The following is a 72,089-nucleotide window of genomic DNA, read 5'->3' as shown; positions in this document are numbered from 1 at the left end:
GCAAGGCTTTAATCGACTTGTAACAAAACATGGAGGTCTAGTTAGTAGTCACTAGCTTCCTGTTTCCAGACTGTCTCTGGTCAAGGTGGGCCCACCCCCGAGTATTTATACTCCTCGGACGGCGCCCTCAGCTGGCCGTTCAGTAGTACTTCCTGAGTTACTTCTTGTAGAAGTTGCGATTTATGACACTGAGTGTGCCTGTACATTGTGCAACTCTGTTTAAAATGTATCTTCACTTGAATTCATTTTTGAACAGAATGTCACTGTTGCAATTCAGTTAGTTAGTGTTTGAATGGAGCGAGCGAGCTGACCTTGCAGTGAGAATGCCGTGTTCTCACTGGTTGCTGGAGCATGTCCGATTACTGGAAATGTGCATTTTATTTCAACTCCCCATCGTGTGCAAGGCTTTGAACACACAGGGTGCCGAGAGGTGACTGGGAGCAGTCGACACAGACTGGCCAGTCGCGGGCACAGCTCCCTCAGCACCTTCAGTGTGCAGCTGCTAACGGACAGGTAAGCACCGCGCTTTTAACAGTTTCTTTATCGCCCATCCCTCGCTGTCCTGAGATCATTAGGAGCGGAGCATGCGCTGCGAGCCTGGAATCGTCTGAGGTCAGACTGGCTGGGGGAGGCCATTCGTGATCCAGTTGGGTGTTTACAACAGTCAGCAGCTTTCATAGGGCCAGTCCACAAATCACCAGAGTGGTTGAGTTTGCCATGGTGGGATTTGAACTCAAGACATCCAAGTTACTACTTCAGTCCCATCACTGCCAGGCTGCCAAACCCCCAGATGCTCAACACCAGCAGGGGAGTGACAGCCTGCTGTTTGGGATGGCTACAGACTAGTCCTTGCAACCTGCTAAAATTCAGATCAGGTAAGAAGGATTGTAAATCACTTCAAAAATAAACAGATCAGCTGCTTGTGATATCGTCTAAGTAATTCCACAAACTCCTGCCGATCACTGTTGGCTGACTTCACATTTACCACGAACGGAATGAACTGACTAACTGCAAAGTTGCTGTACTGATCGGCACAGTGTGAGGCTCTGGGCACAGTCTGCTCACAAATCAACCCTAAAATCAGAGGGATGTGACTGCTTTTTGTCTATTGCTGTGTTTCCTGTGCTTGTCTGCCTGTAGCTGTACCCCACTGTCTGCATCTGTCAAGATCTGTACCTGTGCCTCTCTCTTTAAAAATCTCTGCCTTAATCGCTATCGCTGTTTGTGTCCCTTTCTGTCGCTGTCTGTGCCTTTACCTTTCCATCCATTAGTGAACCAGCTGGGTTTTTACAACAATCCAACAGTTTCATGATCCCTTTTACTGATCTGATTTATTTTTTATAAACTGAATTCAAATTCTCGCACTGCCGTGGTGAGATTTATACTCACGCTTCTAGATCACTAGCTCAGGTTCCTTAGATTACTAGTCCAGGTTCCTAGATCACTGGTCCAGGTTCCCAGATCACTAGTCCAGGTTCCTATATCACTAGTCCAGGTTCCTAGATCACTAGTCCAGGTTCCTAGATTACCAGTCCAGGTTCCTAGATCACTAGTACAGGTTCCTAGATTACTAGTCCAGGTTCCTAGATCACTAGTCCAGGTTCCTAGATTACTAGTCCAGGTTCCAAGATCACTAGTCCAGGTTCCTAGATCACTAGTTCAGGTTCCTAGATCACTAGTTCAGGTTCCGAGATTACTAGTCCAGGTTCCTAGATCACTAATCCAGGTTCCTAGAACACTAGTCCAGGTTCCTAGATTACTAGTCCAGGTTCCTAGATTATTAGTCCAGGTTCCTAGATTACTGGTCCAGGTTCCTAGATCACTAGTCCAGGTTCCTAGATTACTAGTCCAGGTTCCTAGATCACTAGTCCAGGTTCCTAGATCACTAGTCCAGGTTCCTTAGATCACTAGTCCAGGTTCCTTGATTACTAGTCCAGGTTCCTAGATCACTAGTCCAGGTTCCTAGATCAATAGTCCAGGTTCCTAGATCACTAGTTCAGGTTCCGAGATCACTAGTCCAGGTTTCTAGATTACTAGTCCAGGTTCCTAGAACACTAGTCCAGGTTCCTAGATTACTAGTCCAGGTTCCTAGATTATTAGTCCAGGTTCCTAGATTACTGGTCCAGGTTCCTAGATCACTAGTCCAGGTTCCTAGATTACTAGTCCAGGTTCCTAGATCACTAGTCCAGGTTCCTAGATCACTAGTCCAGGTTCCTTAGATCACTAGTCCAGGTTCCTTGATTACTAGTCCAGGTTCCTAGATCACTAGTCCAGGTTCCTAGATCACTAGTCCAGGCTCCTTAGATTACTAGTCCAGGTTCCTAGATCACTAGTCCAGGTTCCTTAGATCACTAGTCCAGGTTCCTAGAATACTAGTCCAGGTTCCTAGATCATGAGTCCAGGTTCCTAGATTACTAGTCCAGGTTCCTCGATCACGAGTCCAGGTTCCTAGATCACTAGTCCAGGTTCCTAGATTACTAGTCCAGGTTCCTAGATCACTAGTCCAGGTTCCTAGATTACCAGTTCAGGTTCCTAGATCACCAATCCAGGTTCCTAGATTACTAGTCCAGGTTCCTAGATCACTAGTCCAGGTTCCTTAGATTACTAGTCCAGGTTCCTAGATCACTAGTCCAGGTTCCTAGATTACTAGTCCAGGTTCCTAGATCACTAGTCCAGGTTCCTAGATCACTAGTCCAGGTTCCTAGATCACTAGTCCAGGTTCCTTAGATCACTAGTCCAGGTTCCTTGATTACTAGTCCAGGTTCCGAGATCACTAGTCCAGGTTCCTTAGATCACTAGTCCAGGTTCCTAGATTACTAGTCCAGGTTCCGAGATCACTAGTCCAGGTTCCTAGATCACTACTCCAGGTTCCTAGATTACTAGTCCAGGTTCGTAGATCACTAGTCCATGTTCCTAGATTACTAGTCCAGGTTCCGAGATCACTAGTCCGGGTTCCTAGATCACTAGTCCAGGTTCCTTAGATTACTAGTCCAGGTTCTTAGATCACTAGTCCAGGTTCCTAGATTACTAGTCCAGGTTCCTAGATTACTAGTCCAGGTTCCTAGATCACTAGTCCAGGTTCCTAGCTCACTAGTCCAGGTTCCTAGCTCACTAGTCCAGGTTCCTTAGATCACTAGTCCAGGTTCCGAGATCACTACTCCAGGTTCCTAGATCACTAGTCCAGGTTCCTAGATCACTAGTCCAGGTTCCTTAGATCACTAGTCCAGGTTCCTAGATCACTAGTCCAGGTTCCTAGATCACTAGTCCAGGTTCCTAGATCACTAGTCCAGGTTCCTAGATTACTAGTCCAGGTTCTTAGATCACTAGTCCAGGTTCCTAGATTACTAGTCCAGGTTCCTAGATCACTAATCCAGGTTCCTAGATCACTACTCCAGGTTCCTAGATTACTAGTCCAGGTTCCTAGATCACTAGTCCAGGTTCCTAGATTACTATTCCAGGTTCCTAGATCACTAGTCCAGGTTCCTAGATCACTAGTCCAGGTTCCTAGATTACTAGTCCAGGTTCCTAGATTACTAGTCCAGGTTCCTAGATCACTAGTCCAGTTTCCTAGATTACTAGTCCAGGCTCCTAGATTACTAGTCCAGGTTCCTAGATCACTAGTCCAGGTTCCTTCGATTACTAGTCCATGTTCCTAGATCACTCGTCCAGGTTCCTAGATCACTAGTCCAGGTTCCTAGATCACTAGTCCAGGTTCCTAGATCACTAGTCCAGGTTCCTAGATCACTAATCCAGGTTCCTAGATTACTAGTCCAGGTTCCTAGATCACTAGTCCAGGTTCCTAGATCACTAGTCCAGGTTCCTAGATTACTAGTCCAGGTTCCTAGATCACTAGTCCAGGTTCCTAGATCACATTCCAGGTTCCTAGATCACTAATCCAGGTTCCTAGATTACTAGTTCAGTAACATAATCACTATGTTATCGTAACCATTGAACATCGCTGACAAGGCCGGCATTTATTGCCAATCCCTAATTGCCCTTGAGAAGGTGGTGGTGAGCCGCCTTCTTGAGCTGCTGCAGTCCGTGTGGTAAAGGTTTAAGGACTTTGACCCAGTGACGATGAAGGAACGGCAATTTAGGTCCAAGTCAGGATGATGTGGGACTTGGAGGGGAACCTGGAGGTGGTGGTGTTCCCATGCACCTGCTGCCCTTGTCCTTCTAGGTGGAAGAGGTCGCGGGTTTGGGAGGTGCTGCCGAAGAAGCCTTGGCGAGTTGCTGCAGTGCATCTTATAGATGGTACACACTGCAGCCACGTAGCGCCGGTAGTGGAGGGAGTGAATGTTTAAGGTGGTGGATGGGGTGCCAATCAAGCGAGGCTGCTTTGTCCTGGATGGTGTCGAGCTTCTTGAGTGTTGTTGGAGCTGCACTCATCCAGGCAAGTGGAGAGTATTCCATCACACTCCTGACTTGTGCCTTGTAGATGGTGGAAAGGCTTTGGGGAGTCAGGAGGTGAGACACTCGCCGTTAGGAACATATGAAAGTAAAGGACAGTAAAAGGCCCACTGCCTGTCCTATATAGTTGTGTGCCGTATACATCACGATACAGACACTCCCGATCCACCTGGAGCCCGTTAATCTCCTGGGAGAGGCAAAAAAGCACGTAAAGGTCTAAGGGAAAAATATCTGAAAAATTCCTCTCTGACTCCTTTAGGCGAGCAAAACGAATCCAGGAGATCATCTTGACTAATTTCTATTACAGGGTATGGACCGCATATAATAAAGAAAGAATTACATTTATAGAGCGCCTTTCACAACCACCGGACGTCTCAAAGTGTTTTACAACCAATGAAGTACTTTTGAAGTGGAGTCACTGTTGTAATGTGAGAAACACAGCAGCCAATTGACCCACAGCAAGCTCCCACAAACAGCAATGTGATAATGACCAGATTATCTGTTTTTGTTATGTTGGTTGAGGGAGAAATATTGGTCCAGGACACTGGGGAGAACTCCCCTGCTCTTCTTTGAAATAGTAGCCTTGGGATCTATTACATCCACCTGAGAGAGCAGACGGGGCCTCGGTTTAACGTCTCATTCAAAAGACGGCACCTCTGACAGTGCAGCACTCCCTCAGCACTGCACTGGAGTGCCAGCCTAGCTTTATGTGCTCAAGTCTCTGGAGTGGGGACTTGAACCCACAACCTTCTGACTCAGAGGCAAGGATGCTACCCACTTTTTTTTAACAAATATACTTTATTGAACATTAAGAACATTTACAACATCTTGATCATTTCACTGTATGATACAAATCAATTCCACCGCCCTGCACAGCCATTCCGCCACCACACTTTAACATCAAAACCTGAAGTTTAATTTGTCTCCTGTAACATATATTAATCAATTGTACTTTAAAAATTGGTTGTAAAATACTGTCCTTAAATTCCTTTCTGAATAAAACATCCACAGAGCCTTATAATGATCTTTTAGCTTATATTTAAAATACTCTTTTAGATTGATTCTCCTCCCCTTAAAAAACAGAGCATTCCTTCTTTGCACAATCACGAATCTAGCCAAACTGAACATTAAATTAATTGCCGCTCCGCTAGACACTTGGCAGACTCTCCTGCAATCCCCATCTCAAAATTGAGTCCCACGGGATTCCCATTCTCGATCTTCGGTCCCCACCCAGCAAAAAAGCTTCACACAACTGTCGAACATAGTACTTAAAGTCATTTAACTGCGGACATAACACCAGTAAATGGGACAGAGTCTCATCCCATGTCCCACACACTGGGCAAGTTGCCGCCTCCACTCGCCCAATCTTGCACAAGACCGTCATGGTAAAAATCCGGTTATGAGCCAATTTGAAATCCAGTTCAACCCACTCTGGACATTTAAAATTCGCCCACACTCCCTTCCAAATCCTGTTGAAGTCCAGTTGTGGGTATATACTCTGCCAAAACTCCTGACCAGCAGGTGTCTTGAATCTCCATTCTCTAAATACCTCATAGAAATCTCGAGTATTACATTTGTCAAATTGTACCAACTCTCCCCCTTTCTCCAGTACAAAGCTTGGAAAAGCAGGACGTATTTTACTTCCTTTGGAGATTTCCGCATTTATTTCTTCCATCCAATCCTGTGGCATTGCCCTCACAATCTTCTCATACATAATTCCTATTGCTTTTTCCTCTACCTCCTGATCCTCCTCCCACACCATGTCCCTCACTATCGCTTCCGGCAACCAACCTGGAATCACCTCGTATAATACATCTTTCACAGATATAATCCCAGCTTTTATAAAAGCTTGATTAAATAAAACCTCTCCTTCGATATTGACCCACCTGTTCAAAAATACGGGCTGTTCTAAAAAATTCCTCAGCCCCCTTGGGCATAAACTGCACACTTTTTAAAAATTGGGCCCATGTCTCTACAACCCCCTTATAAAGCCTAGGGAGAAGTTTAATCGATTTCAAAAACATATTATTGTATTCCATATACAATATCCCCTGCCCTCCTATCCCACTTCGTTTTAAAAAATGCTCAAAACAACTCTTCCAAAAACTTGTATTTGACTTCTGAAGAAATCTCTTCACCCATTTGATTCTAAAGGATTTTTTCTTCAAATCAATATCTGGGAAATTGAGTCCTCCCTGATTTCTCTGTCCAATGATGGTATTGTAAGCCACCAAGGCTGGTTTCCCTTCCCATAAAAACCTCACACAAGCCTCTCGGATGGACTTTTCCGCCCACTCAGGAATATCCTCCACCGTCAATAAGTACCATAGCTTAGATAGCAGGAGAGCAGACACCACTGTCGCTCTTCCTTGCACTTTCAACCACCTTCTTTCCCATCTTCCCAAAATCTTTTTAATTTTCAAAACCTTCGGTTCCCAATTTAATCGATCCACTTCATCCCTGTCTTTCTTGCACCCCATATGCACCCCCAAAACTTCCAAAACCTCCACCACCTTAAAGGGACATACCCCCAACCATTCCCCCCTACCCCTCCCTGCAACCAGGCATTGGGACTTACTATAATTCACTCTGGCACCTGAAGCTCTACAATATTCCTCCACTACCTCCATAGCTTTCCTCACTGACTCCCCATTTCTCAATGTTAAGGTTGTGTCATCTGCATATTGGTGTATCACCGACACCAGCCCAGAACTGGGGACCACAATCCCAACTACACCTTGTTTCTTTCGCATCATGTAACCTAATGGTTCTGCTACCAATGTGTACAACAATGGGGACAGGGGACAACCCTGTCTCACTGATCTCTGTATCGGAAAATACTTAGATAAAAAACCATTACATTTAACACAGCTAAATATGTTTGAATAAAAAATCCTTATCCACTGAACAAAATTTTCCTTGAAACCAAATGCTTCTAAAACCTTCAATAAAAACTCATGAGAGACCCTATCAAAGGCTTTCTCTTGATCTATCTTTAATACATAAGCCTCCCTCCCACTCTCTTCCATGAGCTCTATCACATCTCGGATTGAGACCACAGAGTCTGCGATGTCCCGGCCTATGACTCCATAGGACTGAGAGGGCCAAACTATCTCCGGTAACACCTCCTTCAAACGATTTGCCATAACCCTCGCCAAGATCTTATAATCCACATTTAATAATGTGATGGGCCTCCAATTCTTCATAATCCCTCTCCTCATAGATGGGGCCAGGCTTCCCTCAATTTTAATTTCCTTAAAAACTTCTAAGAGCAATGGACTTAAAATCTCGCAAAATTCTTTATAAAATTCTGCACTTAGTCCATCGGACCCTGGGCTTTCCCCCCGCCTTCATTCCACTTATTGCTACTTTTATTTCCGCTAATCCTACTTCTTTGTCACACATGCTTCTCTCATCCTCCATTAAACCCTCTTCAATAAAAGCAGTAACCTTCTCCATCGCCAAATTGGAAATGTCTTCTTTAGTATATAATTCTTGATAAAAGCTGCTAGCCGCCTCTAAAATCTCCCCACTTTCATGAATGATCTTCTCCCCAACCTTCAACTCTTCAATTAACGATAATCTCTGTCGCAGCTTTTCTTGCTCTAGAAAATATCTAGTGCATCTTTCGCCCTCCAATGCATCTCTAGCCTTTGCACGGAGAATGGCCCCCTTGCATTTTTCAGCTTGCAATAATTCCCACTCTTCCTTTAGCACCCGGAACTTGGTCTCCGCTCCCTTATCCCCTCCGTCAACTGCTTTACAGACATCCATAAACCTTTTATTTATATTCTCTTCTCGACGCTGGTTAGCTGCCGCCCTCTTTTTCCCATAACGTACCGAAAAAACTTTTACCTCATATTTGAAATTGTCCCACCAAACTCTTCTTTCTTTCAAGAACAAAGGTTCCTTCCGAGTATTCTTTATTATATTTATAATCCCATCTTTATAAGCAATTTCTTTCAGGTATTGATTGTTTAAAATCCACACCCCTGAACCGATCTTAACTCTGCTGTTCCTAATTCTAAGAACCAAAGCCTAGTGATCACTAAAAAATACTTTTTTATAATAAATCTCCATCACCTCCGAACTTAACCCTTCCCGCATTAACACAAAATCTATTCGGCTCTGTTTTAAAACATCACCCACCCAACCTGCTCTGAAGAACTCCCTTTTTATGGGGTTCCGGTCCCTCCATAAGTCTCTCAAATTTAAATTTGCCATCATTTTTACAATCATCCCTCTGGAGTTATCATCCTTAATGGTCATCTGGGCTGAAATGTCCATCCGAGGTAAAAATACATTAAAATCCCCCACTATACAAGGATTTTCCACCTCTGCCGCTTCAGTGAATAACCCCCGAAAAAACTCGCAACGCTTGCAATGGTTGTTCGGTGCATACATATTAAAGAGATCGCAATTAAATCCCTCCATTTTTACCCTTAGCTGTAAAAATCTCCCCTCAGCGTCCTTGTCCATCAAGGCAACGTTCTCTTTTATGGATGGATTCACCAAAACAGCCACTCCTCTACGGTTATTGTTTGCACAACTCGCAAACACCTCTCCCTTCCAAACCTTCTGAACTCTTTCTAGGATATCCTCATCCCAAAAGGTTTCTTGCAGACACAACAAGTCTGTACAGGTAGACTATCCTTTATCCGAAAACCTCGGGACCAGCCGAGTTTCGGATAAAGGAGAATTTCGGATTTCGGAAGGTGGGTCGGCGGGGGTCCGCGGGGGGGTCGGCGGGGGGTCGTGCGCACGACTTACGCTGACGCTCAGCGTAAGTCAGTCGGGGTCGGCGGGGGTCGGGGCCGGCGGGGTCCGCGGGGGGGTCGGCGGTTGTCGGGGCTGGCGGGGGTCGGTGGTTGTCGGGGCCGGCGGGGTCCGCGGGGGGGTCGGCGGGGGGTCATGCGCACGACTTACCCTTTATCCGAACTTCCGAAACCGGAACCCTCTAAAAACCGAAGGTTTTTTCGTTCGTACGCACGACTTACGCTGAACGAAAAAACCTTCGGTTTTTAGAGGGTTTCGGTTTTCGGAAGTCCGGATAAAGGGTAGTTTACCTGTACCTTTAAAACCCTGCAACAACTGCTGCAATTTCTTCTCACCCCTCAGTCCGTTCACATTAATCGAGACCAATGTAATCATGGCTCCATTGAAGGGAAGTATGCCTGATAATCTCCCCATCATTTAATCTCTGGCCCTTCCCTCCTCACATGCTCCTTCCCAACTTCTCGGGCAGCTGTTGCTTTTTCCTGCAGCCTCCGACTCTTTTTCCCCTCCTGTTTAAACTTTCCCTGCTGTTTCAGCCTCTTCCTTGCATTAAGTTTGGGCCCAGGAGCTGCCCTTCCTCCCTCCTTCTGCCCCTCACTAACCTTTCCCTTTTCACATGATGCCACCCCATCCCCGACTTCCATGTCTCTGTCCCCCTCTAATACCTCACACTCAAGCTCTTCTGCAACCCCCTGTGCCTGCTCCCCGTCCGATACATAATCCTGCTCCCTGTCAGATACTTCATCTCCCACAGAGTCTTCCTGCTATCGCAGTTTCTCCCACTGTGCCGCTCCCTTCCACCACATCGCCACCTCTGACCCTTGCACCCTGTTCCCTCTCTCTATGGGACAATGGCGCACCTAAATTGTTCCCTTCTGACGTCTCTATCTCGCCGATCCCATCCTGCTGTCCCTTTAAGGCTCCTGCCTCTTGCTCCCTCTCGCGGTCCTGTCCCCTCCCGCTCACCAAGATATCCGACTCCCCGCCTCTCCCACATCCACCACATACCCCGCTCCCGCCTCCTCTCCCCCCGCAGCCACCAGACTCCCCAGGGGGAGCTGAACTGCACTAAGGCTCGAGTCTGCACTCGACCCTCACTGCCCGCTTCTGTCTTTGTTCCCCTCCACAGCACTCGGCGTGTTTTCCGCCATCTCCATCCTATCCTCCACTCCGCCATCCTGTGCCTCTTCCTGTGCTCCTTTCTCCTTCATTTTACCGGCTGTGTCCTCCGACTGCACCGCTCCTCCGGCCATTCCACTCTCATCTCCTGCTCCTTCTCCCATCTCCTCATCATTCATATCGCTCCCTTCTGCCACACACTCACAGCGGGTGGGGCCTTTGTGACACACCCCACAGCTCTCCGCCTTGCAGCTCCGAGTGATATGTCCCGACTCACCGCAATTGTAACAGTACAAATCTGGACAGTTTCTTACGAGATGGCCATGTCCCAGACAATAGTAGCACACCTTTACTTGGTTATCATGCAGCACATGAAAGTACTGCACTCCTTCCAGTGTCTCAAACTTCATAATGTACGGCAAAGACCTCACCCCCTCTGGGAACCGCACCTTTACATACCGGGTTCCGTCTGCTACCCGTGTTCCCGGATAGTACCTCCTCTTTATTTCAGAACAGATTTTAATGTCCCACGACTCCAACTTTTTGCTCAGCACTTCGTCCTCAATGTACACTGGCAAGTTCAAAAATGAAACCACCACCTCCTCTGAATATAGCAGAGTCACCTCCAAGAATTTCTCACCAACTTTCAGACTGAGTAGCAGTTTTTCCACCTCCTCACGGCCACTGACCGTCACCTCAAATCTCACATTCGGCTTTGGTCTGCAGGCAAAGCAGCTTCCCTCGCCACAGTCCTCATGAACCGCCTGGATTATATCCCAGGCTCGAATCTTCTTATCTTCACACTGCACCACCATCGTATTTTCTTTACCAAACCTCCTGAGGTCCCGGCCCAAATCTTTGGGCCTTTTTTTTCCCCTTCCCACCACAGTTTCTTCCCTAATTAAATTCCTCTCGGGAACACTGTCCTCTGAGGGGCCTGGCACTCCGGACCCCTCAGCAGCCATCTGGCTGTTTTTGTGGGCCAAAAAGGCCCTAAAACCTGAAACAAAACCCCAAAACCCACCACCAAGTTTTTACAAAACTCCCTCCAACACCCAGCTTCAATTAGGCAACCAGTCACACCTGGCTCACTCCTAGCCCCTCCCACCTAGCGAGTGCCACCCACTGAGCCACGGCTGATACCAGGTGTACCAGGTGTTCTCCGACCCAGCCAGAATCAGGTCCAGCTCTCAGTTCAGCGAATCAGCCTTCAGCGCACGAGCCGGCAACCTGTTCCACAGGCCCACTATTCTCTGGGAAAAGCAAAACTGCCTAATATCCAAACTAGTTCTGCCCTTATGTAACCTATATGCGTGACTGCTGATGCTCCCCGTAACCTATCCAGTTGAAATGATAATTCCGCATAAACACTGCCTAGTCCCTTTATTATTTTATAAGCCTCAATCAAAAGGCCCGGGTCTACCCTCCTCGAAAGCTCATTGAACCGACCTGGGGAGCCAAGGCGTTTGAAACAGGGGATCAATCTTGTGTCTCTCCAGTGTGGTCGGATGGGCAATAGACCCCTGCCTTGCCAGCCATGCCCACCTTCCAAGAATGAATTTAAAAAATGCCAGTATAAATCAAGAATAATGAAGAAAAGTAAAGGAAGGAAAACAAACACAGAAATGCAAAAATGTGGGCCTAGCCAGCCCAGCCAACGAGAGCATGCAGCGACACGGACAGAGGACAAGGCCTGAGCCTGAAGGGGGAGAGATTCAAAACTAATCTGGGCAAACATTGGCCAGAATCTTTACTTTTGGAGGTGGTGGGGAGTCTGGTAGAGCGCAGGTTCCCCGCACCAAGTAAAGCTTTAACTCCTTTCCTGCCTGGAATCAGCCTGTGGACAGTCTGGCCAAGAGGTCACGACCCCAGGTATGTGCAAACCCCGACCCGGGGGGTCTGACCCCGGGGGGGTGGGGGGGGGAGTTGATGGTGGGGAGCTGGGTGTCTGGGGAGAATCACTCCTGCTCCTCCCGGCCCACAAGGATGGTTCCCCGAGGCTCTCCTCGCCTCACTGCAGCTGCCGAGAATCCTGTGACCCGAGATCTCCGGCCGGCCACGGTTAAACCCCAGAGCAGGTTAAATCAGCCTCATTATAATATTTAAAGTGCCGTCCTGCCTCCTAGCAGCGGATTGGCTGCCCGCCCCCCCCGTCCCACCTCCTAGCAGCGGATTGGCTGCCCCCCTCCCCATCCCACCTCTTAGCAGCGGATTGGCTGCCCGCCCCCCCCGTCCCACCTCCTAGCAGCGGATTGGCTGCCCCCCTCCCCGTCCCACCTCCTAGCAGTGGGTTGGCTGCCCCCCTCCCCGTCCCACCTCTTAGCAGTGGATTGGCTGCCCGCCCCCCCCGTCCCACCTCCTAGCAGCGGATTGGCTGCCCGCCCCCCCCGTCCCACCTCCTAGCAGCGGATTGGCTGCCCGCCCCCCCGTCCCACCTCCTACCAGCGGATTGGCTGCCCGCCCCCCCGTCCCACCTCCTAGCAGCGGATTGGCTGCCCGCCCCCCCGTCCCACCTCCTACCAGCGGATTGGCTGCCCGCCCCCCCGTCCCACCTCCCAGCAGCGGATTGGCTGCCCACCCCCCCGTCCCGCCTCCTAGCAGCGGGTTGGCTGCCCCCCCACCCCGGTCCTGCCTCAGCTAAAACTGGAAGGGGCTGGTTTGGGTTCTGGATTCAGACTTTTAACACTTTAACCTCCCATCTGACCTCAACACACCCGATTTTTGGGGTTAAGATTCCCCGTATTATTTCAGCGAGTGAGTGGTTAATCTATGGAACAGGCTACGTAGGGAGATGGTGGAAGCAGTTAGTGTTGATTCATTCAAATGTAAACTGGATTTGTATCAGAAAATATCTTGTGACACAGCATGAGAGTAATTTGAGACATGATGTGGTGAGTGTAGCGAGCTCGGGAGGAACAGGTGACGTTGGACCTGTGGTTCCCAAAGCTCTCCACCACTGGGGGTTTTCCTCACCTCGTGTCTGGGTCTGTTGTAGACTCGTTGATAGAGATTGATCGCTGTGATTAGTCAACAACTCCATTGTTGTATCGTGCGACTACCAGGATGGGAGAAGGCGAACTAGATGGAGAGTAAAATCGGATGGATTGTAAAACCAGCGTTGCACCTGATCCTGTCTGCTTCTCAACGAACGGGTTGGGTTAAAATTGTCCCCTTGGCCTCACAGAGGCATAATCAAACAAATGGATGCTCAGCCAATCACAGAATCATAGAATAGTTACAGCACGGAAGAAGGCCATTCGTCCCGTCGAGCCTGTGCCGGCTCTCTGCAAGAGCACTTCACCTAATCCCACTCCCCCGCCCTTTCCCCGTAGCCCTGCAAATATTTTTCCTTCAGGTACTTATCCAACTCCCTTTTGAAAGCCACGATTGAGTCTGCCTCCACCACCCTTTCAGGCAGTGCATTCCAGACCCTAACCACTCGCTGTGTAAAAAAGTCTTTCCTCATGTCGCCTTTGGTTCTTCTGCCAATCACCTTAAATCTGTGTCCTCTGGTTCGCGACCCTTCCACCAATGGGAACAGTTTCTCTCTACCTACTCTGTCTAGACCCCTCATGATTTTGAACACCTCTATCAAATCTCCTCTCAACCTTCTTTGCTCTAAGGAGAACAACCCCAATGTAGGGGGGCATCTTTTACCTGGTTTACGGTAATTTACCTGGTCAGCAGCCTTTGCCTGCACTGTGACCAATTCCAATCTTTTACCTGGTTTACGGTAATTTACCTGGTTAGACAGCTTTTGCAGTGCACTGTAAACCAATTTCAATCAGCAGTTTCGAATCGCTAAACCCACCCTTCCAGTTCTGACTGGAGGAACTTATAATTAATGATATATTAAAACGGACAAATGGTCGGAATGTGAGAAAGTCAAATTTTATTAAAAAACTACACCACACGATCAGATAATCACTGTAAAATTGCTTAGCAGGGGAAGGCAGGTGGCAAAACGAGGGATAAGTAGCTACAATGTAAGTCTTACAATCTTAGCAATTTCCCTTAAATTACCACCCCTCTAACTCCTTACTAGATCGCCTTGCTGAGGAGTCAGAAACCTGCTCACCTGTGGTCCAAAGGTAAGAGAGAGAAGAGCTCACCTGCGGTCCAGGGAATAAGAGAGCGAGATGAGATATGCCTCTGAAAAGCTATCTTTATATCCTGGGAGCTCCTGCTGTTTTGGCGCTGAAAAGGTCTGTGTGCAAATTCACGCCGAAAAGTTCGAATACACAAGAGAAAGGCCATGATTGGCTATTTCCCAGTGGCCAAACTGCTCCCATTGTCTGGAATGGGTTTGAATGGAGTTGTAGTGGTTTTGAATGTGTCTTCATCACTATGTAAACAGAAACCCATTGTGGTCACTGAAACTGCTGCCTCAAGTGGTTACTCCTTGTGCAAACATCCTTGTAAACAAACAGCTTGTAGATTTCTGACCCGCCCAATACTACAGGGTGACTGAGAGCTGGGGCTTCATTCATATGCTACAGGGCAGCGCTGAGCTTTTCATATGCTAATAGCCTGTCTGTCCTTTTTCTGCTGCCTTTTGTTACCACGAGGTCTGTTCAGCCATTTTATGCTCTGGGCAATTCGCCAAACTCAGGGGTGCAATTTTTAAATAAAATATACTGTGATAAAAATAATAACTTCCGGGAAGTTATGTCATCACTTCCTGTGAACTGTGAACTATGAACTATGAACTGTGTACATACCTCACTTCCTGTCATGTGTCACTTCCTGTTGGACTGGTATAAATACTGGTCTGTTCAGTATTGTAAGAGGCTTCTACCAGAGGCATGGTAAAGACCTCTCTTGTATATAGTGTGTTTATAAGTTACTTAAAGCTTACTTTAAAGTTACTTGATGGTAAGCCTCCTTTTTCTTACATCAATTTAAGTAACTTAGTATTTACACTCACGAATACTAGACCTTCGGACAAACTCGGAATTAAGGATCCAGGGAACCACCCATCATGGAGAAAATCCTTAGACCTATTCGTCTGGACTTGGACCCGAATGCACCAGCAGCTGGCAGGGTATGGAAGCATTGGTACCGTACTTTTGAGAATTTTCTGGATGAATGTGAAGCGGATGCTCCTGCTAGATTGAAGATACTTATCAATTATGTGACCCCAAAAGTGTTCGAATATGTTGATGAATGGGATAATTACGATGAGGTGATTCGGGCACTTAAGAAACTGTATGCCAAGACCCCAAATGAGGTCTATGCTAGACATCTACTGGCCACAGCTCGACAAGGGCCAGGGGAATCAATTGACGAATTCCTGCAAGAACTTCGCAGGCTCAGCGTAGATTGTAACTTTCAGGCAGCCTCAGCTGAGCTGTACCGCCAAGAAATGATTCGTGATGCTTTCATCTGCGGGATTGCCTCTCCATTTATATGCCAGCGTCTACTAGAAAGTAAAACACTTGAGCTACAAAAAGCTTTTGACCTAGCTTGTTCACTGGATTTGGCAAAGAGAAATGCAGACCTCTATCAGCTGCCCAGATCTCGATCTGCTGCTGTAGCTGCAACCAGACAATTCAAGCGGTCTCAGGTGAACCCTATCATGGGGGAATCTAATTCTGATAATTCTGATGAAGAAGAGGAGGACGACCCCACTTTAGCAGCCTCTTGGCAATCTAGGAAGGAATGCTTCTTTTGTGGAGATGCTTTTCACCCTAGGAAAACCTGCACTGCTCGCAATGCAATCTGCAGTTATTGCGGGAAAAAAGGACACTTTGCTAAAGTTTGCCTATCAAGGGCCTCTACGAGGGCCAATCCAGCTAAGGCCTACCGAACTGCCCCAATTAGGGCCTATCAAGATGCTCCAGCTAGGACCTATCAAGCTTCCTCTCGAGCTCTCTCCCGAAGAAGCACACCGAGAGTTTTAGCCACTCTCTGTGCAACGACACCAATTACAGCTGCTTGCCCACAGAACCTGTCTCATGCTGCCACAAAAATTTCAATTAAAGGGCATACCTTAGATGCCTTAATTGACTCAGGAAGTACTGATAGTTTCATTAAGGAACAGATTGTTGCGAAATTGAAACTACATGTCTTCCCATCGGACCAGGCAATTGCGATGGCCCAGTCATCACTTAATACCAGAATCTCCGGCTTTTGTGTTGTTGATATGACACTTCATGGTCGTATGTATCCCTCCACCCGACTTTCGGTGCTCAAGGACTTATGTAGTGATCTCCTCTTAGGACTGGACTTCCAAAAACAGCATAAGAAACTCACCATTGAGTTTGGTGGATCCAAACCCGGACTTACTATTTCTAATATACCGTCTAAATTACCATTTTGTGCATTATCAGCAGCTTCACTTGATGAACCCTCATTATTTGCCAGTATTCCGCCTCAATGCCAACCGATAATAACGAAATCGCGGCGCTTTAATCAGGAAGACCAATCTTTTATTGCGGCTGAAATCTCTCGACTTCTAGCAGAGGATATCATTGAACCATGTTCGTCGCCCTGGCGGGCTCAAGTCGTCATTGTCAAGAACCCTCTAAAACCTCACAAACAGCGACTATGCATCGATTATTCGCAAACCATCAATCAATATACCGACTTGGACGCCTACCCATTGCCACGCATTGATGATATGGTTAATAAACTGGCCGAATACAAAGTGTTCTCAACTTACGATTTAAAAAGTGCCTATCATCAGTTACCCTTGAAGGTCTCAGATAAGCAGTACACAGCCTTTGAGGCTAATGGACGGCTGTACCAATTTCGTCGCCTCCCATTCGGGGTTACTAATGGAGTGGCTGTCTTTCAACGGGCAATGGATGGCCTGGTTAAGCAGGAAAACCTAAGGGACACTTTTCCCTATCTTGATAACATTACCATTGCAGGTCACGATCAACAGGAACACGACTCCAACCTCCAAAAATTTCGGGATGCCCTCCATCGCCGTAATTTGACCCTGAATAAATCCAAATCTGTTGAGTCGCAACCGACCATCAACATCCTTGGCTACTGCGTAGGCAATGGTATCATTAAGCCAGACCCAGAAAGACTTCGCCCGCTCCAAGAGCTCCCGTCACCTAAGAATCCGGCTTCTTTACGTCGGGCTCTCGGTCTGTTTGCATACTACGCTAAATGGATTCCTCATTTTTCGGACAAAATCCAACCCTTGCTGCATGCTAGATCATTTCCACTGGGAACAGCGGCTGTTGCAGCCTTTAACCTTCTCAAAAAACAGTTGGAGAAAGCGGCTCTTCACTCCATTGATGAGAAGCTCCCTTTCGTGGTTGAATGTGATGCCTCGGAGGTGGCGATCTCGGCTACTCTGAATCAGGAAGGTCGTCCTGTAGCATTTATGTCCAGGACCTTACAAGGTGCCGAGCTACATTATCCTCCGGTTGAGAAAGAAGCCACAGCCATCATAGAGGCAGTACGGAAGTGGAACCATTTTCTAGCTCGCCAGCACTTTACATTGATCACGGATCAACGATCAGTCGCCTTCATGCTCGATAATCGAAAACGAACCAAAATTAAGAATAATAAAATACAACTTTGGAGGATGGAACTGGCCTCTTTTGGTTATACCATTCTCTATCGGCCTGGCAAGGAGAATGTGGCCCCGGACACCCTCACACGGGCATTCTGCTCCACTATGTCATCCTCCACCCTCATGGATGTCCACAATGGTTTGTGCCATCCTGGCGTTACGCGCATGCTACATTTCGTACGATCACGGAATCTCCCTTTTTCCACTGGAGATGTAAAGAAAATATGCTCAGAATGCCGGCTTTGTGCGGAATTAAAACCTCAGTTCTTCCGCCCCTCAGATGGTATACTCATACACGCAACCCAACCGATGCAACGACTTAGCATCGATTTTAAGGGCCCAGTGCCCTCTTCAACTCGGAACACATATTTGCTCGCCATGATCGACGAATATTCACGTTTTCCGTTTGCCTTCCCCTGCTCCAATATGCTGGCATCCACAGTAATCTCCTGCCTTGAGCAGGTATTTTCTCTCTGTGGCATGCCGGCTTATATTCACTCAGATCGGGGTCCATCCTTTATGTCGAGGGAACTCAAGGACTACCTCTCAGAACGGGGAATTGCTACAAGCAAAACAACACCATACCATCCCATCGGAAATGGGCAGGTAGAGAGGTATAACGGTATCATCTGGAATTCCGTACGTCTCGCTTTAAGATCTCGGGGCCTACCAGACCAGCAATGGGAAACAGTGCTTCCGGATGCATTGCACTCTATACGGTCCCTGCTTTCTACAGCCACAAATACTACACCTCATGAGCGGTTCTTTGGATTCCAGCGTCGCTCATCTCATGGGACATCACTCCCGTCATGGCTAACTACTCCTGGACCTGTATTACTCCGAAGATACGTTCGGACGTCTAAAAATGACCCTCTTGTAGACGAGGTCGAACTAACCGATGCCAACCCCACCTATGCAAACATACGATATTCCGACGGCCGAGAATCTACCGTATCATTACGGGATCTGGCTCCCTGCCCACCAGGACCTAGTGGGACATCGGGTGATGGCATTTCACCAGGAAACTCTTGGGACCTATCGGGTACCCCTCTCCAGGATCCTGATCGGACACCAACTAGCTTGGTGCCGGTAGAACCCCGTGCTCAAGGTTGCGACCCTCCCAGTACCACGCATGAAAGTACTGGTCTGCCACAGACCAGCTCTGCACCTCCCTCTGAACAGAGGCAGTCTGACTTTGAACCTATTGGGGCTCGTACTCGAAGCCATGATCTCCCCGACCCTTCACAGGGCAATCCAGGCCACACGGACTCTGGCCAATGGCCAACCGCATGTAAGCGGACCAGTGACCCTCTACGACGGGAATCCAAACGGGTGCGACTCTTCCTTGTTCGGCGGCTGTGGACCAAAAGGTAGACCACAGCCTCCTAAACCTGCAGGAGGGAAGAATGTGATAAAAATAATAACTTCCGGGAAGTTATGTCATCACTTCCTGTGAACTGTGAACTGTGAACTATGAACTATGAACTGTGTACATACCTCACTTCCTGTCATGTGTCACTTCCTGTTGGACTGGTAAGGAGAATACTGGTCTGTTCAGTATTGTAAGAGGCTTCTACCAGAGGCATGGTAAAGACCTCTCTTGTATATAGTGTGTTTATAAGTTACTTAAAGCTTACTTTAAAGTTACTTGATGGTAAGCCTCCTTTTTCTTACATCATATACTGTCTTAAAGCGTGCGAAATTTCTTCCCACAAAGTTCTTTGATTCCGGTGTTGCTCAAGTGCTGCCCAGCTCAACGCAGCCTTTCGCGGTTCTGGGCACGTTTTACAACATTGTCCAACCCAGAGGCAATTTAAATCATGCAAAGTCTTCATCCATGATGTAGATTAATATTTCCCAATCTTCGGGGGTTGAGGGGATTTTTGCGAACCCCTACACCCAGCTTCTCCAGTCTATCCGCGTAACTGAAGTCCCTCATCCCTGGAATCATTCTCGTAAATCTTTTCTGCACCCTCTCTAAGGCCTTCACATCCTTCCTAAAGTGCGGTGCCCAGAATTGGACACAATACTCCAGTTGAGGCCGAGCTAATGTTTTATAAAGGTTCATCATAACTTCCTTGCTTTTGTAATCTAGTTAGGGGGCGATTTTAACCCTACTCGCTCAGTAGAAACCTGGCGAGCGGGCAGTTAAAATCGCCCCGGGCTCTTACCTGTCCGAAAGCCGCCATGATCACAAGGTCTGCAATTTTAACCCGCTCTCCTGAGCAGGCAGCAAGGGCAGGCGCCCGGAGCCAACAGGGTCCTTCTTTACATTCGTGTAGGGGATGACGAGGCTGATTTGATGTTCATTTTGATTGCTTTGACAGTGAGAATGTCAGAGGACCAGGTGGGCTCCAAGGATGGTGCCTCCATCCAGCCCAACACCCAGCCACCGCCCGCAGTTCGAACGGTGGATGATGACACAGAAGGTAAGTTGTTAAGTGACGGACTTTAAAAAAAATTCGGGGGATGCCAGGGTGCCCCCCCTTTTACTTCCAACTCCTGTTCGACCTCAGCCTGCTGCGGTAGCTGGAGTGGATCATTGCCAATACACCTTGAAACCATTTACCAGGAGGAACCAGTCACACCTAAGTTGCAACGTTTAGAGACTTGTTGCTAAAATGAAAGCTTGTTGTATTAATGGGGCTCTAGCTGTGTGGGTGGCGAGATGGCTAAGGGACAGAAAGGAAAGAGAAGGAATAAATTAACTAATGTTGATTTGGATTGGCTGCATGTGAGCAGGCGACTTCTGTCTTGCACCTCTGTGGGACAGTTACCTCCCCCAGGGAGGTCCCGCAGTCTGTCTGGGCATAATGATCTGGGTCTGGTAACTTTTAGTTCCAATAACTTTTTAATACAGTTTCCTTTTGAGTATTTACCTAAAAGAAAGAAGGAACTTGCATTTATATAGCGTCTTTCACAACCTCAGGACGTCGCAACATGCTTTACAGCCAATGAAGTACTTTTTGAAGTGCAGTCACTGTTGTAATGTAGGAAACGCGGCAGCCAATTTGTGCACAGCAAGATCCCACAAGCAGCCATGTGATAATGACCAGATCATCTGTTTTTGTTATGTCGATTGAGGGATAGATGTTGGACCCAGGACACCGGGGAGAACTCCCCCTGCTCTTCTTCAAAATAGTGCCCTGGGATCTTTTATATCCACCTGAGAGGGCAGACGGGGCCTCGGTTTAACGTCCCAACCGAAAGATGGCACCTCCGACAGGGCAGCACTCCCTCAGTACTGCCCCTCCGACAGTGCGGCACTCCCTCAGTACTGCCCCTCCGACAGTGCGGCACTCCCTCAGTACTGCCCCTCCGACAGTGCGGCGCTCCCTCAGTACTGCCCCTCCGACAGTGCAGTGCTCCCTCAGTACTGCCCCTCCGACAGTGCGGCACTCCCTCAGTACTGCCCCTCCGACAGTGCGGCACTCCCTCAGTACTGCCCCTCCGACAGTGCGGCGCTCCCTCAGTACTGCCCCTCCGACAGTGCAGTGCTCCCTCAGTACTGCCCCTCCGACAGTGCGGCGCTCCCTCAGTACTGCCCCTCTGACAGTGCGGCGCTCCCTCAGTACTGCCCCTCCGACAGTGTGGCGCTCCCTCAGTACCGCCCCTCCGACAGTGCGGCACTCCCTCAGTACTGCCCCTCCGACAGTGCAGCGCTCCCTCAGTACTGCCCCTCCGACAGTGCAGCGCTCCCTCAGTACTGCCCCCCCGACAGTGCAGCGCTCCCTCATTACTGCCCCTCCGACAGTGCGGCACTCCCTCAGTACTGCCCCTCCGACAGTGCGGCGCTCCCTCAGTACTGCCCCCCCGAAAGTGCAGCGCTCCCTCAGTACTGCCCCTCCGACAGTGCGGCACTCCCTCAGTACTGCCCCTCCGACAGTGCGGCACTCCCTCAGTACTGCCCCTCCGACAGTGCGGCGCTCCCTCAGTACTGCCCCTCCGACAGTGCAGTGCTCCCTCAGTACTGCCCCTCCGACAGTGCAGCTCTCCCTCAGCCTAGATTTTTGTGCTCAATTCTCGGGAGTGGGACTTGAACCCACAATATACAATACAATACAAATCGCTTTATTGGCATGATAAGGTACATCTTATGTTGCCAAAGCATCAAAATACATTTATGGTTGAACACATAAACGCGGTTCCATTCATACAGTGTATAAACAGGTATATCCCTGAGTTTATAAATATATTTTCGCCTTGTTTATATATATTCTTGTCTTAGTTTACTGGTTGTCCCTCTGTTCATGGCAAGCTGTAACATAGTGTGCCGCCAGTGTTACACAGCTTCTCTCCTCCCCCAGTAGGAATGGGAGTTTTTGGTTGTCAGTCAGATTTCTGAATTCAGGGCATATTTGTGAGAATTTTTGATAGAAATTCTCTCTGATGCCCTGATATTTTCCACAGGCTGTGAGGAAGTGCATCTCTGTCTCAACTACTCCCTGACTGCAGTGAGAGCATATCCTGTCTTCTCTTGGCAGCCTGGTCTGCCTGTGTCTGCCTTTTTCGATCGCTAGGCTATGTTCACTAAGTCTGTACCTTGTCAAGGTTCTTCTCAGTTTGTTATCCTTTACCATGGTCAGGTAATCAGCTATGTTGTATTGTCTGTTTAGGGCCAAGTAGCAATTGAGTTTGCTTTGGGTTTTTGTTGTTTCTGCCCAATATGACAGATATTTCTGACTCAGAGGTGAGGGTGCTACCCACTGAGCCACAGCTGCCACAAGAAGCATCTTAAAGGAGGAGAGAGAGGAAGAGATGCGGAGAGGTTTAGGGAGGGAATCCCAGAGCTTAGGGTCTGGGCAGCTGAAGGCACGGCCGCCAATGGTGGAGCGATTACAATCGGGGATGGGCAAGCGGCCAGAATTGGAGGAGTGCAGAGATCTTGGGGGGTTGTGGGGCTGGTTATAGAGATAGGGGGGAGCGAGGCCATAGAGGGATTTGAACGCAAGGAAGAGAATTTTAAATTTGAGGAGAGGAAGTTAGAAATGAAGAAAGGGCTAATGGATTTGATGTTGTAGACATTCATTTACTTTCATTTGACACTGACTGTGGCCGGAGACCATCCCGGCTTCCCGGACCATCCTCCCTCCCAGCAAACCATCCTAACAAAGATGCCCAAAAAACATTCGGAATACTGTAAAAAAGGTAAACAGCAGCGACGCACTTCCCGTCCTAGTTTCTGGAATTTCTCTGTAGTCCCATGTGAGGTAACAAGACACATGCATGCGTATCCACTGACACACATGTGCAAGCACACGCAGATGCATACATGCATGTACATGTGGAAAAGCTCACACACAGATGTGCAGGTGCACAGACCCACACGTTCACATGCGTGTGCACACGGACACATTAGCACATGCATGTACATCCGTATCCGTGCAGACAGATGCAGGTCTAAACACGTGCACACACAGGCGTGCATTTGCTAACACGCATGCAAGCACCTGTGCCCTACACGCTAACACACACTTATTGTAGAACTCTACCGAAGAACATAAGAACTAGGAGCAGGAGTAGGCCATTCGGCCCCTCGAGCCTGCTCCGCCATTCAATGAGATCATGGCTGATCATCAACTTCAACTCCACTTTCCCACCCGACCCCCACGGACTGGACCCCGGAAATGAACAGAATTTTGGGCCCAAGACTTTCGAGTCGACAATGTCTCTGAAGTTACTGGTCTGTTGACCGTGGCTGTAAATGTGGCGGGAGCTCAGTGGAAAGGCTGGAGTGTCCAGCGGGACCCAGACAGTGGTGGTACAGGTAGACTATCCTTTATCCGAACTTCCGAAAACCGAAAACCTAAAAAAAACGTAAGTTTTTTTGTTCAGCGTAAGTCGTGCGCACGACATGACCAGAGTGGCGCACGACTTACGCTGAGCAAGGCAGAGGGTCATAGAGTTCCCTCCTGGGTAGGAGATTGCAGGCCGAGCTGGGCAGTGTGAAGGAGGTACCGGGAGAGTGAAGTCGACAATACAGCGGCCCGTCCGATAGCTGCAGCAGCCCGTCCGATATTCTTTTCTCCCCCCCACCCGACCCGACCCGACCCCCGACCCGTCCGATATTCTTTTCTCCCCCCTGACCTGACCCGACCCCCGACCCGAACCGCGGCCTGTCCGATATTCTTTTCTTCCCCTCCGACCCCCCGCCGACCACCCGCCGACCCGACCCCCCGCCGACCCCCCCGCCGACCCCGACCCCCAGCCGACCCCCACCCCCGACCCCCCGCCGACCCCCCCGCCGACCCCGACCCCCCGCCGACCCCCCCGCCAACCCCGACCCCCCGCCGACCCCGACCCCCGACAAATTTCCCAATACCTTCTGAAATCTGAAAATTTCTGAAAACCGAAACTCAGCTGGTCCCAAGGTTTTCGGATAAAGGATAGTCTACCTGTATTAACAGGGACTCCCCAGTGGCCTTGAAGCTGATTGGTGAATAGTGATGTGCTAATTCTGATCTGATTCCTTTCACAGGCGGCGAGTCCATTCCGGAGGAGCTGTGGTAAGTACCGGTGTTCATGGAGCAGCTGCTGAGTGAACTGAACTTTGAGTGAAACCCCCGCCTCAGTTATCTCGCTGTCCGAGTCTTTCTTCCTGAACTCACTCCCGCCTCCAAGTTGACCCCCAGCATGGATTGACTCTCCTTCCGCAGGCCAGCGGGTGGGGGGTGGGGAGAGGCGAGTCTGTTCCCATTGCCACTGACTGTCGGTAGCACAGCTTGGCTAGGATACAGTTTCAAACACTGGAGGAAGGGAACACGGACCCTGCTGCCCGGCAGTCTCGCCTTTCACCCGGAGAATGGTCAAACTCAACCTCACCCGGAGAATGGTCAAACTCAACCTCGGGGGTTGCTAGGGGGCCATTGTCAGTGGAGGAAAGGTATTCCCGAACAGAGAGTCCAACAATCTGCCATTTTAGCCATCGGACCACCCAGCCTTTGCCTGGGTGTCACCATTCTGGTGAGTTAGTTCAACAGTGTCTAATGTTTAGATCAAACCATGCACCTTGTCAAGGGTACAGTGGTGTAGTGGTCATGTTCCTGGACTACTAATCCAGAGGCCAGCACAGGTATTCTAGTAATGGAACATGAGTTCATAATCCCACCATTGCAGTTTTCAAATTTTAATTCAGTTAAAAGTGATCTGAAAATAAAAAGCTGGCATCAGTAAAAGAGCATAAGAATTAGGAGCAGGATTCAGCCATTCAGCCCCTCGAGCCTGCTCCGCCATCCAATAAGATCATAGCTGATCATCAACCTCAACTCCACTTTCCTGCCCTTTCCCCATATCCCTTGATTCCTATAAGAAGTGACCATGAAGCTGTCAAATTGTTATTAAAAAGCCAACTGGTTCACTAATATCCTTTTAGGGAAGGACACCTTCTGGGCTGGATTTTACTCACCGAGACGCGTTGCGCGGGACTGCTGCCTTCCGGGTTCTAGTCCCGCCCCCAGCGACGTCCGACGCACAAACGCTATTTTCCCCTGATTGGCCTTGTTAAGCCCACCCTGCGGGCTTGCTGGCCAATTAAGGGAAAGCCAGTGCCAGATGACGTCAGTTGATGACGCTTCATCTGCCGGTTTTCTTAAAGGGACATGAACCATTTATTTTTGACAGATGATGTTTTTTAGTGTTTGACAGCATTGAGGTGAGCCCTTGCATCCAGGCTCTCCAATTACTCTCTCCTTAGGATAAAGCAGATGGCAGCTGAAGATGAGGGTACAGAAGCGATCTGTCACTTCTCCCAATGAGGCGATGCCACACAAACACTTCAAAGCTTGTCACCTACTGAAAAATCTAAACACATTAAAAATGACTTTCCCAAAATTTCCTTACCTCTGATATTCACCAGTGTTCCATTGCATCCTTCACACCACTCCGGCAGCTGTCATCTATGCACAAACATAACAACAGAACCTCAGCACGCCTCACTTACCCTGGCGGAGTTCCCCGACGTCGGGAAGCCCGCAGCAGAAGTCGCAAAATGGGAAAAAGCCTCTTAACTGCCTGTTAACTACCTGTTAACAGGCAGTTAAGTGGCTATAATCCACTTCCCGCCGCTAGGAGTTGGGTCCCTGTGCAAATCGGGGACCTGACTCCCGGGAAGATTGTTTGGAGGCGGGTTGGGAGCGGGTTCGGGACCTGCTCCCATTCTTTTTGATTTACCCAGCAGTCCTGCCTTGAAACCCGCCTCCTCAGAGCTGGTAAGATCCAGCCCTCTGTCTTTACCCAGGCTGGTCTATGTGACTAATGCTAAAGTGGTCTAGAAAGTTGATTCATAAATGCTCCTCTTTGAAGGCCTCCCATTGCTCATTTACTGTTTTATCTGTCAATTTTTGATTCCAATCCACCTGGGCCAGATCCCTTTTCAACTCATGGAAGTTAACCCTCCTCCAGTTAAATATTTTTACACTTGACTGTTCGTTGGCCTTTTCCATAACTATTCTAAACCTGATGATATTATGATCACTGTTCCCCAAAAGCTCCCTCACTGAAACATGCTCCACTTGCTCCACTTCATTCCCCAGAACTAGATCCAGTGCTGCTTCCTTCCTCATTGGGCTGGAAACACGCTGATCAAGAAAGTTCTCTTGTACACATTTCAGGACTTCCTCCCTCACTTTGCCCTTTACACTCTTATTTTCCCAGTCTATATTAGTATAATTGAAGTCCCCCATTATCACTACTCTAAGGTTCTTGCATCTTTCTGTAGTTTGCCTGCAAATTTGCTCCTCTATCTCCTTCCCATTATTTGGTGGCCTATAGTATACACCCAGCTGCATAATAGCTTCTCTACTGTTGCTTAATTCTAACCAAATATACTCTATCTTTTGCCCTCAGCGACATCATTCCTGTCCAACAACAACTTGTATTTATATAGCACCTTTAACATAGTAAAGCATCCCAAGGCGCTTCACAGGAGTATTATAAAACAAAACTGGAATTGGAAAACAAAACCGTAGAAAGTAAATTGGAAAGACAAAGAAATCAAGGGCTAGATAGTAGTCAACAAGGAGGTTTGCCTGTACTAAATGGTATATACTTCAATGTAAGGAGTATAGCGAACAAGGCCAATGAGCTGAGGGCACAGGTAGATACTTGGGACTATGATATTATAGCTATTACAGAGACATGGCTGAAAGAGGGGCAGGTATGGCAGCTCAACATTCCTGGTTACAGGGTTTTCAGATGGGATAGAGAGGGAGGTAAAAAGGGAGGGGGTGTCGTGGTATTGATTAAAGAAACTATTACAGCTGTGAGGAGGGATGATATGTTGGAGGGATCATCAAACGAGGCCATATGGGTCGAACTGAAAAACAAAATGCTCTGGGAGTGTACTACAGATTGCTGGGAGTGTACTACAGACCCCCAAACAGTGAGGGGGAGATAGAAGAACAAATATGCAGACAAATATCTGAGAAGTGCATAAACTATAGGGCAGTAATAGTAGGGGATTTCAACTACCCCAATATTAACTGCGATAAAATTAGTGTGAAGGGTATAGAGGGTGTGAAATTCCTAAAATGCATCCAGGAGAACTTTTTTAGCCAGTATGTAGCAAGCCCAACAAGGGAGGGGGCGGTTCTGGACTTAGTTTTAGGGAATGAAGCTGGGCAGGTAGAAGGCGTATCAGTGGGGGAACATTTTGGTGCTAGTGACCATAATTCTCTTAGATTTAAGGTAGTTATGGAAAAGGACAAGGATAGACCAGGGATAAAAATTCTAAATTGGGGAAAAGCAAATTTTGCTAAGCTCAGAGGGGATTTAGCCATAGTGGACTGGAAACAGCTACTTGAAGGTAAATCAGTGTCAGAGCAGTGGGAGGCATTCAAGGAGGAGATCCGGAGGGTTCAGACCAAAAATGTGCCCTTAAAGAAAAAAGGTGGGACTAACAAATCTAGAGCCCCCTGGATGTCTAGGGACATACAGGGTAGGATAAAGAAAAGAAGGGAGGCGTATGACAGATACCGAGGGCTCAATACTCCAGAATCTTTAGAGTGCAGGAAGTGCAGGAGTGCAATTAAAAAGGATATTAGGAAAGCAAAGAGAGAGCATGAAAAATTCTTGGCAAGTAAAATCAAGGAAAACCCAAAGATGTTTTATAAATATATTAAGAGTAAGAGGATAACTAAAGAAAGGGTAGGGCCTATTAGAGATCATGAGGGTAATCTGTGTGTGGAGGCGGGAGACCTCGGTAGGGTTCTTAATGAATACTTTGTGTCTGTTTTCACAAAGGGGAGGGGCGAAGCAGACATTGCTATCGGGGGGGGGGGAGGAGTGTGAAATATTAGATGAAATAAACAGTGAGAGAGGAAGTATTAAGGGATTTAGCAGCTTTAAAAGTGGATAAATCTCCAGGCCTGGATGAAATGTATCCCAGGCTGTTAAGCGAATCAAAAGAGGAAATAGCAGAGGCCGTGACCATCATTTTTCAATCCTGTCTGGCTTCAGGTGTGGTGCCGGAGGACTGGAGGACTGCTAATGTGGTACCCTTGTTTAAAAAGGGAGAAAAGGATAGACCGAGTAATTACAGGCCAGTCAGCCTAACCTCGGTGGTGGGAAAATTATTGGAAAGAATTCTGAAGGACAGGATAAATCTTCATTTAGAAAGACACGGATTAATCAAGGATAGTCAGCATGGATTTGTTAAGGGAAGGTTGTGTCTGACAAACTTGATTGAATTTTTTGAGGAGGTAACAAGGAGGGTAGATGAAGGTAGCGCATTTGATGTAATGTATATGGACTTTAGCAAGGCTTTTGATAAGGTTCCACATGGCAGACTAGTCACAAAGTTAAAAGCCCATGGGATCCAGGGCAAAGTGTCAAGTTGGATTTAAAACTGGCTTGGAGACAGGAAGCAGAGGGTAATGGCTGATGGGTGTTTTTGTGACTGGAAAGTTGTTTCCAGTGGGGTTCCGCAGGGCTCAGTACTAGGTCCCTTGTTTTTTGTGGTATATATCAACGATCTAGACTTGAATATAGGGGGTATGATTAAGAAGTTTGCAGGTGATATTAAAATCAGCTGTGTGGTTGATACTGAAGAAGGAAGCTGTAGACTGCAGGAAGATATCAATAAATTGGTCAGGTGGGCAGAACAGTGGCAAATGGAATTCAATCCGGAGAAGTGTGAGGTAATGCATTTGGGGAAAGCTAACAAGGAAAGGGAATACACATTAAATGGTAGGACACTGAGTAGTGTAGAGGAACAAAGGGACCTTGGAGTGCATGTCCACAGATCCCTGAAGGTAGCAGGCCAGGTAGATAAGGTGGTTAAGAAGGCGTACAGAATGCTTGCCTTTATTAGCCATGGCATAGAATACAAGAGCAGGGGGGGTTATGCTTCAACTGTATAAAACACTAGTTATGCCTCAGCTAGAGTACTGCGTGCAGTTCTGGTCACCACATTACAGGAAGGATGTGATTGCACTAGAGAGGGTACAGAGGAGATTTACAAGGATGTTGCTGGGAGTAGAGAATCTTAGCTATGAGGAAAGACTGGATAGGCTGGGTCTGTTTTCCTTGGAACAGAGGAGGCTGAGGAGAGACCTTATTGAGGTGTATAAAATTATAAGTGGCATAGATAAAGTGGACAGAAAGGACTTATTTCCCTTAGCAGAGGGGTCAAAAACCAGGGGGCACAGATTTAAAGTAATTGGTGGAAGGTTTAGAGGGGATTTGAGGGGAAATTTCTTCACCCAGAGGGTTGTGGGGGTCTGGAACTCACTGCCTGAAAGGGTGGTAGAGGCAGGAACCCTAACCACATTTAAAAAGTACTTGGATGTGCACTTGGGATGCTGTAACCTGCAGGGCTACGGACCAAGAGCTGGGAAGTGGGATTAGGCTGGATAGCTCTTTGTTGTCTGGTGCTGACACGATGGGCAGAAATGGCCTCCTTCCGTGCTGTAACTTTCTATGGAAAAAATAAATTTGACACCGAGCCAGATAAGGAGATATTAGGGCAGATAGCCTCAGCAACTGAAGGCACGGCCACCAATGGTGGAGTGATTACAATCAGGGATGCTCAAGAGGGCAGAATTCGAGGTGCGCAGATACCTCGGGGTGGGTCGTGGATCTGGAGGAGATTACAGAGATAGGGAGTACAATGGTTTCTTTTATCAATACTGCCACTTCCTGGGGGTATATGTGCACAAATCGTTGAAGGTGGCAGGGCAGGTTGAGAAAGTGGTTAAAAAAGCATACGGGATCCTGGGCTTCATAAATAGAGGCATTGAGTACAAAAGCAAGGCAGTTATGATGAACCTTTATAAAACACTGGTTCGGCCTCAACTGGAGTATTGTGTCCAATTCTGGGCACCGCACTTTAGGAAGGCTGTGAAGGCCTTAGAAAGGGTGCAGAAAAGATTTACGAGAATGGTCCAAGGATGAGGGACTTCAGTTATGCGGATAGACTGGAGAAGCTGGGGTTGTCCTCCTTGGAGCATAGAAGCTTGAGAGGGGATTTGATAGAGGTGTTCAAAATCACGAGGGGTCTAGACAGAGTAGATAGAGAGAAACTGTTCCCATTGGCGGAAGGGTCGAGAACCAGGAGGACACAGACTTAAGGTGATTGGCAGAAGAACCAAAGGCGACATGAGGAAAATCATTTTTACGCAGCGAGTGGTTAGGATCTGGAATGCACGGCCTGAAAGGGCGGTGGAGGCAGATTCAATCACGGATTTCAAAAGGGAATTGGATAAGTACCTGAAGGAAAAAAATTTGCAGGGCTCCGGGGAAAGGGCGGGGGAGTGGGACTAGCTGAGGTGCTCTTGCAGAGAGTCGGCACAGGCTCGACGGGCTGAATGGCCTCCTTCTGTGCTGTAACCATTCTATGATTCTACAACAGTGACTACACTTCAAAAGTACTTCATTGGATGTGAAGCGCTTCGGGAGGTTGTGGTCCTGAAGTGGTGAAAGGCGCTATAGAAATGCAAGTTGGTTCTTTCTTACCTCAGCAGAAATCAGAGATCTCTCCTGGGACTGGGTTGTCTGCATGACCCTGAACCATGCTTCACTGAATTCCAACCCTTTTTCCACCCATCCCGAATTCCGATCATCGTGGGCGCTATGTATTATTCCGCTATGCATAAGAACATAAGGACATAAGACGTAGGAGCAGGAGTCGGCCATTCGGCCCCTCGAGCCTGCTCCCCCATTCAATAAGATCATGGCTGATCTGATCTTGGCCTCAAACTTCACTTCCATCCCCGCTCCCCATAACCCTTGACTCCCTTACTATTCAAAAACCCGTCTATCTCCACCTTAAACAAGGGAAATAGCGCACAAGATGTATTTTCCTCCATCTGTGTCCCTGTCGGCCAGCTTCGTGATCAGCCGTCGGGAAGGATTTGAAATTTAAAAGGCTGGTTTTGAAACCAATCAAAGCAGGAAATGCTGAGTTTGAGCAATGTCCCTCCCACCAGCTGAGTCAGGCACTGCAAATAACACGGGCACCCAGCTTGCGATATGCAAATATCCCTGACCCTGAGCTCTGAGACAAGCTGGGGTGGGACAGCTTAATCCAAGTCCACCCCCAAAAGGCCTCCCTCTGAATTCTAGCTGTAGACCCTCCACATGGTTCACACCCAAACCGCACGTCTGGAGTTAACAGGCTCATACTTCCGCAATTACAATTTCTCCTTCAGGAGATCTATACATTGATGCTCGTACCAGCTGACTTATACAGATACTAGCTGGGGGCCCGGCGTTGCCAAGGCTTTTTTGTAAAACGGCAGTTTACAAGGTCGCGCGGTTTACGACCGGCCACTGCCGTTCCCCCACTCTGTGTCTCGGGCCAAGCAGTTGTCAGGCCCGGCCCGAGTGACCCCAACTCACCTCCCACTCCGACGGGCCGCCGCAGCTGCCCCACTCGCTGTTGAGTAAAAGCAGTGAAAAAAATGGCAGCTACATTTCGGGAGGCTGCAGGATTAGGTCCCACCCACATACTGTAGGATTGGTCAACCATCACGTCACTCAATGCTAATGAGCGGTAGGATTGGTCAGCCGCTAATGAGCGGATTTTTGAAGGTTTTTTGTATACTGTCCGAACAATTTTTGTCTGACCAAAAAGTAAATATGCCTATGACACTCTGCTAATTATAAGCTTTCTTTTGATATAACATATGTGTAGGTACGCTCTATAACTTTTGAGTGTATAGCGGACATACACACAGACAGACAGACAGACAGCACTATCCTTTTATATATATATATATATAGCTGAAGTGCCCGGCGGTGCCGAGGGTCTTTTGAGGGGATGTTGTTGTTGGAAGAGAGAGAGAGAGCGACTGGGGGGAAGAGAGAGAGCGACTGGGGGGAAGAGAGAGAGCGACGGGGGGAAGAAAGAGAGCGACTGGGGGGAAGAGGGGGGGAAGGGGAAGAGGGGGGACGGGGAGGGGTGGAAGAGGGGGGGAAGGGGGGAGGGGAGGAGGGGAGGGGGGAGGGAAGGGGAGGGGGGAAGGGGGGGAGGGGAGGAGGGGAGGGAAGGGGAGGGGGGAGGGGGGGAGGGGAGGGGAGGGAGGAGGGGGGAGGGGAGGGGAGGGGGAGGGGAGGGGGGAGGGATGGGGGGAGGGGAGGGGAGGGGGTGAGGGGAGGGGGGAGGGAGGGGAGGAGGGGCGGTGCGAGGGGGGGAGGGGGCAGGAGGGGGAGGGGGAGGGGGGAGGGGGAGGGGGAGGGGGGAGGGGAAGGGGAGGGGGGGAGGAGGGGGAGAGGGGGGGGAGTCCCCGAACCCCACCCCCCGATGACCCTGAGCCCCGCCCCCCGATGTCCTCGAGCCCTGCCCCCCGCCCCCCGATGTCCTGAGCCCCACCCTCCCGAGGCCCGATCTCACGAGGCCCGATCTCCCGAGCCCCGCGCCCCGCCCCTGATCTCCCGAGCGCCGATCTCCCGAGGCCCGATCTCCCGAGCCCCGCCCCACCCCGATCTCCCGAGGCTCGCTCCCCGATCTCCGGAGGCCCGATCTCCCGAGCCCCCCCCCCCGCCCGAGCCGGCTTTAATAGCAGAGAGAGAGATGCCGCCGCGCAACCTATCGTGTGAGGCCCGGCCGGACTCAAGTCGCGCGCGCTGACTCCTGCCCCACCCGCCTTTACTAACATGGCGGCGGTGGCGACGCTCGGCTCAGGCCCGCCCCCTCCAGCCTTCACAAAGATGGCGGAGATCGTGAGCCGCTTGTTCAGCGCGGCGGGAGGTGCCTAGCTCGGGCGTGGCTGGGCAACAGAGGCCCAAGCTTAGAGGCCTGGAAAAATGGTTAAAGGTAGGAATATTCTAGATGTTACAGAAAAGATTTATAAATTAATTAACTTTTTTTAAAAAACAATTTGTGTCTTAAAAGCGACTTTTTTTTTGCTGGAAATGTAGATTTGAAAAGAAACACACAGAAAGCGGGAAAAAGAAATGAAAAGTTTGGAATCAAGATGGCGGCGACTCACCTCGGTTCAGAACGATAAGGCCCGCCCATACACGCATCGATTGGTCGACCGTCAGGTCACCGAAGCATAGGATTGGTCAATCGTCCCATCACTCGACTCTAGGAGGGCTCGCCCGCAAGCGCCAGGATCCCGCCCCCGCCACGCAGCGATTGGTCGACCGTCGGGTCGCTCGACCGTACGATTGGGCGACCTCGACTTCACTCGATGCTAATGAGCGGATAATGAGCGGAATGTTGAATGTTTTTTGGATACCGCGGGCGCAATTTTTGTCTGGCCAAAACGTAAATACACTTATGACGGTTCTGGAATTGTAAGCTTTCTTTCGATGTAACACACGTGTAGGTACGCTCTATAACTTTCGAATTTATTCAATACAGACAGACAGACAGACAGACAGACGGAATGACAGACAGACAGATCGACCGCTTTATATATATACGGCTGAAAATTCAGTAGCCTTAGCGCCTCATTTGAGGCGCTAGAGGGCCTTGCGCCGGAGTTATGGCCAGTAGTGAAATTCCCTGGGGCCCTAAATCGGCGTTGCTCCGGTAGCGCTGCACCGGCACCGATGACGTCATCGGTGTGCGCAGCGTCCCGGTTGCCGTGGTAACCCACCCGAACTCTGAAATTGAGTTGCGGCCGCCTCGCCCGTGGCAGCCGCAACCAGCGTTTTGTCAGAGGTGCCTTACTGCAGTTAGCGCCGGTGCATTAAAGGCCCCGCGGCGGCCGGCCGCTTTCCCGCCGGCCGCCTGCCCGCAGCTCCCTCCCCGGACTTGTCTCCCCCCCCCCCCCCCCCCACCGGAACAGATGCAAGCCCGGCACTTGTCCGAGGTGCCGGGCTCATTTTTAAGCAGATTTGCGCGGGCCGCGGCCGGGTGCAGGCAGCTCCTCCTTAACGGAAGGAGGAGGCCTGCACTTCCCCAGCCTGCCGCACCGCATCGGGTGCCGCAGTGCCGGAATTGCGGCGCGAAACGGCAGTTAGCGCCCTTTTCCAGGCGCTAAGACCCTTCAGTAGCGCCGGCAGCTGTTTGGGCGCGGCGCCACTGAATTTTTGGCGCGCGCAGGGGACTTAGCGCCAGCACTAATTTCCGGCGCTAAAGCCCTGGCTAAGCCAAAACCCAATTTCTAGGCCATAGATTATAAAGATATGGCCAGATAATCTGTTTTAGTGATGTTGGTTGAGGAATAAATATTAACCCAGGACACCGGGGAGAACTCCCCTGCTCTTCTTCGAAATAGTGGCCATGGGATCTTTTACATCCACCTGAGAGAGCAGGCGGAGTCTCGGTTTAACGTCTCATCTGAAGGACGGCACCTGACAGGGCAGAACCATCTGAGTACTGCACTGGAGTGTCGGCCTAGATTTTAAGCTCAAGTCTCTGGAGTGGAATGTGTGCCCACGAACTTCTAACTCTGAGGCGAGAGTGATATCGCTGAGCTGACACAGCTAGAGGGTTCCAATCTGTGTCAACAAGGACTGCAAAGAGGTCCCGATCACAGAGAAAGCTACAGATGAGCCAGGTCATTAACCCACTAACCTAACTTCCCCTTTTTACCATCAATATGATCCCTTCAATTGCCATCCATTTTAGGCGAATCAAGGGATATGTGGATTGGGCGGGAAAGTGGAGTTGAGGTCGAAGGTCAGCCATGATCTTATTGAATGGCGGAGCAGGCTCGAGGGGTCGTATGGCCGATTCCTGCTCCTAATTCTTTTGTTCCCCTTACATTGCCATCTATTTGCCCCATTCAATTGTCATTCTTTTCCTCTTCAATGGTCACCTACTTCTCCCTGTTATTGCCATTCATTGTCCCTCTTCAATTGCTATTCATTCACCTCCGCCCCACACCTACCCAAGATGGCTGCTACTGTATTGGACTGGGCACTCTGTCCTCTCGGGACCCTGGTTGGTAAAAAAAAAATCAGTTTGTGCTGTTTCAGTAAATGTGTGACTTGTGAAATGACTTGAGATTAAACGAGTTTACAATCTTCACAGGGAACAGCTGAAAACTGAACTGGAAAAGCGAGCCGAGGATTGCCGCGTGTTTGTGAAGCAGTTCCCAGATTGGAGAGACCAGATTAATGGACACGTAAAGGAACTGCAAGAGATTGCAGACAGCATTAATGACTATCACAGGGGCACCACCATCGCCAATGTCACAGGGTCTTCAGCGGCCGTCGCAGGCGGGCTCCTGTCCATCTCGGGAATATTGGCAAGTCCTTTCACGCTAGGCACCTCGTTAGGTCTCAGTGCTGTGGGAGCCGGGATAAGTGCGACCGGTACCGCCGCCAATCTTACAGCAGGCATCGCCGAAAGTATCACACAGTCCAACAGACAGAAAAGAGTTGATGAAATCAGAACAATATAACAACCTCTGTAGAGACATGTCAGAGTATCTGAACGAGGTCTACAGTGCCATTAAATCCTGGAGCCATAACCTGCGGGTAGAAATCGGGAGACACAAGTCTAGTGAAGACATGTCAGACTTCCTCAACGAAGCCTGCAGCGCAGCTCAGTGCAGTGAGACCGATGCAGAAGATCCAGTTCGAGGGGAGCCGAGGAGCCTTTCAGCATCTGACCCAGACACTCCGGTAACGGCAGCGAGCCGGGGAACCGCCAACATCAAAGAGCTGTTTTCCGGATCCATTCCCCTGCTGTCCACCGTCGCCACAGTTATTTCGGGAATCTTTACAGCCATCCTGGTGGTGAGCAACATCTACTCCATAACAAAGAATTCCATCGACCTCAGCAATGGGAGCAAGACGGAAGTTACTAAAACCATACGGGGTGTGGCTGTGCAGATGGAAGATGAGTTAATGGCCTATGAAGACATTGCCGAATTTCTGAGCCTAGTTTTAAAGGTAGATTGAATCACCCTGGGGGGGGGGGCTCTACCAGTCTGCGGCTGTGACTCCAGCAGGTCAGCCAACTCACCCCCTCTGGTGTGTTCACCCTTTCACTGGGGGTTGGGCTGGAGTTAGAGCAAGAGACTGATCGAACCCCCGCAGAACCTCAAGCTCGATGTGCTAATGGGTGGGTTTTAGTTGTGTTTGACTCTCTGACCAATTATTCTCTCTCTTAGGCAGTCCCTCGGAACCGAGGATGACTTGCTTCCACATTAAAAATGAGCTCTCAGGTGACTGATGAGTCCAATGCGGGACCTACAGTCTCTGTCACAGGTGGGGCAGATGGTGGTTGAAGGGGCGGGTGGGTGGGGTGCTTGGGTTGACGTGCGCTCCTTGCGCTGCCTGCGCTTGGCTTCCGCTTGCTCCCGGCGAAGAGACTCGAGGTGTTCGGCGCCTTCCTCGATGCTTCTCCTCCACTTTGTGCGGTCTTGGGCCAGGGATTTCCAGGTGTCGGTGGGGATGTTACACTTTTTCAAGGAGGCTTTGAAGGTGTCCTTGAAGCGTTTCCTCTGCCCACCTGGGGCTCTCTTGCTGTGTCGGAGCTCCGAGTAGAGCGCTTGTTTTGGGAGTTGAACTGATTGAGCGTGGTCAAAACTTCAATGCTGAGGATGTTGGACCGAGCAAGAATACTGACATTGGTGCGCCTATCCTGCCAATGGATTTGCAGGATCTTGCGGCGGCATTGGTGGTACCTCTCCAATTATTACAATGGGGTAGTCGGGCAAATATTTCAACTGTTTTTACCAATTTAGCACGAGACAAAAAATGACCAAGCGACTGTTGGTTAGGGGTACTTAATGCCAGTTCACACGTTCCCATTTCTAGTCACAGTACACCCTACAATACAGATGTAGTAAATGAGCAAAAGCTTCAAGACAGCTGACACAAGCTCAACCACCCACCCCCACCCCCCAAAAAAACCTAACAACTCAAAAATGGTCTTGGCATAAGATGAGGAAGGCCAATTGACTCATCTTAATTCATCTATCCCGAAAAACCCTTAAATGATTCCAGGGTTTTTGCTTCCACTGCTCTATTGGAAAATCATTCAATATGTTGATCAATCTCTGTGTGTGAATAAGAATTTCCTTAGAACATTCCAAATTTACCCATTACCTCTGACCCCGTGTCCTACATTCTCAGCTTAATTTAACATAATGGCCCAGAAATTCGGGTTGGGGGCTTCCCGCGGGTGTAAGCCCCCGACCTGCACTTACCTAGCGCGCCGGCCGTTGAGCTGTGGGCCCGCGTGGGATTCCGATCCTGGGCCTGCTCCAACTGCCGGCGTGCAGTGCTTGCGTATCCCAGGGGCGCAGTTATTTCGATGCGTCCCCTGGGATCACGTGGGCCATGGAGAGCCAATGGTAGCAGGGAATGCTTCATTCATAAGTTTGACAGGTAGAGCTGTCAAAACTATAAATACTATAAGCCCCAAAACATCACTGAATCTTCAAATACATTTTTTTTTAATCACATTTTTAAAATATAAATTACATGAAATAACTATTTTAAACAATAATGTAAATTTTTGAAAAATTAATTACATTTTCTAACGGGGCTAAAAATAAACTTACCTTTCTTTTGTCTTAAAATATTCCTGTGCAGCGCCTTGGGACGTTTTACTATGTTAAAGGCGCTATATAAACACAAGGTGATGTTGTTGATTGGACATGTTGAGCGTTGACATGTGACACGACAAGCAGTTGCATGGGGGCTTGGTAACTGAAGTGGTAAATAAAGATAGCAGGACAGATTGATCAGGAAAGTTGGGTGTAGCATTGTAGAAGGATTCGCAGGTGAACCGCGCCTTCTATGGCCCCCAACTACTCTGCCACCAATCACCTGCGGGCCAACCCTGAAAAGACACAGATCAGTGCTTTTCATCTTAAGAACAGAGATGCAAACCGAGAACGTAATGTCTGGTGGTATGGGAGAAGACTGGCACACAACTCTAAGCCAATATACCATGGCGTAACATTAGCTCGTACCCTCAGCTACAAAGATCACGTCTTCAAATCAAAGGCGAAGCTGGGAGCCAGGAAACAACATCTTAAGGGGTAGCAAAATACTGCTGATACTGGAAATCTGAAATAACAACAGAAAATGCTGGAAAAACTCAGCAGGCCAGGCAGCATCCGTGGAGAGAGAAATAGAGTTAACGTTTCAGGTCAAAGACCCTTCGTCAGAACTGGAAAAAAGCAGGAAAGGGGATAGATTTTAGAGCAAGTGGGGGCTGGGAAAAGGGGAAGGGGATGAAAGAACAGAAGGGAAGGTCAGAGATAGGATAGAAAGCAGGAGAGATTGAGAGACATTAAGAGACATTAAGAGATATTGAAGGATCAAAGGATGGCTCTGGATAAAGTGTGAATGGCCCGGGCAGTATGAAGGACAGCTGCTGCGTGGGAGGGAAGAAACAAGCCCAGACGAAAGTGTGGATTAAAAAAAAAGAGAAAATATATATATATTGTTATAAATCTCATCATTCATCGAGAAACTACTCATGAAATAACGCTGGATGGCCAGCTGGTGGCGCCATCCAAGGAGTATAAATACTCGGGCGTCGGCCCCAGCTTTCCAGGGACATTTTGTAAGACAAGGAACTAGTGAAGGACAACTAGACCTCCATGTTCTGAAACAAGTTGATTAAAGCCTTGCTTTATGCTCAAACCAAGTGCGGAGTGAGTTTTATTACATCACATATTATATATACTGAACTGAAATTGTTGAACTCTATGTTGAGTCCAGAGGGCTGTAGAGTGCCTAATCGAAAGATGAGGTGCTGTTCCTCGAGCTTACGCTGAGCTTCTGTGGAACAATGCAAGAGGCCGAGGACGGTGAGGTCTGAGTGGAGTCTTAAGGGAGCTGGCCAACTCTAAACGGGGAGCGAACCCAAGGACCTGACGAACTACTGCCCTTGCCCTTGTGTTATTCAGCATGTAAGAGTCATGAAAGTTTAAGAAAAAAAAATACTTTAAAATATTGGTTAAATAGTATAATACAGTTAATTTACCTGACTGACTTATTGTATTGAGAAACCCCCTATTTTCTTGTTCCAGTAGTATAGTCTGAGATACCCCCTTTATTCTTGCTACAATGGTACAGTCCTTAAGATTGTCACATGGTATCCAGCCATTTTACAGCTCAAGCTCCACGAGGCTAGAGAGAAGGTAAAGGCTTTTGAGGGCTGGAGCAATACAGTTTTTGACCGTGTTCGTTTAAACGTGTTTTGCTTTGTAATTCTGTTTGTAAGGTGTTACAGTAAACAGTTTAACGACAAAGTTACGTTTGGAACGTTTTATTTCGACACGCGTCTACTCGTTGTTAAAAGCCTCAAAGCTCAGTGGCTGCATGTTTGGAAATTACGAAGCACCACTACATTAGTCAAAAACTAGCTCCCTAAGAAGGAAAGGACGGAATTGTCGGCGAACGTATACATGAATGGTCACGGAGCCAGACGACAATATAAGAAAGCGAAGGTACAGTGACTGTTACTTGCCTTGTTCATTCTATTGAGAAGCTAAATAAGAGCTGCGGGTAAATGGCCGAGGCCTTACATAGTAACATAGTAACATAGAGATAGGAACAGGAGTAGGCCATTCGGCCCTTCGAGCCTGCTCCGCCATTCAATGAGATCATGGCTGATCCTCGTCTGAGATCATAGCTGATCTTACCAGTTCAGTACCCCGTCCCCGCCTTTTCTCCGTAACCCTTAATCCCCTTAGCCTTCAGAAATATATCCAATTCTCTCTTGAAAATATTTATTGAATTAGCCTTCACAGCCCTCTGTGGCAGGGAATTCCACAGGCTCACCACTCTTTGAGTGAAGAAATTCTTCCTCATCTCTGTTTTAAATGATTTGCCCGCTATTTTTAGACTGTGGCCCCTGGTTCTGTGCTCCCTGGCCATTGGAAACATTCTCTCTGAATTCAGCCTGTCCAGGCCTGCCATAATTTTATATGTTTCGATGAGATCCCCTCTCAATCTTCTAAACTCCAGTGAGTACAAGCCCAAACTATTTAATCTCTCTTCGTAGGTCATTCCCGCCATTCCAGGTATCAGCCTGGTGAATCGCCGTTGCACTCTTTCCATGGCAAGAACATCCTTCCGCAGATGGGGCGACCAAAACTGTACACAATACTCCAGATGCGGTCTCACCAGCACCTTGTACAGCTGTAGTAAGATATCCCTATTCCTATACTCGAACCCCCTTGATATGAAGGCCAACATACCATTTGCCTTCTTAATCGCCTGTTGCACCTGCATGCTCTCCTTCAGTGACTGGTGCACAAGAACACCCAGGTCCCTCTGCACTTCCCCATCTCCCAATCTATTGCCATTTAGATAATAATCTACCCTCCTGTTTTTACCCCCAAAGTGGATAACCTCGCATTTATCCACATTATAGTGCATCTGCCACGTATCCGCCCATTCCCCCAACCTGTCCAAATCGCACTGTAGCCTCCTGACATCCTCATCAGAGCCCACCCCTCCTCCTAGTTTAGTGTCGTCAGCGAATTTGGAAATATTGCATCCAATTCCCTGATCCAGATCATTTATATATATTGTGAACAGCTGGGGTCCCAGGACAGATCCTTGCGGCACCCCGCTGGTCACTGCCTGCCACTCTGAAAACGAGCCGTTTATTCCAACTCTCTGTTTTCTATCCGCCAGCCAGTTCTCTATCCACGTTAATACTTTGCCCCCAATCCCATGAGCCTTAATTTTGCATGACAATCTTTTGTGTGGAACCTTATCGAAGGCTTTCTGGAAGTCAAGGTACACCACATCCACTGGCTCTCCCCCATCTATTTTACCAGTTACTTCCTCAAAAAATTCCAGCAGATTAGTCAAACACGATTTACCCTTTGTAAATCCATGTTGACTCTGTCCGATCCTTTCCCCATTTGTCAAGTGCTCCGCTATTTTATCCTTAATAATGGACTCTAGCATTTTGCCCACAACCGATGTAAGGCTTACTGGTCTATAATTCCCTGCTTTCTCTCTACCCCCCTTACGGAGCTGTGAGGAGCTTCCCCCCAGCCAGAAGGATTGCTGGCCAAAAGAGGGAAATAAAGCTCACCCCAAAGGCAATGGAAGAGAAGTTACATAGAAGAATAGGTGCAAGGAGGGCTAAATTAGCTCAGATAACTGGAAAAATGAAGATAATTGATTGTCTCATGGAAGATAATGCTAATATTAAGAAAGTTGAAGACATAATGCATTATGATTTCTCCAAGTTGCATGAAGAATTTAATGTACTCAATGAAGATGTATTAGCACTTCTGTCTGAAGAAGAGGGAAAGGCTGATCAGCACAACTGGTTTGATCTTAAATCATCCAGCATTAAGGACTATGTCAAGGCCACAGAACAGTGGATGTTAAAGATTCGTCAAGATGCTGATACAGCAGAGAAAGATAAAGATGACGATGAAGTCGGACCAGATGATAGCATTTCAGAGACTTCAGCCAGACTGAGCAAAAATCAAAAAGAAGGTAGCTCTGTTTCTGGACACAGGTAAGTCGCTTCTACCACACGCTCGTCGCGACGCATGAGAGAGGAGGTTGAACGGGCAGCGTTGATGGTGCGCGCAGCATCTTTAGTGGAGAAGCAAGCTCTTGAACGGGAAGAGGCCCAACTGCAGGCCCAACTGCAGGCCCAAAAGGCCCAACTGCAGGCCCAACAGGCCCAACTGCAGGCCCAACAGGCCCAAGTGCAGGCAAAGAAAGAACAGCTGGAGATAAAAACAGCTATTGCGGTCTCAGATGCCAGGTTGAGTGTGTATGAAGATTATGAAGGCTCACAGGATGGCATGAACGAATACTGCCAGTCAATGTTGTCACACAGAGTTGGATCCAGGGCACCTTCAAGAGTTAAAAGAGAGTCTGAAGGCCATCTCCTGGCATTACAGCATGGAAGAGAGGCCTCTCCACTAACAGGAGCACGTGATGCTACCCCAGACGTCAAACGGTCTAGACTAGACCCTGCTGATGACCACCAGAGGCCTGAAGACACAGGGAGAAGCCTATACCGAGTGATGCAACGTCAGAACGAAATTACAGAGATGCTTGTAAAACAACAGAATCTGTTTCGACTCCCTCAAAGAGACATACCAGTGTTCCAAGGCGACCCACTCAAGTATAAGCCCTTCATCAGATCCTTCAAACAAGCCATTGACTCCAAAACAGAGAGCAGCAGTGATAAGTTATACTACCTGGGACAGTACACCAGTGGTAAACCACAAGACCTGGTCAGAAGCTGTGAACACATGAGGCTGGACCGGGGATACATAGAAGCCAGGAAGTTGCTGCAGGAGCACTATGGTAACGAGCTGAAGATAGCCACTGCATATATTGAAAAGGCTACCAAGTGGCCACAGATCAGATCGGAGGACGGGGAGGCATTGAACACATATGTTCTTTTTCTCATAGGATGTCACAACACCATGGAGGATGTTGAATTCATGGAAGAGATGGACAATCCTACGACTATGAGAATCATCATCTCTAAGCTTCCTTACAGGATGAGAGAACAATGGAGAAGAACAGCCTTTGAGATAATGGAGAGACGGAAAAGTAGAGCCAGGTTTGCAGACTTAGTGAATTTCATAGACAAACAGGCTAAAATTGCTAGGGACCCATTGTTTGGAAACATCCAGGATGTCAGCCCGACTACTGATGGAAGAGTGAAAGCCAAGCCTGCTGAATCAAAGACTCTCAGGAAAGGTGGTTCCAGGGGAAGCAGCTTTGCAACTATCGTCACTCAGGCTGGGGAAGAAAGGTCTCAGAACTCATCTCCCAAAAAGAGCAGCACAGTGACGCCTGCTAATGCCTTTCAGAAGCCATGTTTATTCTGCCAGAAGAATCATACATTGGATTTCTGCAGTGACATCAAAGCACAGCCACATAAGGACAGAATCGAATTCCTCAAGTACAATGGCCTATGTTTTGGATGTCTCTCTCAGGGGCACCTGAGTAGAAACTGTAAACAAAGAACAACATGCAGAGAGTGCACTCGGAAACATCCCAGACTGCTGCATATCCATAAAGAAGAACAAGTCTCTAATAAGAGTGAAGAAAACAATACCGACGAGAAGGTTGTTTCAAGTGCTCTGGTGTCGCTAGAACCAGAGACTTGTGGATTCACTGGGGCCGGTGACATTGATTGTATTCTTGCCATCGTACCTGTAAAGATCAGGGCCTAGAAATTCGGTAGGCTTAGCGCCGCATTTGAGGCGCTAGAGGGCCTAGCGCCGGAGTTATGGCCAGTTGAGAAATTCCCTGGGGCCCTAAATCGGCGTTGCACCGGTAGCGCTGCGCCGGCACCGATGACGTCATCGGTGTGCGCAGCGTCCCGGTTGCCGTGGTAACCCGGCCCCAAGCCGAAATTCAGTTGCGCCCGCCTCGCCCGTGGCAGGCGCAACTAAGACTCTGGCAACAGAGTCTTCCCCCAGTGTGCGCCGGCGCATAAAGGTGGAGCGGCGGCCGGCCGCGTTCCCGGCGGCCGCCTGCCCGCACCTCCCTTCCCGGACTCCTGCATTCCCCCCCCCGCGGCCCTGATCAGTGTCTGATGCGAGCCCGGCACTTCCCCGAGGTGCCGGGCTCAGATGTCGGGTCAATCCGCCGGACAGTTGTCGGCTGCAGGCAGCTCCTCCTTAACAGGAGGAGGAGGCCTGCAGTTCCCCCGCCTGCTGCACCGCATCGGGTGCCGCAGCGGGGGATTAGCGCCGGGAAACCCAAGTTCACGCCCGTTTTGAGGCGCTAAAGGAGGGTTTTAGCGCCCGCCGCCGTCTGGGCCCGGCGCACCCGAATTTTCGTCGCGCGCTGCCGCATTACCGCTGGCGCAAACTTTCTGGCGCTACAGCCCTGGCAAGACCAGAACCCAATTTCTAGGCCCAAGTCTAAGAGGAGTGAGAAGTTTGTGGAGACTTACGCCTTCATGGATCCAGGTAGTTCAGCAACGTTCTGCACAGAATCACTCATGCGACAGCTGAACGTTAGAGGCAGAAGAACAGAAATCCTATTACGCACCATGGGTCATGAGAAGTCAATGCAAAGTTATATCCTGTCAGACTTAGAAGTGTGTGGACTTGAAGAGAAGGACTTCATAGACCTGCCTAATGTTTTCACACAGAGGGAGATTCCTGTTAAAATAGGAAACTTAGCCCTGCAGAAGGATGTGGAGAGATGGCCTTACCTGGGAAAGGTGCATCTCCCATACATTGAAGCAGAAATTGGCCTATTAATTGGAACCAATGCCTACAAAACTATGGAGCCATGGCAGGTGATAAACAGCAAGGATGACGGACCCTACGCAGTCAGGACAGCCCTTGGATGGGTAGTCAATGGACCGGTAAGGAGAGATGATGGCAACAAGTCAAACAAGGAGCAGCAACAAAATGTAACAGTTAATTGTATCTCTATCGCAAGCATCGAAGAGCTGTTGATACAGCAGTTCAACGCAGACTTTTCAGAACGCAGCTGTGAGGAAAAGACAGAGATGTCACAAGAAGACCATCAGTTCATGGATTTGATGACAAGGTCTACACAGTTCATTGATGGCCACTATCACATTGGTTTGCCACTGAGAAGACAGACCGCGAAGATGCCGAACAATCGCGGCATAGCAGACCAGCGCGCCATCATTCTAAAGAGAAAGCTGAACAAGAACCCCGACTTTCACGAAGACTACAAAGGCTTCATGAGAAACATCATAGCGAAAGGCTATGCTGTAAAAGTGCCCGAGGAACAGTTGAACAGAGACGATGGAAGGGTCTGGTACATTCCTCATCACGGTGTGTATCACCCAAAGAAGAAAAAGATCCGTGCAGTGTTTGACTGCGCCGCCTCATTCAGAGGAACTTCACTGAATGACCAGCTGCTTCAAGGTCCTGATCTTACTAATACCCTCATTGGCGTCTTGACTAGGTTTAGACAAGAGCTCATTGCCATGATGGCAGCCACAGAATCAATGTTCTACCAAGTCAGAGTCCCTGATGAAGATGCTGATCTTCTGCATTTCCTTTGGTGGCCAGATGGTGACGTTAGTCAAGCTATGGTGGAATGTAGAATGGCTGTACACTTGTTCGGAGCCACATCATCTCCCAGCTGTGCAAGCTACGCTCTCAGAAAAACTGCAGAAGATGGCAAAGGCAAAGCACCATCAGAGGCTGTGGAGACAATCTTCAGAAACTTTTATGTCGATGACTGTCTGAAGTCCGTGTCAACAGAAGACGATGCGATTGCACTGTCAAGAGACCTTAGGACTCTGTGTTCGAATGGAGGATTCCATCTGACTAAGTGGATAAGCAACAGCAGAGCAGTTCTAGCTTCTATCCCAGAAAAGGAAAGAGCCACTGAAGTCAAAGATCTGGACCTGAGCCACGATGTCCTTCCTATTGAGAGAGCTCTTGGTGTACAATGGTGCATTGAATCAGACACGTTCAACTTCAGAATAATGGTGAACGAAAGACCATCCACAAGACGAGGGATTCTCTCCGTGGTCAGTTCCATCTACGACCCTCTTGGATTCCTGGCACCACTCATTCTGCCGGTGAAGCTGATCCTACGAGAGCTGTGTAGAGACAAGAGAGGATGGGATGAAGATATCCCAGAAGGTCAAGCTCAGAGATGGCTCAGATGGTTGACAGATTTGCAACAACTTTCTAGCTTCAACGTCAGTAGATGCATCAAGCCTGTGAGTTTTGGAGTTACAAAGATGGCTCAACTACATCATTTCTCGGACGCCAGTGAGAACGGCTATGGCACGGCTACTTACCTCTTGCTGACAAATCAACAGGGCCAGAAACATTGTGCCTTCCTCATGGGGAAATCCAGGGTGGCTCCGCTGAAGCAGGTCACCATCCCGAGACTGGAGTTGGCGGCAGCGGTTGTTGCAGTTAAAGTTGACCAGGTGATGCGGAAAGAGTTACAGCTCCCATTAGAAGAATCTGTCTTCTGGACGGATAGCACGACGGTGCTGAAGTATATAGAGAATGAGAAGATACGCTTCAAGACCTTCGTAGCAAACAGAATCTCATCCATTAGAGAAGCTACACAACCATCTCAATGGAGGTATGTAAACACCTCATTAAACCCAGCAGATCAAGCCTCACGGGGATTGAAGGCTGAAAACTTCATGAGGAGTGAAACTTGGATACAAGGCCCAAGTTATCTGCTGGAAACAGAGAGATCATGGCCAGAAAGACCAGATATGCCAAGTCAGATTGCTGAAGACGACGTCGAAGTCAAAAGATCAGTCACAGTAAATCTCATAACTATGAAAGAGAACTTTGACACAGTGAACAAGCTTGTTAACCATTTCTCAGGATGGCACCAGTTGAGGAAAGCAGTTGCATGGTTCCTAAGGTTGAAAGAGTTGCTGCTACACCTGAGCGGTCAGAGAAAAGAGTATCGAGCCACTATCCATCAGTCTGAAAGTAACCCTGATAAGCAGAGAATGCTTCTACAGCAATATATGCATCAGCACAAGACCACATTGGGTAAGAATTCATTGACCGTGGAGGATTTGGCCAAGGCTGAGATGGAGATAGTTTGCTTCAGTCAAAGACAAAGATATCCAGAAGAAATCGAAGCTTTACAGCGAAATACTCCAATCAAGAAAGGTAGTCATATCTACAAGCTGGACCCTACACTGCAAGATGGAGTACTGAGAGTGGGAGGGAGACTAAACAAATCTGCTATGCCAGAGGAGGCCAAGCATCCTGCTATCCTTTCTAAGGACCTCCGGGTTGCTACTCTCATTCTTCAGCATATACACCAGAGTATTGGACACAGTGGGAGGAATCACGTGCTTGCGAAGCTAAGACAAAGATACTGGATTCCAGGAGCTAATTCCGTAATAAGAAAAATACTCTCTGAATGTATTGTTTGCAGACGGTTACACGCTAGAGCTGGGGAGCAGAAAATGGCAGACCTGCCTGAAGACCGTTTGTTACCAGACAAGCCCCCATTTACAAACATAGGGGTGGACTATTTCGGGCCTTTCGAGGTAAAGCGAGGACGGAGCCTTGTCAAGAGATATGGTGTGCTTTTCACTTGTTTGACCATCAGAGCAGTTCATATTGAGGTGGCACACACGCTTGACACTGATTCCTGTATTAACGCCCTGCGGCGCTTTGTCTGTAGAAGGCGACAGGTGTCCATTATGCGTTCTGATAATGGCACTAATTTTGTTGGAGCGGAGAGAGAACTACGGGAAGCTATTGAAGGTTGGAATCAGCTTAAAATACAGGAAGCCATGATGCAAACAGGAATTAAGTGGATCTTCAATCCACCGGCTGCATCCCACCATGGAGGTGTCTGGGAAAGACAGATACGCACCGTAAGAAAACTACTCAGTTCTGTACTGAAGCTGCAAGTGCTTGATGACAAGGGACTTCAAACCGTTCTGTGTGAGGTTGAAGCCATCATTAATGACCGACCGATAACTAAGACATCAGATGATCCCAATGACCTCGAAGCCCTGACTCCGAACCACCTGTTGTTGTTGAAAACACAGCCAGTCATGCCCCCGGGAGTCTTCAAAAAGGAAGATCTGTATGCCCGTCGGAAGTGGAGGCAAGTTCAGTATATGTCAGACCTTTTCTGGACCAGATGGACAAGAGAATACTTACCTCTGCTACAGGAGCGTCAAAAATGGTCCAAAATAAAGAGGAATTTCATTGTCGGAGACATCGTCTTAATCAATGATGATTCAGCCCCTAGAAATTCTTGGTTGATGGGAAAAATAATTAAGACCATGCCAGACTCCAGAGACGTTGTTCGTCACGTTTGTTTGCAAACCAAGACCAGTACCCTGGAAAGACCGATCACAAAGCTCTGCCTGCTACAAGAAGCAGCGTGAAAGGTTCCTGAACAAAAAAAGTGGACATTTATATTGAAAATATGTTGAACTCATTAGTTTATGACTCTTAAGAATGTTTGAGTAATTGATATGCTTCATGTGCCTAGTCAATTAGGGGCCGGAATGTAAGAGTCATGAAAGTTTAAGAAAAAAAATACTTTAAAATATTGGTTAAATAGTATAATATAGTTAATTTACCTGACTGACTTATTGTATTGAGAAACCCCCTATTTTCTTGTTCCAGTAGTATAGTCTGAGATACCCCCTTTATTCTTGCTACAATGGTACAGTCCTTGAGCTTGTCACATGGTATCCAGCCATTTTACAGTTCAAGCTCCACGAGGCTAGAGAGAAGGTAAAGGCTTTGATGGCTGGAGCAATACAGTTTTTGACCGTGTTCGTTTAAACGTGTTTTGCTTTGTAATTCTGTTTGTAAGGTGTTACAGTAAACAGTTTAAAGACAAAGTTACGTTTTGGAACGTTTTATTTCAACACGCGTCTACTCGTTGTTAAAAGCCTCAAAGCTCAGTGGCTGCATGTTTGGAAATTACGAAGCGCCACTACACAGCAGCTGAATATGCCTGTCCGGTCTGGGAACGCTCCTCACATGCCAAGAAGATGGAACAAGTCCTCAATGCAGCCTGCAGTGCTATTTCTGGATAGCCTGAAACCTACGGAGGTGGGTGATCTTCAGCTGTTTGCTGGCGTTGCCCCACCATTCGGAAGAAGGCGCGTTTCATCAAGAGTGGAAAGGTCAAAGCAGACAAGCGATCCCCCTCATCCACTTCTTCAACACGAGCCAGCAACTAAGAGGCTCAAATCCCTGAGCAGTTTCTCACCTGCTGTCAAGCTCTTGGAATGTAACCCCTAAAGCTGTAGACTAGATGCTTGGTCAAAGGATCTGCAGACAAAGCCGCACAAGCTATCTTTTGATCCAGAGGAATCTCTTCCATCAGGAGCCAAGTGAGGCTTGGCTTGCCTGGCTGTGTCTCAATGGCCTCAGGACAGGTGTCGGTCGCTGCCGAGCCCTCGGGCACAAGTGGAGAGACAGCCGAACCGATACTGTGACTGTGACTGCGGAGAGGCTCCTCAAACAATGGAGCATTGCCAAGAATGCCCTCGACTACCAGAGCTACGCAGACCTAAAGATCTGAGGGACTTCAACTCTCGAGCCAGAGCCTGTGTGGAACAGTGGCGAGGGAAGGTGTAGCGACACAACACGACATGATGAGGGCAGATTTTCATTCCCCAATCTAAATGATTTTGAGCCAAACTTGGGGGAAGGTAAGAGAGAAAAATTGGGTGGGAACCAATTGCCTAGGCCGCTCGCCACTGAAACAACTCACATCTGCTTGGCAGAAGTGATGCTAGTCGGACAACACATCTGATCAAATACGGGTTGTGTTTTATAATGAGACGCCAATCACGGGAATATGTCAGAAAATGCTGCAACTACTCAGCAGGTCAGGCAGCATCTATAGAGCGAGAAACAGAGTTAATGTTTCAGGTCGATGACCCAACTCCCCACCCTCACACACACTGTACCTCATCCAACTCCCCACCCTCACACACACTGTACCTCATCCAACTCCCCACCCCCACACACACTGTACCCCATCCAACTCCCCACCCTCACACACACTGTACCCCATCCAACTCCCCACCCTCACACACACACTGTACCTCATCTAACTCCCCACCCTCACACACACTGTACCCCATCCAACTCCCCACCCTCTCACACACATTGTACCCCATCCAACTACCCACCCTCACACACACTGTACCCCATCCAACTCCCCACCCTCTCACACACATTGTACCCCATCCAACTACCCACCCTCACACACACTGTACCCCATCCAACTCCCCACCCTCTCACACACATTGTACCCCATCCAACTCCTCACCCTCACACACTATACCCCATCCAACTCCCCACCCTCACACACACTGTACCTCATCCAACTCCCCACCCTCACACACACTGTACCCCATCCAACTCCCCACCCTCACACACACTGTACCCCATCCAACTCCCCACCCTCACACACACACTGTACCCCATCCAACTCCCCACCCTCTCACACACTGTACCCCATCCAACTCCCCACCCTCACACACACTGTACCCCATGCAACTCCCCACCCTCACACACACTGTACCCCATCCAACTCCCCATCCTCACACACACTGTACCCCATCCAACTCCCCACCCTCACACACACACTGTACCCCATCCAACTCCCCACCCTCACACTCACTGTACCCCATCCAACTCCCCACCCTCACACACACTGTACCCCATCCAACTCCCCACCCTCACACACACTGTACCCCATCCAACTCCCCAACCTCACACACACTGTACCCCATCCAACACCCCACCCTCACACACACTGTACCCCATCCAACTCCCCACGCTCACACACACTGTACCCCATCCAACTCCCCACCCTCACACACACTGTACCCCATCCAACTCCCCACCCTCACACACACTGTACCCCATCCAACTCCCCACCCTCACACACACAGTACCCCATCCAACTCCCCACCCTCACACACACTGTACCCCATCCAACTCCCCACCCTCACACACACTGTACCCCATCCAAATCCTCACCCTCACACACACTGTACCCCATCCAACTCCGCACCCTCACACACACTGTACCCCATCCAACTCCCCACCCTCACACACACTGTACCCCATCCAACTCCCCACCCTCACACACACTGTACCCCATCCAACTCCCCACCCTCACACACACTGTACCCCATCCAACTCCCCACCCTCACACACACTGTACCCCATCCAACTCCCCACTCTCACACACACTGTACCCCATCCAACTCCCCACTCTCACACACACTGTACCCCATCCAACTCCCCACCCTCACACACACTGTACCCCATCCAACTCCCCACCCTCACACACACACTGTACCCCATCCAACTCCCCACCCTCACACACACTGTACCCCATCCAACTCCCCACCCTCACACACACTGTACCCCATCCAACTCCCCACCCTCACACACACTGTACCCCATCCAACTCACCACCCTCACACACACTGTACCCCATCCAACTCCCCACCCTCACACACACACTGTACCCCATCCAACTCCCCACCCTCACACACACACTGTACCCCATCCGGCTCCCCACCCTCACACACACTGTACCCCATCCAACTCTCCACCCTCGCACACACTGTACCCCATCCAACTCCCCACCCTCACACACACTGTACCCCATCCAACTCCCCACCCTCACACACACTGTACCCCATCCAACTCCCCACCCTCACACACACTGTACCCCATCCAACTCCCCACCTTCACACACACTGTACCCCATCCAACTCCCCACCCTCGCACGCACTGTACACCATCCAACTCCCCACCCTCACACACACTGTACCCCATCCAACTCCCCACCCTCACACACACTGTACCCCATCCAACTCCCCACCCTCACACACACTGTACCCCATCCAACTCCCCACCCTCACACACACTGTACCCCATCCAACTCCCCACCCTCACACACAATGTACCCCATCCAACTCCCCACCCTCACACACAATGTACCCCATCCAACTCCCCACCCTCACACACACTGTACCCCATCCAACTCCCCACCCTCACACACACTGTACCCCATCCAACTCCCCACCCTCACACACACTGTACCCCATCCAACTCCCCACCCTCACACACACTGTACCCCATCCAACTCCCTACCCTCACACACACTGTAACCCATCCAACTCCCTACCCTCACACACACTGTAACCCATCCAACTCCCCACCCTCACACACACTGTACCCCATCCAACTCCCTACCCTCACACACACTGTACCCCATCCAACTCCCCACCCCCACACACACTGTACCCCATCCAACTCCCCACCCTCACACACACTGTACCCCATCCAACTCCCTACCCTCACACACACTGTACCCCATCCAACTCCCCACCCCCACACACACTGTACCCCATCCAACTCCCCACCCTCACACACACTGTACCCCATCCAACTCCCTACCCTCACACACACTGTAACCCATCCAACTCCCTACCCTCACACACACTGTAACCCATCCAACTCCCAACCCTCACACACAATGTACCCCATCCAACTCCTCACCCTCACACACACTGTACCCCATCCAACTCCCCACCCTCACACACACTGTACCCCATCCAACTCCCCACCCTCACACACACTGTACCCCATCCAACTCCCCACCCTCACACACACTGTACCCCATCCAACTCCCCACCCTCTCACCCACTGTACCCCATCCAACTCCCCACCCTCACACACACTGTACCCCATCCAACTCCCCACCCTCACACACACACTGTACCCCATCGAACTCCGCACCCTCACACACACTGTACCCCATCCAACTCACCACCCTCACACACACTGTACCCCATCCAACTCCCCACCCTCACACACACTGTACACCATCCAACACCCCACCCTCACACACACTGTACCCCACCCAACTCCCTACCCTCACACACACTGTACCCCATCCAACTCCCCACCCTCACACACAATGTACCCCATCCAACTCCTCACCCTCACACACACTGTACCCCATCCAACTCCTCACCCTCACACCCACTGTACCCCATCCAACTCCCCACCCTCACACCCACTGTACCCCATCCAACTCCCCACCTTCACACACACTGTACCCCATCCAACTCTGAAACCCTCGCTCGCACTGTACCCCATCCAACTCACCACCCTCACACACACTGTACCCCATCCAACTCCCCACCCTCACACACACACTGTACCCCATCCAACTCCCCACCCTCACACACACTGTACCCCATCCAACTCCCCACCCTCACACACACTGTACCCCATCCAACTCCCCACCCTCACACACACTGTACCCCATCCAACTCCTCACCCTCACACACACTGTACCCCATCCAACTCCCCACCCTCACACACACACTGTACCCCATCCAGCTCCCCACCCTCACACACACTGTACCCCATCCAACTCCCCACCCTCACACTCACTGTACCCCATCCAACTCCCCACCCTCTCACACACTGTACCCCATCCAACTCCCCACGCTCACACACACTGTACCCCATCCAACTCCCCACCCTCACACACACTGTACCCCATCCAACTCCCCACCCTCACACACACTGTACCCCATCCAACTCCCCACCCTCACACACACAGTACCCCATCCAACTCCCCACCCTCACACACACTGTACCACATCCAACTTCCCACCCTCACACACACTGTACCCCATCCAAATCCTTACCCTCACACACACTGTACCCCATCCAACTCCGCACCCTCACACACACTGTACCCCATCCAACTCCCCACCCTCACACACACTGTACCCCATCCAACTCCCCACCCTCACACACACTGTACCCCATCCAACTCCCCACCCTCACACACACTGTACCCCATCCAACTCCCCACCCTCACACACACTGTACCCCATCCAACTCCCCACTCTCACACACACTGTACCCCATCCAACTCCCCACTCTCACACACACTGTACCCCATCCAACTCCCCACCCTCACACACACTGTACCCCATCCAACTCCCCACCCTCACACACACACTGTACCCCATCCAACTCCCCACCCTCACACACACTGTACCCCATCCAACTCCCCACCCTCACACACACTGTACCCCATCCAACTCCCCACCCTCACACACACTGTACCCCATCCAACTCACCACCCTCACACACACTGTACCCCATCCAACTCCCCACCCTCACACACACACTGTACCCCATCCAACTCCCCACCCTCACACACACTGTACCCCATCCAACTCCCCACCCTCACACACACTGTACCCCATCCAACTCACCACCCTCACACACACTGTACCCCATCCAACTCCCCACCCTCACACACACTGTACCCCATCCAACTCTCCACCCTCACACACACTGTACCCCATCCAACTCCCCACCTTCACACACACTGTACCCCATCCAACTCCCCACCCTCACACACACTGTACCCCATCCAACTCCCCACCCTCACACACACTGTACCCCATGCAACTCCCCACCCTCACACACACTGTACCCCATCCAACTGTCCACCCTCACACACACTGTACCCCATCCAACTCCCCACCCTCACACACACTGTACCCCATCCAACTCCCCACCCTCACACACACTGTACCCCATCCAACTCCCCACCCTCACACACACTGTACCCCATCCAACTCCCCACCCTCACACACACTGTACCCCATCCAACTCACCACCCTCACACACACTGTACCCCATCCAACTCCCCACCCTCACACACACACTGTACCCCATCCAACTCCCCACCCTCACACACACACTGTACCCCATCCGGCTCCCCACCCTCACACACACTGTACCCCATCCAACTCTCCACCCTCACACACACTGTACCCCATCCAACTCCCCACCCTCACACACACTGTACCCCATCCAACTCCCCACCCTCACACACACTGTACCCCATCCAACTCCCCACCTTCACACACACTGTACCCCATCCAACTCCCCACCCTCGCACACACTGTACCCCATCCAACTCCCCACCCTCACACACACACTGTACCCCATCGAACTCCCCACCCTCACACACACTGTACCTCATCCAACTCCCCACCCTCACACGCACCTTGGCCAAATCCTCCACGGTCAATGAATTCTTACCCAATGTGGTCTTGTGCTGGTGCATATATTGCTGTAGAAGCATTCTCTGCTTATCAGGGTTACTTTCAGACTGATGGATAGTGGCTCGGTACTCTTTTCTCTTACCGCTTGTGGTAAACCACTGTTGTTCACTGTTGTTGTTGTTGTTGTTGTCGTTCACTCTTGTTTCACTGTTGTGCCTGACTATGCCTCAGCTGACTCCGCCCCTGGGCTACCGAGTATAAGAGCGGCCACATGGCAGCTCCTGGCATTCGGTCGTCCACTAGAGGCATAGTCCTGATCTGTCTGAAGTGCAATTCAGTAGTTAATAAAAGCCTGTTGTTCTGAACTCTGCCCAGCCTTTTATTAGAATTGATAGCGCATCACCGCTCAGGTGTAGCAGCAATTCTTTCAACCTTAGAAACCATGCAACTGCTTTCCTCAACTGGTGCCATCCTGAGAAATGGTTAACAAGCGTGTTCACTGTGTCAAAGTTCTCTTTCATAGTTATGAGATTCACTGTGACTGATCTTTTGACTTCGACGTCGTCTTCAGCAATCTGACTTGGCATATCTGGTCTTTCTGGCCATGATCTCTCTGTTTCCAGCAGATAACTTGGGCCTTGTATCCAAGTTTCACTCCTCATGAAGTTTTCAGCCTTCAATCCCCGTGAGGCTTGATCTGCTGGGTCTAATGAGGTGTTTACATACCTCCATTGAGATGGTTGTGTAGCTTCTCTAATGGATGAGATTCTGTTTGCTACGAAGGTCTTGAAGCGTATCTTCTCATTCTCTATATACTTCAGCACCGTCGTGCTATCCGTCCAGAAGACAGATTATTCTAATGGGAGCTGTAACTCTTTCCGCATCACCTGGTCAACTTTAACTGCAACAACCGCTGCCGTCAACTCCAGTCTCGGGATGGTGACCTGCTTCAGCGGAGCCACCCTGGATTTCCCCATGAGGAAGGCACAATGTTTCTGGCCCTGTTGATTTGTCAGCAAGAGGTAAGTAGCCGTGCCATAGCCGTCCTCACTGGCGTCCGAGAAATGATGTAGTTGAGCCGTCTTTGTAACTCCAAAACTCACAGGCTTGATGCATCTACTGACGTTGAAGCTAGAAAGTTGTTGCAAATCTGTCAACCATCTGAGCCATCTCTGAGCTTGACCTTCTGGGATATCTTCATCCCATCCTCTCTTGTCTCTACACAGCTCTCGTAGGATCAGCTTCACCGGCAGAATGAGTGGTGCCAGGAATCCAAGAGGGTCGTAGATGGAACTGACCATGGAGAGAATCCCTCGTCTTGTGGATGGTCTTTCGTTCACCATTATTCTGAAGTTGAACGTGTCTGACTCAATGCACCATTGTACACCAAGAGCTCTCTCAATAGGAAGGACATCGTGGCTCAGGTCCAGATCTTTGACTTCCGTGGCTCTTTCCTTTTCTGGGATAGAAGCTAGAACTGCTCTGCTGTTGCTTATCCACTTAGTCAGATGGAATCCTCCATTCGAACACAGAGCCCTAAGGTCTCTTGACAGTGCAATGGCATCGTCTTCTGTTGACACGGACTTCAGACAGTCATCGACATAAAAGTTTCTGAAGATTGTCTCCACAGCCTCTGATGGTGTTTTGCCTTTGCCATCTTCTGCAGTTTTTCTGAGAGCGTAGCTTGCACAGCTGGGAGATGATGTGGCTCCGAACAAGTGTACAGCCATTCTACATTCCACCATAGCTTGACTAACGTCACCATCTGGCCACCAAAGGAAATGCAGAAGATCAGCATCTTCATCAGGGACTCTGACTTGGTAGAACATTGATTCTGTGGCTGCCATCATGGCAACGAGCTCTTGTCTAAACCTAGTCAAGACGCCAATGAGGGTATTAGTAAGATCAGGACCTTGAAGCAGCTGGTCATTCAGTGAAGTTCCTCTGAATGAGGCGGCGCAGTCAAACACTACACGGATCTTTTTCTTCTTTGGGTGATACACACCGTGATGAGGAATGTACCAGACCCTTCCATCGTCTCTGTTCAACTGTTCCTCGGGCACTTTTACAGCATAGCCTTTCGCTATGATATTTCTCATGAAGCCTTTGTAGTCTTCGTGAAAGTCGGGGTTCTTGTTCAGCTTTCTCTTTCGATTGATGGCGCGCTGCTCTGCTATGCAGCGATTGTTCGGCATCTTCGCGGTCTGTCTTCTCAGTGGCAAACCAATGTGATAGTGGCCATCAATGAACTGTGTAGACCTTGTCATCAAATCCATGAACTGATGGTCTTCTTGTGACATCTCTGTCTTTTCCTCACAGCTGCGTTCTGAAAAGTCTGCGTTGAACTGCTGTATCAACAGCTCTTCGATGCTTGCGATAGAGATACAATTAACTGTTACATTTTGTCGTTGCTCCTTGTTCGACTTGTTGCCATCATCTCTCCTTACCGGTCCATTGACTCCCCATCCAAGGGCTGTCCTGACTGCGTAGGGTCCGTCATCCTTGCTGTTTATCACCTGCCATGGCTCCATAGTTTTGTAGGCATTGGTTCCAATTAATAGGCCAATTTCTGCTTCAATGTATGGGAGACGCACCTTTCCCAGGTAAGGCCATCTCTCCACATCCTTCTGCAGGGCTAAGTTTCCTATTTTAACAGGAATCTCCCTCTATGTGAAAACATTAGGCAGGTCTATGAAGTCCTTCTCTTCAAGTCCACACACTTCTAAGTCTGACAGGATATAACTTTGCATTGACTTCTCATGACCCATGGTGCGTAATAGGATTTCTGTTCTTCTGCCTCTAACGTTCAGCTGTCGCATGAGTGATTCTGTGCAGAATGTTGCTGAACTACCTGGATCCATGAAGGCGTAAGTCTCCACAAACTTCTCACTCCTCTTAGACTTGGGCCTAGAAATTGGGTTCTGGTCTTGCCAGGGCTGTAGCGCCAGAAAGTTTGCGCCAGCGGTAATGCGGCAGCGCGCGATGAAAATTCGGGTGCGCCGGGCCCAGACGGTGGCGGGCGCTAAAACCCTCCTTTAGCGCCTCAAAACGGGCGTGAACTTGGGTTTCCCGGCGCTAATCCCCCGCTGCGGCACCCGATGCGGTGCAGCAGGCGGGGGAACTGCAGGCCTCCTCCTCCTGTTAAGGAGGAGCTGCCTGCAGCCGACAACTGTCCGGCGGATTGACCCGACATCTGAGCCCGGCACCTCGGGGAAGTGCCGGGCTCGCATCAGACACTGATCAGGGCCGCGGGGGGGGAATGCAGGAGTCCGGGAAGGGAGGTGCGGGCAGGCGGCCGCCGGGAACGCGGCCGGCCGCCGCTCCACCTTTATGCGCCGGCGCACACTGGGGGAAGACTCTGTTGCCAGAGTCTTAGTTGCGCCTGCCACGGGCGAGGCGGGCGCAACTGAATTTTGGCTTGGGGCCGGGTTACCACGGCAACCGGGCGCTGCGCACACCGATGACGTCATCGGTGCCGGCGCAGCGCTACCAGTGCAACGCCGATTTAGGGCCCCAGGGAATTTCTCAACTGGCCATAACTCCGGCGCTAGGCCCTCTAGCGCCTCAAATGCGGCGCTAAGCCTACCGAATTTCTAGGCCCTGATCTTTACAGGTACGATGGCAAGAATACAATCAATGTCACCGGCCCCAGTGAATCCACAAGTCTCTGGTTCTAGCGACACCAGAGCACTTGAAACATCCTTCTCGTCGGTATTGTTTTCTTCACTCTTATTAGAGACTTGTTCTTCTTTATGGATATGCAGCAGTCTGGGATGTTTCCGAGTGCACTCTCTGCATGTTGTTCTTTGTTTACAGTTTCTACTCAGGTGCCCCTGAGAGAGACATCCAAAACATAGGCCATTGTACTTGAGGAATTCGATTCTGTCCTTATGTGGCTGTGCTTTGATGTCACTGCAGAAATCCAATGTATGATTCTTCTGGCAGAATAAACATGGCTTCTGAAAGGCATTAGCAGGCGTCACTGTGCTGCTCTTTTTGGGAGACGAGTTCTGAGACCTTTCTTCCCCAGCCTGAGTGACGATAGTTGCAAAGCTGCTTCCCCTGGAACCACCTTTCCTGAGAGTCTTTGATTCAGCAGGCTTGGCTTTCACTCTTCCATCAGTAGTCGGGCTGACATCCTGGATGTTTCCAAACAATGGGTCCCTAGCAATTTTAGCCTGTTTGTCTATGAAATTCACTAAGTCTGCAAACCTGGCTCTACTTTTCCGTCTCTCCATTATCTCAAAGGCTGTTCTTCTCCATTGTTCTCTCATCCTGTAAGGAAGCTTAGAGATGATGATTCTCATAGTCGTAGGATTGTCCATCTCTTCCATGAATTCAACATCCTCCATGGTGTTGTGACATCCTATGAGAAAAAGAACATATGTGTTCAATGCCTCCCCGTCCTCCGATCTGATCTGTGGCCACTTGGTAGCCTTTTCAATATATGCAGTGGCTATCTTCAGCTCGTTACCATAGTGCTCCTGCAGCAACTTCCTGGCTTCTATGTATCCCCGGTCCAGTCTCATGTGTTCACAGCTTCTGACCAGGTCTTGTGGTTTACCACTGGTGTACTGTCCCAGGTAGTATAACTTATCACTGCTGCTCTCTGTTTTGGAGTCAATGGCTTGTTCGAAGGATCTGATGAAGGGCTTATACTTGAGTGGGTCGCCTTGGAACACTGGTATGTCTCTTTGAGGGAGTCGAAACAGATTCTGTTGTTTTACAAGCATCTCTGTAATTTCGTTCTGACGTTGCATCACTCGGTATAGGCTTCTCCCTGTCTTCAGGCCTCTGGTGGTCATCAGCAGGGTCTAGTCTAGACCATCTGACGTCTGGGGTAGCATCACGTGCTCCTGTTAGTGGAGAGGCCTCTCTTCCATGCTGTAATGCCAGGAGATGGCCTTCAGACTCTCTTTTAACTCTTGAAGGTGCCCTGGATCCAACTCTGTGTGACAACATTGACTGGCAGTATTCGTTCATGCCATCCTGTGAGCCTTCATAATCTTCATACACACTCAACCTGGCATCTGAGACCGCAATAGCTGTTTTTATCTCCAGCTGTTCTTTCTTTGCCTGCACTTGGGCCTGTTGGGCCTGCAGTTGGGCCTGCAGTTGGGCCTCTTGGCCTGTTGGGCCTGCAGTTGGGCCTGCAGTTGGGCCTCTTCCCGTTCAAGAGCTTGCTTCTCCACTAAAGATGCTGCGCGCGCCATCAACGCTGCCCGTTCAACCTCCTCTCTCATGCGTCGCGATGAGCGTGTGGTAGAAGCGACTGACCTGTGTCCAGAAACAGAGCTACCTTCTTTTCAATTTTTGCTCAGTCTGGCTGAAGTCTCTGAAATGCTATCATCTGGTCCGACTTCATCGTCATCTTTATCTTTCTCTGCTGTATCAGCATCTTGACGAATCTTTAACATCCACTGTTCTGTGGCCTTGACATAGTCCTTAATGCTGGATGATTTAAGATCAAACCAGTTGTGATCAGCGTTTCCCTCTTCTTCAGACAGAAGTGCTAATACATCTTCATTGAGTACATTAAATTCTTCATGCAACTTGGAGAAATCATAATGCATTATGTCTTCAACTTTCTTAATATTAGCATTATCTTCCATGAGACAATCAATTATCTTCATTTTTCCAGTTATCTGAGCTAATTTAGCCCTCCTTGCACCTATTCTTCTATGTAACTTCTCTTCCATTGCCTTCGGGGTGAGCTTTATTTCCCTCTTTTGGCCAGCAATCCTTCTGGCTGGGGGAAGCTCCTCACAGCTCCGTAAGGCCTCGGCCATTTACCCGCAGCTCTTATTTAGCTTCTCAATAGAATGAACAAGGCAAGTAACAGTCACTGTACCTTCGCTTTCTTATATTGTCGTCTGTCTCCGTGACCATTCATGTATACGTTCGCCGACAATTCCATCCTTTCCTTCTTAGGGAGCTAGTTTTTGACTAATGTAGTGGTGCTTCGTAATTTCCAAACATGCAGCCACTGAGCTTTGAGGCTTTTAACAACGAGTAGACGCGTGTCGAAATAAAACGTTCCAAACGTAACTTTGTCGTTAAACTGTTTACTGTAACACCTTACAAACAGAATTACAAAGCAAAACACGTTTAAACGAACACGGTCAAAAACTGTATTGCTCCAGCCCTCAAAAGCCTTTACCTTCTCTCTAGCCTCGTGGAGCTTGAGCTGTAAAATGGCTGGATACCATGTGACAATCTTAAGGACTGTACCATTGTAGCAAGAATAAAGGGGGTATCTCAGACTATACTACTGGAACAAGAAAATAGGGGGTTTCTCAATACAATAAGTCAGTCAGGTAAATTAACTGTATTATACTATTTAACCAATATTTTAAAGTATTTTTTTTCTTAAACTTTCATGACTCTTACATGCTGAATAACACAAGGGCAAGGGCAGTAGTTCGTCAGGTCCCCGTTTAGAGTTGGCCAGCTCCCTTAAGACTCCACTCAGACCTCACCGTCCTCGGCCTCTTGCATTGTTCCACAGAAGCTCAGCGTAAGCTCGAGGAACAGCACCTCATCTTTCGATTAGGCACTCTACAGCCCTCTGGACTCAACATAGAGTTCAACAATTTCAGTTCAATATATATAATATGTGATGTAATAAAACTCACTCCGCACTTGGTTTGAGCATAAAGCAAGGCTTTAATCAACTTATTTCAGAACATGGAGGTCTAGTTGTCCTTCACTAGTTCCTTGTCTTACAAAATGTCCCTGGAAAGCTGGGGCCGACGCCCGAGTATTTATACTCCTTGGATGGCGCCACCAGCTGGCCATCCAGTGTTATTTCATGAGTAGTTTCTCGATGAATGATGAGATTTATAACAATATATATATATTTTCTCTTTTTTTTTAATCCACACTTTCGTCTGGGCTTGTTTCTTCCCTCCCACACGGCAGCTGTCCTTCATACTGCCCGGGCCATTCACACTTTATCCAGAGCCATCCTTTGATCCTTCAATATCTCTTAATGTCTCTTAATGTCTCTCAATCTCTCCTGCTTTCTATCCTATCTCTGACCTTCCCTTCTGTTCTTTCATCCCCTCCCCCTTTTCCCAGCCCCCACTTGCTCTAAAATCTATCCCCTTTCCTGCTTTTTTCCAGTTCTGACGAAGGGTCTTTGACCTGAAACGTTAACTCAGTTTCTCTCTCCACGGATGTTGCCTGGCCTGCTGAGTTTTTCCAGCATTTTCTGTTGTTATTTCGGATTTCCAGTATCCGCAGTATTTTGCTACCCCTTAAGATGTTGTTTCCTGGCTCCCAGCTTCGCCTTTGATTTGAAGACGTGATCTTTGTAGCTGAGGGTACGAGCTAATGTTACGCCATGGTATATTGGCTTAGAGTTGTGTGCCAGTCTTCTCCCATACCACCAGACATTACGTTCTCGGTTTGCATCTCTGTTCTTAAGATGAAAAGCACTGATCTGTGTCTTTTCAGGGTTGGCCCGCAGGTGATTGGTGGCAGAGTAGTTGGGGGCCATAGAAGGCGCGGTTCACCTGCGAATCCTTCTACAATGCTACACCCAACTTTCCTGATCAATCTGTCCTGCTATCTTTATTTACCACTTCAGTTACCAAGCCCCCATGTAACTGCTTGTCGTGTCACATGTCAACGCTCAACATGTCCAATCAACAACATCACCTTGTGTTTATATAGCGCCTTTAACATAGTAAAACGTCCCAAGGCGCTGCACAGGAATATTTTAAGACAAAATAATCTGACACCAAGCCAACTAAGGATAAATTAGGGCAGGTAACCAAAAGCTGGGTCAAAGAGGTAGGTTTTAAAGAGCGTTCTAAAGGAGGAAAGAGAGGTAGAGAGGCAGAGAGGTTTAGGCAGGGAATTCCAGAGCTTAGGGCCGAGGCAACAGAAGGCACGACCACTGATGGTTAAGCGATTATAATCAAAGATGCTCAAGAGGGCAAAATTAGAGGAGCGCAGGTATCTCGGGGGGTTGTGGGGCTGGAGGAGATTACAGAGATAGGAAGGGGTGAGGCCACAGAGGGATTTGAAAACAAGGATGAAAATTTTGAAATCGAGGCATTGCTTAACCGGGAGCCAAAGTAGGTCAGCGAGCACAGGGGTGATGGGCGAACGGGACTTGGTGTGGGTTAGGACACGGGCAGCCGAGTTTCGGATGAGCTCAAGTTAACAATACTGAGCTGAAGACTGGAGAACCTTGGGCTGCAAAGGAGGCGACTGAGAGATGATTATGTAGAAGTATTTAAGAAAGTTAAGGGAATGGAACTAGTAAATCTGGAATAATGGCCCAGAAATTCGGGTCTCCACGGGTGAGTACGCACAGGGTACTCACGTGTAGGCCCAACGAAAGTGCCGGTTTCGTGCATGCACTGCGCATGCGCAGGAAACCGGCACTTCCGTTCCCCCGAAAGAAGGGGTTGAGAGGTGGAACGCGTGCGCCGGAGAGGCAGCGCGTGCGCATCGAACTTACGTTTTTGTTTGCAGGTTTCTCCGGGAGGGTAAGTCTCCAACAGTTACACTTTTAAAACGCAGTCGCAAGGCCTGCTTTTAACAAGGTAAGTGGTGAATTAATTAAAATTAAAAAAAATTTCCACAGGTTTATTATTTTTAAATACTTTAAAGAAAGGGAAGTTTATTTTTAGCCCCGTTAGAAAATGTAATTAATTTTTTCAAAAATTTACATTATTGTTTAAAATAGTTATTTCATGTAATTTATATTTAAAAAATGTGATTAAAAAAAATTATTTGAAGATTCAGTGATGTTTTGGGGCTTATAGTATTTATAGGTTTGACAGCTCTTCCTGTCAAACTTATGAATGAAGCATTCCCTGCTACCATTGGCTCTCCATGGCCCACGTGATCCCAGGGGACGCATCGAAATAACTGCGCCCCTGGGATACGCAAGCACTGCGCGCCGGCAGTTGGAGCAGGCCCAGGATCGGAATCCCACGCGGGCCCACAGCTCAACGGCCGGCGCGCTAGGTAAGTGCAGGTCGGGGGCTTACACCCGCGGGAAGCCCCCAACCCGAATTTCTGGGCCATTATGTTAAATTAAGCTGAGAATGTAGGACACGGGGTCAGAGGTAATGGGTAAATTTGGAATGTTCTAAGGAAATTCTTATTCACACACAGAGATTGATCAACATATTGAATGATTTTCCAATAGAGCAGTGGAAGCAAAAACCCTGGAATAATTTAAGGGTTTTTCGGGATAGATGAATTAAGATGGGTCAATTGGCCTTCCTCATCTTATGCCAAGACCATTTTTGAGTTGTTAGGTTTTTTTGGGGGGTGGGGGTGGGTGGTTGAGCTTGTGTCAGCTGTCTTGAAGCTTTTGCTCATTTACTACATCTGTATTGTAGGGTGTACTGTGACTATAAATGGGAACGTGTGAACTGGCATTAAGTACCCCTAACCAACAGTCGCTTGGTCATTTTTTGTCTGGTGCTAAATTGGTAAAAACAGTTGAAATATTTGCCCGACTACCCCATTGTAATAATTGGAGAGGTACCACCAATGCCGCCGCAAGATCCTGCAAATCCATTGGCAGGATAGGCGCACCAATGTCAGTATTCTTGCTCGGTCCAACATCCTCAGCATTGAAGTTTTGACCACGCTCAATCAGTTCAACTCCCAAAACAAGCGCTCTACTCGGAGCTCCGACACAGCAAGAGAGCCCCAGGTGGGCGGAGGAAACGCTTCAAGGACACCTTCAAAGCCTCCTTGAAAAAGTGTAACATCCCCACCGACACCTGGAAATCCCTGGCCCAAGTCCGCACAAAGTGGAGGAGAAGCATCGAGGAAGGCGCCGAACACCTCGAGTCTCTTCGCCGGGAGCAAGCGGAAGCCAAGCGCAGGCAGCGCAAGGAGCGCACGTCAACCCAAGCCCCCCACCCACCCGCCCCTTCAACCACCGTCTGCCTCACCTGTGACAGAGACTGCAGGTCCCGCATTGGACTCAGTCACCTGAGAACTCATTTTTAATGTGGAAGCAAGTCATCCTCGGTTCCGAGGGACTGCCTAAGAGAGAGAATAATTGGTCAGAGAGTCAAACACAACTAAAACCCACCCATTAGCACATCGAGCTTGAGGTTCTGCGGGGGTTCGATCAGTCTCTTGCTCTAACTCCAGCCCAACCCCCAGTGAAAGGGTGAACACACCAGAGGGGGTGAGTTGGCTGACCTGCTGGAGTCACAGCCGCAGACTGGTAGAGCCCCTCCAGGGTGACTCAATCTACCTTTAAAACTAGGCTCAGAAATTCGGCAATGTCTTCATAGGCCATTAACTCATCTTCCATCTTCACAGCCACACCCCATATGGTTTTAGCAACCTCCGTCTTGCTCCCATTGCTGAGGTCGATGGAATTCTTTGTTATGGAGTAGATGTTGCTCACCACCAGGATGGCTGTAAAGATTCCTGAAATAACTCTGGTGACGGCGGACAGCAGGGGAATGGATCCGGAAAACAGCTCTTTGATGTTGGCGGTTCCCCGGCTCGCTGCCGTTACCAGAGTGTCTGGGTCAGATGCTGAAAGGCTCCTCGGCTCCCCTCGAACTGGATCTTCTGCATCGGTCTCACTGCACTGAGCTGCGCTGCAGGCTTCGTTGAGGAAGTCTGACATGTCTTCACTAGACTTGTGTCTCCTGATTTCTACCCGCAGGTTATGGCTCCAGGATTTAATGGCACTGTAGACCTCGTTCAGATACTCTGACATGTCTCTACAGAGGTTGTTATATTGTTCTATGATTTCATCAACTCTTTTCTGTCTGTTGGACTGTGATATACTTTCGGCGATGCCCGCTGTAAGATTGGCGGCGGTACCGGTCGCACTTATCCCGGCTCCCACAGCACTGAGACCTAACGAGGTGCCTAGCGTGAAAGGACTTGCCAATATTCCCGAGATGGACAGGAGCCCGCCTGCGACGGCCGCTGAAGACCCTGTGACATTGGCGATGGTGGTGCCCCTGTGATAGTCATCAATGCTGTCTGCAATCTCTTGCAGTTCCTTTACGTGTCCATTAATCTGGTCTCTCCAATCTGGGAACTGCTTCACAAACACGCGGCAATCCTCGGCTCGCTTTTCCAGTTCAGTTTTCAGCTGTTCCCTGTGAAGATTGTAAACTCGTTTAATCTCAAGTCATTTCACAAGTCACACATTTACTGAAACAGCACAAACTGATTTTTTGTTTACCAACCAGGGTCCCGAGAGGACAGAGTGCCCAGTCCAATACAGTAGCAGCCATCTTGGGTAGGTGTGGGGCGGAGGTGAATGAATAGCAATTGAAGAGGGACAATGAATGGCAATAACAGGGAGAAGTAGGTGACCATTGAAGAGGAAAAGAATGACAATTGAATGGGGCAAATAGATGGCAATGTAAGGGGAACAAAAGAATTAGGAGCAGGAATCGGCCATACGACCCCTCGAGCCTGCTCCGCCATTCAATAAGATCATGGCTGACCTTCGACCTCAACTCCACTTTCCCGCCCAATCCACATATCCCTTGATTCGCCTAAAATGGATGGCAATTGAAGGGATCATATTGATGGTAAAAAGGGGAAGTTAGGTTAGTGGGTTAATGACCTGGCTCATCTGTAGCTTTCTCTGTGATCGGGACCTCTTTGCAGTCCTTGTTGACACAGATTGGAACCCTCTAGCTGTGTCAGCTCAGCGATATCACTCTCGCCTCAGAGTTAGAAGTTCGTGGGCACACATTCCACTCCAGAGACTTGAGCTTAAAATCTAGGCCGACACTCCAGTGCAGTACTCAGATGGTTCTGCCCTGTCAGGTGCCGTCCTTCAGATGAGACGTTAAACCGAGACTCCGCCTGCTCTCTCAGGTGGATGTAAAAGATCCCATGGCCACTATTTCGAAGAAGAGCAGGGGAGTTCTCCCCGGTGTCCTGGGTTAATATTTATTCCTCAACCAACATCACTAAAACAGATTATCTGGCCATATCTTTATAATCTATGGCCTAGAAATTGGGTTTTGGCTTAGCCAGGGCTTTAGCGCCGGAAATTAGTGCTGGCGCTAAGTCCCCTGCGCGCGCCAAAAATTCAGTGGCGCCGCGCCCAAACAGCTGCCGGCGCTACTGAAGGGTCTTAGCGCCTGGAAAAGGGCGCTAACTGCCGTTTCGCGCCGCAATTCCGGCGCTGCGGCACCCGATGCGGTGCGGCAGGCTGGGGAAGTGCAGGCATCCTCCTTCCGTTAAGGAGGAGCTGCCTGCACCCGGCCGCGGCCCGCGCAAATCTGCTTAAAAATGAGCCCGGCACCTCGGACAAGTGCCGGGCTTGCATCTGTTCCGGGGGGGTGGGGGGCGGGGGAGAGAAGTCCGGGGAGGGAGCTGCGGGCAGGCGGCCGGCGGGAAAGCGGCTGGCCGCCGCGGGGCCTTTAATGCGCCGGCGCTAACTGCAGTAAGGCACCTCTGACAAAACGCTGGTTGCGGCTGCCACGGGCGAGGCGGCCGCAACTCAATTTCGGAGTTCGGGTGGGTTACCACGGCAACCGGGACGCTGCGCACACCGATGACGTCATCGGTGCCGGCGCAGCGCTACCGGAGCAACGCCGATTTAGGGCCCCAGGGAATTTCACTACTGGCCATAACTCCGGCGCAAGGCCCTCTAGCGCCTCAAATGAGGCGCTAAGGCTACTGAATTTTCAGCCGTATATATATAAAGCGGTCGATCTGTCTGTCTGTCATTCCGTCTGTCTGTGTCTGTCTGTCTGTCTGTCTGTCTGTATTGAATAAATCCGAAAGTTATAGAGCGTACCTACACGTGTGTTACATCGAAAGAAAGCTTACGATTCCAGAACCGTCATAAGTGTATTTACGTTTTGGCCAGACAAAAATTGCGCCCGCGGTATCCAAAAAACATTCAACATTCCGCTCATTATCCGCTCATTAGCATCGAGTGAAGTCGAGGTCGCCCAATCGTACGGTCGAGCGACCCGACGGTCGACCAATCGCTGCGTGGCGGGGGCGGGATCCTGGCGCTTGCGGGCGAGCCCTCCTAGAGTCGAGTGACGGGACGATTGACCAATCCTATGCTTCGGTGACCTGACGGTCGACCAATCGGTGCGTGTATGGGCGGGCCTTATCGTTCTGAACCGAGGTGAGTCGCCGCCATCTTGATTCCAAACTTTTCATTTCTTTTTCCCGCTTTCTGCGTGTTTCTTTTCAAATCTACATTTCCAGCAAAAAAAAAAGTCGCTTTTAAGACACAAATTGTTTTTTAAAAAAAGTTAATTAATTTATAAATCTTTTCTGTAACATCTAGAATATTCCTACCTTTAACCATTTTTCCAGGCCTCTAAGCTTGGGCCTCTGTTGCCCAGCCACGCCCGAGCTAGGCACCTCCCGCCGCGCTGAACAAGCGGCTCACGATCTCCGCCATCTTTGTGAAGGCTGGAGGGGGCGGGCCTGAGCCGAGCGTCGCCACCGCCGCCATGTTAGTAAAGGCGGGTGGGGCAGGAGTCAGCGCGCGCGACTTGAGTCCGGCCGGGCCTCACACGATAGGTTGAGCGGCGGCGTCTCTCTCTCTGCTATTAAAGCCGGCTCGGGCGGGGGGGGGGCTCGGGAGATCGGGCCTCCGGAGATCGGGGAGCGAGCCTCGGGAGATCGGGGTGGGGCGGGGCTCGGGAGATCGGGCCTCGGGAGATTGGCGCTCGGGAGATCAGGGGCGGGGCGCGGGGCTCGGGAGATCGGGCCTCGTGAGATCGGGCCTCGGGAGGGTGGGGCTCAGGACATCGGGGGGCGGGGGGCAGGGCTCGAGGACATCGGGGGGCGGGGCTCAGGGTCATCGGGGGGTGGGGTTCGGGGACTCCCCCCCTCTCCCCCTCCTCCCCCCTCCCCTCCCCTTCCCCTCCCCCCTCCCCCCCCTCCCCATCCCCTCCCCCCCTCCTGCCCCCTCCCCCCCTCGCACCACCCCTCCTCCCCTCCCTCCCCCTCCCCTCACCCCCTCCCCTCCCCTCCCCCCATCCCTCCCCCCTCCCCTCCCCTCCCCCCTCCTCCCTCCCCTCCCCTCCCCCCTCCCCTTCCCTCCCCTCCTCCCCTCCCCCCTTCCCCCTCCCCTTCCCTCCCCCCTCCCCTCCTCCCCTCCCCCCTTCCCCCCCTCTTCCCCCCTCCCCTTCCCCCCTCTTCCCCTTCCCCCCCTCTTCCCCCCAGTCGCTCTCTTTCTTCCCCCCGTCGCTCTCTCTCTTCCCCCCAGTCGCTCTCTCTCTTCCCCCCAGTCGCTCTCTCTCTCTCTTCCAACAACAACATCCCCTCAAAAGACCCTCGGCACCGCCGGGCACTTCAGCTATATATATATATATATAAAAGGATAGTGCTGTCTGTCTGTCTGTCTGTGTGTATGTCCGCTATACACTCAAAAGTTATAGAGCGTACCTACACATATGTTATATCAAAAGAAAGCTTATAATTAGCAGAGTGTCATAGGCATATTTACTTTTTGGTCAGACAAAAATTGTTCGGACAGTATACAAAAAACCTTCAAAAATCCGCTCATTAGCGGCTGACCAATCCTACCGCTCATTAGCGTTGAGTGACGTGATGGTTGACCAATCCTACAGTATGTGGGCGGGACCTAATCCTGTAGCCTCCCGAAATGTAGCCGCCATTTTTTTCACTGCTTTTATTCAACAGCGAGTGGGGCAGCTGCGGCGGCCAGTCGGAGCGGGAGGTGAGTTGGGGTCACTCGGGCCGGGCCTGACAACTGCTTGGCCCGAGACACAGAGTGGGGGAACGGCAGTGGCCGGTCGTAAACCGCGCGACCTTGTAAACTGCCGTTTTACAAAAAAGCCTTGGCAACGCCGGGCCCCCAGCTAGTATCTGTATAAGTCAGCTGGTACGAGCATCAATGTATAGATCTCCTGAAGGAGAAATTGTAATTGCGGAAGTATGAGCCTGTTAACTCCAGACGTGCGGTTTGGGTGTGAACCATGTGGAGGGTCTACAGCTAGAATTCAGAGGGAGGCCTTTTGGGGGTGGACTTGGATTAAGCTGTCCCACCCCAGCTTGTCTCGGAGCTCAGGGTCAGGGATATTTGCATATCGCAAGCTGGGTGCCCGTGTTATTTGCAGTGCCTGACTCAGCTGGTGGGAGGGACATTGCTCAAACTCAGCATTTCCTGCTTTGATTGGTTTCAAAACCAGCCTTTTAAATTTCAAATCCTTCCCGACGGCTGATCACGAAGCTGGCCGACAGGGACACAGATGGAGGAAAATACATCTTGTGCGCTATTTCCCTTGTTTAAGGTGGAGATAGACGGGTTTTTGAATAGTAAGGGAGTCAAGGGTTATGGGGAGTGGGGATGGAAGTGAAGTTTGAGGCCAAGATCAGATCAGCCATGATCTTATTGAATGGGGGAGCAGGCTCGAGGGGCCGAATGACCGACTCCTGCTCCTACGTCTTATGTCCTTATGTTCTTATGCATAGCGGAATAATACATAGCGCCCACGATGATCGGAATTCGGGATGGGTGGAAAAAGGGTTGGAATTCAGTGAAGCATGGTTCAGGGCCATGCAGACAACCCAGTCCCAGGAGAGATCTCTGATTTCTGCTGAGGTAAGAAAGAACCAACTTGCATTTCTATAGCGCCTTTCACCACTTCAGGACCACAACCTCCCGAAGCGCTTCACATCCAATGAAGTACTTTTGAAGTGTAGTCACTGTTGTAGAATCATAGAATGGTTACAGCACAGAAGGAGGCCATTCAGCCCGTCGAGCCTGTGCCGACTCTCTGCAAGAGCACCTCAGCTAGTCCCACTCCCCCGCCCGTTCCCCGGAGCCCTGCAAATTTTTTTCCTTCAGGTACTTATCCAATTCCCTTTTGAAATCCGTGATTGAATCTGCCCTTTCAGGCCGTGCATTCCAGATCCTAACCACTCGCTGCGTAAAAATGATTTTCCTCATGTCGCCTTTGGTTCTTCTGCCAATCACCTTAAATCTGTGTCCTCCTGGTTCTCGACCCTTCCGCCAATGGGAACAGTTTCTCTCTATCTACTCTGTCTAGACCCCTCGTGATTTTGAACACCTCTATCAAATCCCCTCTCAAGCTTCTATGCTCCAAGGAGGACAACCCCAGCTTCTCCAGTCTATCCGCATAACTGAAGTCCCTCATCCTTGGACCATTCTCGTAAATCTTTTCTGCACCCTTTCTAAGGCCTTCACAGCCTTCCTAAAGTGCGGTGCCCAGAATTGGACACAATACTCCAGTTGAGGCCGAACCAGTGTTTTATAAAGGTTCATCATAACTGCCTTGCTTTTGTACTCAATGCCTCTATTTATGAAGCCCAGGATCCCGTATGCTTTTTTAACCACTTTCTCAACCTGCCCTGCCACCTTCAACGATTTGTGCACATATACCCCCAGGAAGTGGCAGTATTGATAAAAGAAACCATTGTACTCCCTATCTCTGTAATCTCCTCCAGATCCACGACCCACCCCGAGGTATCTGCGCACCTCGAATTCTGCCCTCTTGAGCATCCCTGATTGTAATCACTCCACCATTGGTGGCCGTGCCTTCAGTTGCTGAGGCTATCTGCCCTAATATCTCCTTATCTGGCTCGGTGTCAAATTTATTTTTTCCATAGAAAGTTACAGCATGGAAGGAGGCCATTTCTGCCCATCGTGTCAGCACCAGACAACAAAGAGCTATCCAGCCTAATCCCACTTCCCAGCTCTTGGTCCGTAGCCCTGCAGGTTAGAGCATCCCAAGTGCACATCCAAGTACTTTTTAAATGTGGTTAGGGTTCCTGCCTCTACCACCCTTTCAGGCAGTGAGTTCCAGACCCCCACAACCCTCTGGGTGAAGAAATTTCCCCTCAAATCCCCTCTAAACCTTCCACCAATTACTTTAAATCTGTGCTCCCTGGTTTTTGACCCCTCTGCTAAGGGAAATAAGTCCTTTCTATCCACTTTATCTATGCCACTTATAATTTTATACACCTCAATAAGGTCTCCCCTCAGCCTCCTCTGTTCCAAGGAAAACAGACCCAGCCTATCCAGTCTTTCCTCATAGCTAAGATTCTCTACTCCCAGCAACATCCTTGTAAATCTCCTCTGTACCCTCTCTAGTGCAATCACATCTTTCCTGTAATGTGGTGACCAGAACTGCACGCAGTATTCTAGCTGAGGCCTAACTAGTGTTTTATACAGTTGAAGCATAACCCCCCTGCTCTTGTATTCTATGCCACGGCTAATAAAGGCAAGCATTCTGTACGCCTTCTTAACCACCTTATCTACCTGGCCTGCTACCTTCAGGGATCTGTGGACATGCACTCCAAGGTCCCTTTGTTCCTCTACACTACTCAGTGTCCTACCATTTAATGTGTATTCCCTTT

The 72,089-nt window shown here is 49.5% G+C and overlaps 2 protein-coding genes across 2 annotated transcripts; one reads left to right on the top strand and one right to left on the bottom strand.

Annotated features, from left to right (window-relative positions):
- The first annotated feature begins 35,126 nt into the window (after positions 1-35,126).
- Positions 35,127-35,637, top strand: LOC147123817 (apolipoprotein L3-like). The gene is made up of 2 exons (XM_085967264.1): positions 35,127-35,138; positions 35,239-35,637. Exons 1-2 carry the CDS (start codon positions 35,127-35,129, stop codon positions 35,635-35,637), a joined length of 411 nt encoding a protein of 136 aa, XP_085823390.1.
- Positions 35,638-64,668: 29,031 nt separating this feature from the next.
- On the bottom strand, positions 64,669-65,989 carry LOC147123816 (apolipoprotein L3-like). The gene is made up of 2 exons (XM_085967253.1): positions 65,978-65,989; positions 64,669-65,877 (listed from the first exon to the last, which is right to left on the bottom strand). Exons 1-2 carry the CDS (start codon positions 65,987-65,989, stop codon positions 64,975-64,977), a joined length of 915 nt encoding a protein of 304 aa, XP_085823379.1. The 3' UTR covers positions 64,669-64,974.
- Between the last annotated feature and the right edge of the window lie 6,100 nt (positions 65,990-72,089).

Source organism: Somniosus microcephalus, chromosome 2 (genome assembly GCF_052327205.1).
Source record: "Somniosus microcephalus isolate GS21.2 chromosome 2, FLI_Smic_1.0, whole genome shotgun sequence".
Lineage (NCBI taxonomy): Eukaryota > Metazoa > Chordata > Chondrichthyes > Squaliformes > Somniosidae > Somniosus > Somniosus microcephalus.
This window is presented reverse-complemented; position numbering and strand designations above follow the sequence as displayed.